At 26.3% G+C, this 64,549-nt stretch overlaps 1 protein-coding gene across 1 annotated transcript; it reads right to left on the bottom strand.

Annotated features, from left to right (window-relative positions):
- Window positions 1-11,471: 11,471 nt before the first annotated feature.
- Window positions 11,472-63,417, bottom strand: LOC145828580 (coiled-coil domain-containing protein 162-like). Its single transcript, XM_082936335.1, has 13 exons — window positions 63,343-63,417; window positions 63,119-63,272; window positions 62,817-62,971; window positions 54,532-54,735; window positions 54,246-54,375; window positions 49,467-49,598; window positions 49,090-49,284; window positions 39,342-39,487; window positions 32,716-32,910; window positions 25,646-25,789; window positions 17,273-17,400; window positions 14,865-14,971; window positions 11,472-11,546 (listed from the first exon to the last, which is right to left on the bottom strand). The coding sequence occupies exons 2-13, from the start codon at window positions 63,212-63,214 to the stop codon at window positions 11,472-11,474; spliced, it is 1,707 nt and encodes a 568-aa protein (XP_082792461.1). The 5' UTR covers window positions 63,215-63,272; window positions 63,343-63,417.
- Between the last annotated feature and the right edge of the window lie 1,132 nt (window positions 63,418-64,549).

Raw genomic sequence — 64,549 nt, 5'->3', positions numbered from 1 at the left:
GATATAGTTTCCCAATTCGAACTTTTAAACACGTTTATTATAATAAGTATCTCATGGGATATAGTATGCAAACATACAGCTTAAACAACAGTCATGCTTACAGTGATTTTAAAGTGAAATATAACAACACTGAAGCTTTAGGTAAAAGTAAATTAAACAAGGATGAAATAAATAAAAAAGATATCTAAAAAACACAGGCTAGTTGATATTTACTCAGTCTTGTTTTTGGTAGATCTTGTTTTTTTAAAGGGGGTAACCCTGTTAAATATGTTATATTTTAAGACTCAAATAATAGATAAATGTTAAATTGAAATTGTTTTTTTTTTCGCAATTGTTAAAACTTAAGAAAATTCAAAATAAAACAATGAAGTTTAACTTTTAAGATTATAGATGATTATATTTCTAATAATCCATTACGATGTCTACTATTACTACTAAAAAACGTAATTTAACTTATGAATAATAATTACATTGTTTAGTTGATTTGTCAACGACTTAATCTAGTTGTTTTTTACCAACTTTAATTGATTATAAACACTAAGTGTGTTTATGGGGTTGAATAGTGCTGGTGAAATATGGTCTCCATTCCAAACACTTAAACTAATCTGCATGCCTTACTTTCGAGTAGCTTAAAATACTTAATTCACAAATAGTATATGAGTCACTTACAAGCAACTTATCATAAGGTGTAAACTATAAAACATTTAGAAGCGTTGCCAAGTACTTTTTTACAAAATAAAAAATGATTTATTTATAAAAACTTTATTAAAAAACAAGTAATCTATATTAAAACAATACATGCACTAATATTTTGGATAACTAAAAGCTTTGTTTCTTGCCGTTCGCAATTTATGACTATTTCTCAGTTCGTAAATGTTCCATTCTAGCGGAATAATATATAAAGTCAATTATTTATGATTCTTTCATGTAATAAGTATTTTCATTGTATTTTTCGGCATTAATTTATCACGAAGTTCGCTTTTTCGCAAGTCACTTAACAATTTATACACAATTAAAAGAATGTCACTTCTTATAATAAACAGTTTATTTACTTGTTCGGCAACTCAATTTAGAAAGCTTCAGAAATGTTTATTTCTAGTTTTTCACGCAAGGTTGCCACTCGGTGTAGGAAAAGTCAGGAAAAATTTAAAAAAATTACAAAAGTCAGGAAAAAATAGGGGGTTTTGAAAAAAAGACAAGAAATTTGATGAAATTTTAAAAAAGTCAGTTTAAATTTACAAAATTCCTTGTTTTCCAAAGCCTTCAAATGGTGAAAATTAAAGTCAGAAAAAAAATCCAAAATTTCCCTAGAAATTTACAAAAATATTTAATTTTATTTCCAATGCCTTCTTCATCTGGTATAAATTAGTGAAATATCCTTTATAAAACTGCTAAAATTTTCTATTAATATAATGAACAAGTACCCTACTTGAACTAGCAGATTTTGTAAACTTTTTAGTATTGATGATCTTTAGCAAGGACACTTCCATAGTGAAACTGTGATATATACCAAAAGTTTATCTAGCATAATTTTAGAATTAAAGTGTTTTTTGTTTTAAGTAAATAATTGAGTTCTTTATAACTAAGCAGTTAGTTTAGTACTTTATGTAACAAGTTAATGTGTATATTGAAGCGGAATGCAGACCAGATGAAGGAAACTATATCTTCATTGGATGAAGAGGTTGAAGTGCTAATAAAAAAACGGAGAAAATAAATTTTTATGCATACATTAAAAAAAAAAACAGTATTTGATTAAGTTCTTTATTGTTTTAATGTTTCAACTGTAAAAATTCGTTATTGTTTTAAGGTTTAAGTTGTAAAAGTTCCTTATTGATTTTTCTTAAAGTTCCTTAAAATATAAGGTTTTAATTGTAAAAGTTCCTTATATGTCGTTTCGTTTATTTAGATACATTTATGCGAGGAAATTCTAAAAAATAGTGTTTTTTATTGTTTTATGGTTGCAACTGTAAAAATTTGTTAATGTTTTAAGATTTTAGTTGTGAAAGTTAATTCAAGGTTTTAATTGTAGCTGTTCCTTATATGTCGTTTGTTTATCTAGATACATTTATGCTAGAAAATGCTAAAAAGTGTGTCTTTTTCAGACAAGCTGTGTTTATAAGGTAATAATACAAGTATTTTGCTGATAGAGCTGTTTATTGTAAATATCAAACATACACAGATGGTTTAAGTGATGTACTGGAAGTTTGATGATAGAATTAGCAAAAAACTGTTGTTTTTAACCTGTATTAAAATTAGATTGAAAGCTTTTATATAGTTCCAAGTGTTAGATTATGTATTTTAGAATAAGTTTAATTTAAGAGTTTAAATTAGAAAAGTCAGGAAAATTTTGGTAAAGAGTCAGGAAATTTTTCTCAGCTTGATCAGTGGCAACCATGTTCACGTCTTTGGCGCACTTCCTTCTATTTATTTTTAGTTTAGTAAATAATGTCTAATTAATAGAAATATTTAAGTAACCTAGTTTTAGTAAACTTTCGATTTGATTAAACGTATTGTTTGAAAAAACTATGCGGAACAAAATTAAACTGTCAGCTATTTTTTAAACACTTTATTTTGTACATGTTTAAAAGTATACTGGGTATTTAAGGTTGCATTAAAAATAAAACTAATGGTTTTAATATTTTTCTAAAAAACGCTTGAAACATTACCTTTTTAGATTCGGATCTAACCGGATAACAATTTTGTGAAAATATCCGGATTTTGTCGAATCTGAATTTGAAAATAAGATCCGGCCGGATCTGAAGTCTTTGGATCCGGTAGACCACTAAAAAAATTTATTTCAACTTAAAAACTCTGAATATAGAACCTACTCTAATAAGGCCATTTGAAAAGGAATTATAGACTTAACACAATAACAAATTATAACCAAAATACTTTCGTTTGCCACTAAATCAAAGGGTCAGCAACACGTGGCCTGCGGGCCACATGCGAACCGCAAGCAGTAGTATAAAATGGCATATAACATCTCAACTTTGTTGATGATGGCCGAAATAAATACTGGCTAAAATTGATCAAACGAGCGCAGACTATAATCTCACAATAAGCTGACAATGTCTGAGACGTTGGGCTGTGAATGATTTAGCTGTGTCATTTTTTCAACTTTACCCACAAACGGTCGCTTCAGTACTTTGTATATAACTCCGCTTGTTTAAGATCACAATAGCGGTTTCTCGCGACTATTCCTGCCTGATGAGTCCTAATAAGGAGGAAACCGGTCGTAGGATTGTCTCGGATGCAGTTGTTGTTGATCTTGCGGTAAAGTACATTGTTTATTATATACGTTAACAGGAAAGGATTATGTTCAAGTTGTAAAAAGGTTTATAAAAAAGCGATCGGTAAGGACAGTTAAAAAAAATGCCTTGAGTTATTTTTCAGCTCGTTTGTTTCGGTGATACTTAAGCATTTAAATTATGAAGCATAAAATACTAGACAGATAGTGAGTTTATAAACACAAAAATCGCAATTTATCCTTTTATAAAATGTCCTTTATGTTTTAAAATTCATGTTTTAGGCCGATTAAGATTAAAACTAAATAGATTCAAGTGTGTTATTAAAACTGCGACCCGCGAAAATGTTTCAATTTTGAAATATGGCCCGTGAGTACCTCCAGCTTGCCAACTCCTGCACTAAATCATACTAACTTAGACCGTAAAATAATTACGTCATAAAGCTGATTTGTAACTTTCAGATTTCTAATTTTCTATACAATTGGTAAAACTTATACGAATTACAACCTTAATTATTTCATTTTTTTATCTACAACAACCCTTTATGCGAGTTCGGTTTATTAACACTATTTTTATTCTTTAACTAGTTATAATGCATATACATATAAAAAACTTTTAAACAGCTAATCTGAGTACAACCTTAAAGTAAAATCCGAGAATTAGTTATAGTGCTTCTTTATTCTTTTTTTGGTTTTATTTAAGTTTAGTAACATTAAGTTTAATTTTTATACAATTTGCTTTAAAAACAAATTTAACATGATACTTTAAGCCCTAAGTTTTTTGTATTGTAATGAAGTGCTGAATTTACTTGCATTTCATATGTTTTTAACTCCTAATATGTAGTCAGAAAAATTCACTCAAGCGTAACTTTAACTCAATGTTATTTTTGGATTTTATTTATTTTTGTGAGTGAAAAGTACCTACTGATAGAGTTGTATAAAAACTAAGTTGTTTGTACGTCGATTTTCTAATATGGTTGACATACAAAGTTGTTATTTATATCATACTTAATTGTTTTAAAACTTTTGAGTAAGATTCAAGTAACTTTCATTGAGTGTTTTATATTTTATAGCTCACTAAAGCTTGGTTATTATTAAGTTCGAACTATTTCAAAAAGGCCATAAAACTAATTTGTTTTTTTGAAATATAGTGCTTGTATTATTCTATTGTTGTTCATTTTATAAAACAGATTCATTATTTCATTTGTTTTGTCTGATTTGTATAATGTAGCAACTAGTATTTATAAGGTTCTAGTTAGATAAAGTAGGTATTTAATTATGAGTGTTCCAATATCCATATCTTACATGACGTCCCTTAAAGGTGAGAACAACCAACTTTCAACAAACAGTTAAATAATACAGAGATAGATAAAAATAAGCTCTACACCATCCATAAAAATAAGCCACACATCATTCAAAATTTTAATAAGCTGAACACCATTTACAGTAAAAATGTTCCAGAGACTTTATAAACAAACAGGTTACAGAAGTTAATATTAAACTAAATATCTCAGGGGTACAGCGTAATCAAAATAACATAGGGGGTACTTGTAATTTAAAAGACATTGGGGATCATAATATGCAACATACTTTTATAGGTTTCAATAGTCAGAGCTTTGTACAAGAGAGCAATAAACAATATCAGTCTTTAGGTTATGAGAGTCCGTTAGAGGAGGAAGATTTGAGGTTGTGGAATTGAAAAAAATTGGTAGCTGAATCTAGACTGCTAAAGAAAAAAAAAGGAATTAGAAAAAGAATTTAAGTCGATAAACAATAAATTAGGTGAGGTTGAAAACAAATCTCAAGACAAGGTAAGACACAGTAGCATCAGTCCTTTAGCTTAGATAATATCTCTCACACTGTAGGTGTTACATATAGTAGTAGTTTGAAAACAAATCTCAAGACAAGGTAAGACACAGTAGCATCAGTCCTTTAGCTTAGATAATATCTCTCACACTGTAGGTGTTACATATAGTAGTAGTTTGAAGCAAAGAATAATAGAAAACTGTCAACTTATTTCTCAGATTGCCACTGTAAGGGAACTAAGTACTATAGTACTATAGAACTAAGACTTTTTGAGGATAGGTGTAGGGCGTACGGCATTACAAATGATAATGAAAAACTTGAAGTTCTCAAGAAAATCTGGCCGCAAACAGATATATTAGACTTTGTTCAAGCACATGACAAGGAGAGAACTTACTACAATCTTTATAAGTTTTTAGAAAGTAAAGGCAGTAAACTGCCAAGAACCTTAGTAGCCCATCCATCATGGAAAGGGCCAGTAAAATTTCAGAACTTGTACTTGTCAGCAAAAAAAGAAGGTATAAGCAAATGAGAAAGATTTAATTAAGTACTATATGCATGGGTAAAAAGGAACATTTCGGGCTAAGGTACGAGGAATTCTTAACGCGCACAGAGTCAATATGTGAGGTAGAAGAACATAGAGTTTGTGAGCAAGCCAAAACGTATACTAATGAACTTCACAAACCAATCTTCTATAAAGGACAAAACCGGTCGTAGGATTGTCTCGGATGTTGTTGTTGTTGATCTTGCGGTAAAGTTCATTGTTTATTATCGATTGCATTAAACATCTCAACTTAGTTGATGATGGCCGAAATAAATACTGGCTAAAATAAAATGTAAAATAAAAATGAGTAATCTCTTATAATAAATTGCAAATTGAAACTAATTATTAAGCAAAATTCTTAAAACTAATAGCCGATTTATTAAATTAAGTTCATGTTAAATAAAAAACTATTAAAAAAAATATATAAACTGTTAAAAAGTAATATGAAGTTTAATTATTTTAAATCAGGGTTTCCCAAACTCATTTTCTAAATCGCCCCCTTTTTAGAAATTTGAAAAATAATCGCCCCCCATGATTTTACAAAGTAGTTTTTCTATTGAGTACAAATTTTTGAGCCGAAAAAGTTGTGTTCGAAATGTAATTTAGTCTGGTACTTCTTATGCACGCCTTTTTGGGCTGTGTTCAAAGTAGTTTATAGGGCTTGAGAAAATAAGTTACATTTGTTTTCTTATAAGCCCAATAAAGTGTATTAAAAAACTTAATTATAAAAAAGCCTTGTGTATTCTGTAATCAATCGTGTTTAAATATGAAATGTTTTGAAACTAATGAAACTTTTAGGATAGTATTGGACAACTTTTGTAGTCAGCAGTTCATATTTACTATAAAATCTTTTCTAGTTTTAACTTGTAAAAAAAAAGTAATTGCGGGCTGCATAATTTAAAAAAAATAACGTATATGAAAATTAAAAAACTCGAGCAAAATTGTAATAAAATTATTTAGTATTATTGTGATCTAGGAAATACTATTGTGAACTGAAAACCAAATAGAAAGTGTATTTCAAAATACTAAGTATCAAAAAACTAAATTTTGTTTATTTTGCACAAGTAGTTTTCAAGTTATTTAGTGGGTCGAAATTTGACTGGATCTTAACCGTACGTGACCTATCTGAAATCTTAACTTAAACTTGACATTATAATAATCTCTCATACTTGGACAATTAGAAGTTAATACTAAGTAACTATTTAAGCCGCACAATATACTTATATTATTTTATAAATAGGTATATTCTAAAATTACTATACCAGAGATTAAAAAACTATAAAAGAATGAACAGTTTATTTTACATATAATAAAATAAATATTAAAATATAACTTCTAATCTAGTTTGAGGAAGTTTGACCGACTGGTTGATTATCTCACATGAAAAGTGGTTTCATCAACAGCTTCAGTTAATGCAGTAAAATTATTAATTTCAATGCTAAGATATATTATAAGCAAGTTAGTTGTAAAATTAAAAACTTAATTTTAAAGTTTTTAAACTATATGTTTTGTAGTAGAATACCATTAAACAGTATTTGACTTGGAATAACCTTTAGGAAACTAAACCTTAATTTTAACAATTTCTTTTTTTTTAACTTAAATTCAAAAAAAAAATCAAAAGTTTTACAATTAATTCTGTGAACAGAAAGTAATCGATTAAAAAAATCTTTTAATTAGGTTAACATTTTTTTTGTAACTGTAGCATTCTTTTTGATGGCTTATTAAATACTGTTTAAATTTATTTTTCTCTAGTTATTAGCCAATAATAATTTACCAGAAGAAAATAGTGAAAAACTAAAAGCTAGTTTAGAACTATTAAAATAAACAATACAATCTAATTGCTAATATATTAAAAATTAAGATAAAACAAAAAAAAGTTGTATTAATAGTTTAAAATTCCTTATTATATAGATTTTTCAACAATAATAAATCAAGTAAGAAAATAAAATTGAGTTTAAGAATCTTTTAAATGAAAAATTTGAAGTCATTTCAAACAGAGACCTCAAATCTATACTCTTTTAAAACCAAAAAATAAAATTTTGAAATAAAAACTTTAATAGTTATCTTTTTTTTTTTTATACAGATTAAACAAGTAATAAAAAAAAATATGTAAAATAAATTTATTTAAAAAAAATACTTTAATCACTATGCTATAAAAACTTTTAGTGTAATGTTTAACGACAAATATAAACTAAAAAGTTATACAGGTCAAAATAAAACTATTAACAGATTTAAAACATAAACCATTTAATAAATACAGTAGACTTCCGCTTGAGTTCACACTTAGAACAAAATCAAAAAGTGCAAACTCAAAAATTATTACCATTTTTTTTACAAAATGATAATTTTAAGTATGTTATATGCAAAAACGTTATGCATAAACATGAAATCAACTAAAACATAAAACAAACATTCATTAAAAAACATTTCTATATAAGCTATTAAATATTATGTATTTTTTGTTTTATTAATACTTAGTTAGTAATAGACTTTATTTAAGTTAAATTTTAGAAAATATAAATTTGCACTTTTTTTGGGTAAAAAGTGCAAACTCAAGAGGAACTATACCGTAATTAATATTTATAAGGCATTATGCAAACCTTTTGTAAAATAAATAACTTAATAAAATTTTTATTATAAAAAGACTACTTAAATACAATACAAACCAGGTTAAATAAGAAGTATTTTAAAAGATCGAACAAAACAAAATAAACTTTCCAAATATAATGTCTGCTACTGAAGTCTAATATAATGTGAAGGATGAGTTTTAAGACTGCTTGCAAGTTTTTCTAATCTGATTCTTAATCCGTAAAATAAAGTTTCCTTTACAAATATCTAGATTAGATCTTTTGCTCAAGATGTTGATAACTGAACTGAAAGCTTTCTCAACAACATAGCTAGAAGGAAAAACTATACACTGTAATCTAAATTCCTCTCAAATGATTGGATACTTTTCCTTTATTTTTGTTGAGTCCAAATCTTTTATATCGTTATTTGGAAAAATTTACTTTAAGTTCAAGGTCAGTTTGTAAGTCTGAGAAGGTTTCCTGTAAGTCGTTTACTTCAAAAAGATCTGCCTCGAAGAGATCTATATTTTTATCTATATGATAGCTTTTTTAAGTCAAATCAAAATTTTACTTCTTAATATGTTAAAATTGTTAAAGATTCCAGATTTTTTAGGTTTTTTTTTTGCCTAAACTGTCAAATTCCAGGTTTTTCCAGGTTTCTAGGTAAATAAGCAACCCTGTATAGTTTTATTTCTTAGTCTAACTTAGTGACTTTTCAAAAAAACAATTGGAAATAAAAGTATACAGGGTTGCCAGTTTACCTAGAAATTTAATAATATATAACATAGATTTTTACAAACAATTTATGATCCCAAATAGCATTTATGTCAGGTTATAAAATGGTGAGAGGGATTCCGATCGTCTATGATCTATGTAATTGTTAAATAAGAAACCATATGAACGAAAATATGTAATTTACTTAAAAGTAGGAGTTATAAGTACCTGATTTTTTTCTCTTTATTTTACATAAACAAAATAAACTTTTTTATGTTTAAGTTTTACCTCAGGGTCAAATATTTAATAGTAAGCTAAAATTAGTAAAATAGCAATATAAAAAGTAAAAATTTTATGACAGCCCAAAATTTTAAAATCGCCCCTTTTTCGCCCCCTTACTAGTTATCGCCCACCCTTTCGCCCCCTTACTAATTATCGCCCCGCGACTTACTAAAATCGCCCCCAGGGGGGCGATATCGCCCACTTTGGGAAACCCTGGTTTAAATAAATCTACCACACTTCAAAATGTCTGACTGGTAAACTTATAATATTAACAAATAACTCTAGTAAATAATAAAACAAATTATGATACAACACATTAATTCTTAAAAAAGCAACTGCTTTATTATGACATAACTAAAAGCTTATAGTGTTAGGACAACAGTATATTAAAATAATATATTATCATTTCTTATTTAGAAATGACACTATAGTTTGCTTAAAATTAGCATTAGAAAGTTCTCTACTTAAATATCTTTAAGGATCGAATTAGGTTTTATTTTCACAGATTATTACAAACAAAACAAATTTTCACTCTTATATTTAATTATGAGAGATCATCAGTTGTTAGAATAATTCTTATTAAAAGAGAATCAATAATTAGTTGTAAATGAAAATCCTGGTAAATAAAATTCATCTGTTTAAATAATAGTATGGTTAATAGAACATATATATTAAATCATATCTAAAAAACAATATTAGCTTAGGTACAAGCTTCACAATATTTGATTAATAGTTTATTATTTTTCAAATTAGTGAAAATTATTTTGTGAATAACATAAAAAAAAAGAAAGATTTTAGTTTGTATAAAAAGAGCTAAAAACTTGGAAGTCAACAATTTAAGAACAAATTAGATAAAATTTCATTAAAATTAGGGTTCTACAAAAAACTAATTAGTGATTTTATTGATCATAAACACAGTATAGTTGCATTTTGAATTGTAATATCAGCAGGTATAAGCTGTTCAGTAATACTTAACTTTTATCGGATGCGTTGGCTGCTGGATACATCAAGTATGCCGCAATTCTATTGTTTGTTAAATTATCTACCTGTGTAAATTTTAATTTTTAAGTAGATACTAGCAAATAAACATAAGAATATTAAAATTGTATAATAAGAAGATTGTATAACTAAGATTTTATATAATTTTGAAATAGTAATTTAACCAACACAAAAACATTAAAATACAGTCATTGTTTTCATTGTCGGAAAAAACTTTGTTATAATCAAGTACCATTTGCAACTTAATAAAACTATATTTTTTATTTTAGAGAAATTATACACTTGAAACTTTTTAAATCTTTTTAAAATATTAAAACAAGAGATTTGTGTATAAACTTTCTAATAAAAGTAAATTCAGTACCTAAACAAAACTTTTCAAGAATCTTTGTAAAAAGTTAAATTAAATTTAAAACAATTTTGAAGATTGACGAATTTCTAAACTTTTATTTATTATAAAGAAGTTATACAATTACGTCATATTTAATAAAAGTTGAAAACTTTTACAATCTTCAAAACTGTAATACATTTAGTTTAACAGTTCACAAAGCTTCTTAAAAAGTTTAGTTTTGGTACTGACTTTTATAAAGAGTTTATATATAAATCACTCATTTTAAAAAGTTTGGAAGGTTTGTTGATTAATTTAGTTTAGTACATCGTAAGAATAAAGTTGTTAAAAACTAATAAAAATATGGTAGAAATTTTAGTTATGTAAGTAATTTTTAAATATCTAGCTGAAAATAGTTACGTCATAAAGAGTAAAATAATGAAATCTGTGAAAAGGTTTAAATTATAATTATTTACAAGCTTTTAATCTAAAAGTTACACTTTAATGATTTGAAGTTGTTTTTAAGATACAGTTGTTAGAAAATAGACATTTAAGATTTTATAAAATAAAAACAAATTGTACAGTAATTTTCCTTTATTTCACCAACATATGTTTCTGTGTGTTAACGAATCAACATTCACTAGTTTATATTCCAGTGAAGTTATTTCACTAGGATTTTTTGTTAGCAAACGATTAAACCTATATTTTGAACAGTTAGATTTAAGATTTTATGAATTTTACTTGAAACTAAATTACAAAGTAAAACACTAAAAAAACGAAAATTTTAAGAATACTTAAAACACCTCATTATATAACTTTAAATTTTAGAAATCTTGTTGTTTAAAAATTTTTGGCTCGCAATTTCTAATGTACAATGATTTTAGAACTGTGAGATGGTAAGAAATTCTCGCTCTAGGTAGAGTTTCGAATATACTATCCAGGTAGTTCTCAGCACAACCAGGATTTGTTGAGGAGGTGTTCATGGATGGATGATTATTCACCGTTGGGCTTAACGTCGCTATTAAAAATAAACACTTTTTTAGCTTTTTCGTGACATGCTGCTCTCGCCTGAAGTGGAAACGTTGTGATGTTCGTCCTACGTAGACATCTCCCCAATTACATAAAAAATAGACAGTAAGAGTTTTTATGGGTACTATTTTATGGGCAGATTTAACTGCAGCAGCTTTGTAAAAACATATATTTTTGATTTTGATGACATCATACTTTTTAAATTTAAGAGTAGGTTTTTGTAATTAAGGTTGTGTAAACAAGCCAAAATAGTGACTAGGCCTAACATAAAAAATATGGAGAGTTTTTGTATTTGAGAAATTATAAACAAAAAAAAACTTAACACAAATAAACCAATTGTTTGATTTAAGAGTAAATTTATGTAATTTATTTTTTGTAAACTTACAGAAGTAGTGACTAGGCCTAATATATACATAATGGGTTAGTTACTATAAAAATGTTCTGTACCAACTAAAATAAAAAAATAACTAGACTTATTGTATATTTATTCATCAAAAGTTGTCAAACAAAAATAAACATTTATTAACAAAAACTATATTAATTAGTTCGGAGTTTTAAATATGACAACTTTTGATTTGTATTAAATACATTGTTATTGTTAATAGATATTTAGGTAATTGAATATTAATGATGTTTATATGAATTAAATTTACGTGTATTTTCTATACTCTACAACATTTAAGTTAAGAAAAATTCTGTTATCTAGTCTCCTATTTTGCTGCTGACACCTTTACTTCTTTTTTATGTTTTATCTTATAAAAAAATGTACAAAATATTAAATGAAATGAAAATATATAAATTGTAAACGTTATATTTTCTTATATAAAAAAGGTATAAAACAAAATATAACTATATTTTTTAATAATCAAAGATAAAAGTTGACAAACTAAAAACAAAAAAATAAATCCTTAACCAAGTTTATGACAAAAATAAATTTTGAAAAAAAAAATCAACACTTATAATTAACAAATGTAATGTTTTCAATGCTTCGTTTTTGCAGTATTGTTTACATTGCATAAACAAAAACTTGAGTTCAACATTTCAGAGGTTTATTAACTTTTTGTTGTATGTTTACAAACCAAAAGTACAAAAATGTCATTTAGTTGCAGCAACACCTCAATAGTACCCATAATTTTTATGACGTCACATCAAATTATGGGCAGATTTGATTTCAGCAATTCTACTCACAAAATAGTGTGCATAAAATTGTACCAATAAAAACACCGATCCTTGCATCACTAAAATCATGGGTAAGTGTGGCATCTTTCACAATTCCGTTAAGCGGACGGTTGATGTTGTACACAACAACATGTAGCGAAACGCTTTTAATCTCAAAGATTTAAAAAGCTTTAATTATATAATCTATTAAAACAAATAATATAGTTTTGTTATGGTGCAAATAGTGTTGACTACAATAGTTATGTTATAACAAGAATAATACTTTTTTAAAAAGTGTTGCATTAAAAACTCCGACGTCGAGCTACACAACAATTATTTACTTAAAGGTATATAGGGGGATGCAACTTTCTTTTAGAAAAACAAACAAGTTGGTTCTTAATAAAAAATTTAAGTAATAGTGTAAGATACTTTTTTTAGAACAAACTAGTTTAAACTAGCTTTTTAGACAAATTAAAATTATAAAAGTATCTGTATACACCTTATAAAGTAGTAAATTTTTATTGCAAATCTCTTACGAACTTTAAAAACATTGTAAACATATATTTTCTTGTTCATTTAGGTCATTTATTTTAAATTTTCAGGAAATGTTCTTGTAAATATTCAGGAATTTGCAAATTAAAAAATTAAAAGTTTTTGACCAAAATTTAAATATAAATTGATTTTTCGATTAAAGTAAAAAAAAAACTTCTACTAGTTGTTTATAATTTGTTCATAAATTAAACTAAGAAATCTTTTAAACGGTTGCGAATAAACTGTAGGAAAAGATGGACTTTTCGTAAAATACTCTAAGTTTGCTTTTTTCGTTCATGCCTTTCATTAAAAACTTGTTGAAATTTTTAACTTTCGCTTATGTCTCAATAGATACTTTGAAATTCAAAAGCTGTAAAAAAGTTGGTATCTTAATTCTTAAATTAAAAATAAGGCTAATTTCAAAAATAAAACTTACCCCATGAACTTTGCCCTTAAACTATTTTGAACTAAAAATAAGTATATTTAACATTAAAAAATTAACACTTAAAGTGAAATGTTCCAATTAAAAAACGAATACAAAACTCTGCACTTAACTCAGTAAATAACACAATAAACAAGCTGTTTAAATGACAGAGAAAAACATGCTTTAAAGTTATAAAGTTGGGTAAAAATACAAGTTTACACACAAATAACTTGTTTCAAAATGTTAAAAAATTGTTTTTAAAAACATTATAGCATACAATGAAATTTGCTACAGTTGAGATAAAATAAAATGTTATCTAAACCATTATAGATTGATTAAAATCATCTTGCTATCATAGCTTTGGCGTAGACATTTTAGCCATTTTCATCTATAATTACATAGAAGCTTTGATATTTTGTTACGATTATGAGCTAGTAGTTCTTATAAAATTAGAATACCTGACTTTTTTGCATAAAAATCTTTGGAAGATTTACCTACGTAGCCATTACAAGTAAATATCTAAACTTGTAAATCGCTGTCCTTAAAGACTAGTAAAACTAAACTATTTACTTGTACATGTTTTAAATTAAACAGGAAAAAAAACAGATTATCTGTTGACAAGCGCTACGTATTTAGGTATAGTTGACACTTAAAGAAGGTATACATGAACATTATCTGGAACTAAAAGTAGCTACTTTCGCTAATATGTTTATTGATGTTATACATAATAATACAGCTTAATAACTGCTTCAGACATTAAATTAAGTAAAACAAAAAATAAATACTTATAATTAGGAAAAATTAAAATAAATACATACTTAGTTTGGTTAAAATATTCAACGAATCAGGTAAGTAGTATAATACTGACTATAATGTAGCAAAACTAGTGTATGAATTTAGAATATCAGTAACCATATATACTACTTAATAAAAATACATAATATGAAATTTATAATAAACTTTTATAAACGAAACAGACTTTTAAACAGTTTAAATGGTAACTGTTTGTTATTTTATTACAATAAACTTTTAAATGAAACTATTTAAAACGTTAACAAAGTTAAAGGTAATACCATAGAAAATTTCTAAATCTAAAAACTTATAGATTTGCAAGAAAAACTTGATTGAAAGTTTTAAGTAATTTTACAATTAAATGTTTAACGTACTGTATTATTTCTTGTTTCATGAAACAGTATAGGTTTTAAAGTAGTTTTTTCTTTAGAAATGTTGTTATCAGTTATTACACGACTCATTTTTCTTGAACTAGATGTTGCAGGTCGACTTGTAAATGTCATAGTACGAGTTTTGAAATTTGAAACCTTTGCTAATGAGCTTTTTGGTCGAGTTCGTTCTAAAAATTAAAAAATAAGTTTTGAAATATTTTTAAGTAGTAACTAAAATAAGTAAGTTTAATAACTATCTTATATTTTAAAAGTTTAAAAATTAACTAAAATTAAAATTTAATCAAATGTTATTGTGTAGTTAGTAAAATTAAACATAAGTGTCGAAGTTTAAAGTATAAAACTGAAAGACAAAGAGTTTCAGTCTTATAATACGGTAACCTCTCGCATCTTTACGCACTCGTGACGTTACCCACTCTCGTTTAGTTACGCATTTTAGAATTCTAAAAGGTTTAAAAAATAGATTTTTTTTTTAAATATTGCACAAATTAGGTTAATTGTATATCTTTAATTTAAAATATGTTTTTTAAATGCTAACTCACTTTTCTATATCTTTAGACTTTGTAAACTTATGTTCCTTGACTATTTGATAAACATTTAGTTACATATAACTTATTGTATAAGAAATTTTGTTAACAATAAAAGATTAAATTAAAATTCTGAAAGAGATATGACTGTGTTAAATAATAAAAGTATAATGAAATATAAGAGTTTAAAACACAAAAAAAAAAAAAAAATTTGCCTTATATATGAATAAACATCTAAAAAGGAAATCTAATGAACCTTCATAGCAAAGCAAAAAGTAGCAGGTATACTTAATAAATATAGAGCTTACACCTAACACAAATCATAATTTTTTTTTTTAGTAAACAAACCTTTAATTTTCATATGACGTTTTTTTAGTTTAACTTCTTTATCAAATCCTTTTTTTTTAGTATATGTATAGTTTTATCTTTTGTTTCTATGTTTATAAATAAAGTAAATAAATTGTTAAAAGTGGGAAAGTCCCCAGTCTGCTTTTAACTAGAATCGATATCAAAAAACAGCCATTATAGTAAGTATATTTGGCACCTCTCGTATCTTTACGATCTTTCGTATCTTTACGCATTTTTTCTGTGGACACAATGTGCGTAAATAAGCGAGAGGTTACTGTACTATCTAATAAACTATAGTTTCAAAACATTTCTTTAAAAAGAATTTTGAATTCTTTAATAATAACTGAATAAATGTACTCTTCTGCAAAAAGTAAAAAAATCTAGTAGCCAAAAAAAAAAACCGGATAAAGCTATTTCTTCTGTCTTTTTGTCCGGCTTCTTTGTTATCTTTTGGTGCTTAATATTTTTTAAATAATGTTTTTTGAATGTAATGAAAGTACAGATACTATTTGAGTTTTGATTATTAGTCCTTAATATTATTATTTCTAATACTTTTGAATATTAATTTTGATTAATAGTCTTGCCCTGGACAAGACGTTAAAAGGTATCCGTGGTGTGCGACTCGATAACCGAAATGATTTTTCGTGCACCAGGTCCCAAGATCAAAAATTTGAACGTATTTTTTTGTCGTACAATAAACTATAATAATATTAAAATCTTGGTTTATGCAAACGTTAAGACAAGTATACTAAGGAAAAAAAGGAAAAATATTTTTTCCCAGCCACATCAAAAAAAATTCAAATTTAATTTTTATAGTAATTTAAAACTTTTATAAGCGTCTCCTGCTTAATAAGCAGCTGTTTTTAAACTTTTTTATTTGTAAGATTATTTATATTAACAGCTAAAATTTAGTAAAAATTTCTAAAATTATTTGGTTCATGTTAATAAATTTTAAACTATTTTCTTACTCAGGAGGTTTAAAGATATTAACTTTTTGACTGTTATAAGTAGAAAAAAATAAGTAAACTTAATTTTCTTAAATCGTTTTTGTTTTCTAAATAGTTGTTTTTTAATTATTAAAACGTCATTATAAACGGTTGATTAACATCCTGGTAAAAAACAGTAAAGTAAACTTTTTTAAATTCTTTTACTTATTTACGTTACACTGTATTATTTTAATAATCTTAATTAGTTTAAAAAAAAATTAAACTAACAATAACGGTTTTGAAATAAAGATTGTTTTATTAAGCGTGTACTAATACATTATTAACTATTATTATATCTTTTTTATAGATTAAAAAAATAAATTTTTTGTATATAATGATAAAATAAGGGTGTTCCAAGTTATTTTTTGAATTTAATACCGCCAATTCTAGTAAATACTGATTTAAATAATTCCCTCAAACTTAACATTAGATTTTCAAAATAAAAAAACTAAGTTGTTTATATTAAGCCTTTTTTATATTTTCATTGTAGCGTAAAAACTATTTTAATTAAGAGTATATAAAGTTAATAACCGCGTTATCAAACTCAAAATTCTAGATGAAACAACGTAAACTTAACTAAGCTTAAAAAAGTTCTATTTAAATCAAATACCAGGTAAATATGGCTGTTTTATGCATTCGCCGAGTAGAAATGTTGATTTTAATTCTTCTACTCTTTTAAGAGCTTTTAACTTCAGACTTTCTTCTTTAGCTAGTCTAACATCTAACAGCTCGATTTTTCTAAAAGTATTTACGTAAAATTTTAAATATTAAGATATAACTGATTTAGTTAAAAAAAACGATTGTTATTTAATCAAAGTATTAGTAAAAGTCATACGTAGACAAAAAAAAAACACTAAATAAACAAATTTTATTTTTCATTTTATTTTACTTAAAGTAAGTACACCTTGATTAATAAATTATCTTTTTTTTTTAAAGATTAGCAATAAGCGAAGTTTACAGATTGAAAATTGCTTAAGTTTTTAGTTAAGTTCTTTAGAGTTTACTTTCCAAGCTCACTAAAAAAGGTTAGCATGAAAAACGAAAAAAAAGTTATTAAAAAACTCGTTTTTTTTTTACTTCTTTCTAATATTTTTTTTTTTCATATTATCAAAAAAAAAACAGTTTTTGTTATAATGTGCAGTTGTAACAGCTAGCACTGTTCTTTTCTTCTTTTTCTCTCAAAGTTAAAAATGCTTAAGTTTAGTTAAACGCTAGTTTTTGTCCAGTCTAGTTTTAGCTTTGTAATAATATCATATCGTGTTAAAAGGTTGTGTTCGCCTCGTACTTCTTGTACGCAGGCGATTTTTTTTTTTTGAACTTTGAATTGAAGTAGTTATTTGTATATTTTGTTATTATGTTTAATCGCAGTTTCTATTCATTGTAATACAGCTTTGTTTTCTAGACTCGATTTCTTTATATACAATTAGTTAAGCATTCTATCAATCTAACTAATTAAACTAAGCTTAAAAAATAGTCTGAGTTTAGTTCGCAATTCATTAAGTCGACTTAGCTAAATAACTGAGCTAAGTCATATCTAAGCAATTAAATAACATCACCGGTATGTTTATAACGCGCACGGAGTCAGATAATAACCAGCATCGCGTAAATACAAGTAACATTAAAAGTAAATCGGTATAGTTAGATGGTGACCCCTAGTTGTTTAACACGCACCTTATTTCAGTCCGTAACTTCTTCTTTTTATTTTCTACGTTTCGTAGTGGTGACCCAAAATTAGTTTAAAACTTTATTAAGACTTTAAACACAATTTACTAGTATCATGGATACACTTTATTTTAGGCCTAAGAGCTGCCAACTTTATAGGGACTGGGAGAAATTTAAGGAAGACAAATAAAAAACATTAATAGCACAGTTTTCCTCGTATGATCCACCCGAACCAGTACCCTACAGATATTCAAAAGTTTCGTACAATCACAATCTGACTAACCCCTTTCAAAGAACCCATTTGGATTGATTAATGTCATGTCTAGATAACGACCTCTATCAACTTATTTTATGGGAAGGGCGCGTCGCTAACCGCTTGACAAATCTTCCGTGGTTCTTGGATGACCACTTTCTTTACGATTGGCCTAAGTATAGGAGCATCGAAGTAATCGATGAAGCCCGCGAAAATCTCGAAGATATTATTACAGCCTGTAACGAAATTATAGATTTTAACGTTGAAATTGATTTGTTAAGAACAGAAATTAAGAAAAGAAAAAGTAGGCGCGATAGATTCAAGAAAACGCAGTTTGATAAAAATGTATGGTTCGAATACCAAGGTTTTAGCAACGAACGTTACAAAGTTGTATTAGAAGAATCCTTTAAGCACCTTAACATTATAAAGAATGTTTTGAAATATCTCCCTTTCTTAGGCGTAGTCCATGAAATATATGATGTTGAGACGATAATTAACATATTCGAAAATTTTGTAGCTACAACCGTATCGACTTGACAACAGCGAAAGAATAGAATTTATCTTATGGTCCAATGTTTTACCTCCTGATGAGATGTTTATTTTTTTAAAATCAAACACAACTGAACATAGAAATCTTGCTAACTTAAAGTTATTTTTACGTAACTCATATACGAGATATAGTGAGAAACTTAATCAATAATTCCGCGAATTACAAGCCGGATACGACGAACTTCTACGCAGAGCAATTGCTAGACGATGTAGGCAAGAAATACGCGAATTAGAAGCCGAATTAGCCGAACTCAATCGCAAGAAAGCTGCTATAGAACCAAAACGCAATTGCGCTGTTGCCATACCGAATTATGACGTCACAAGTACAGCGTCACGCAATACAACGAGAATATCTATTTAGAACCAACGTTCTCAGCAACCACGGCCAGAATCGCCAAGGCTAGAGTCAATGACCAGAGCCAAAGATCAGAGCCATGCCAACCATCACCACAACGGGCAGTCCCAACGGTCAGCGCCACCGAAGCCAGCACCTATGCTACCAGCGCCAACGATCAGAGCCATCTCAGCCAGCACCAAAACGGGCAGTCCCAACGGTCAGCACAACCGCAGCCAGCACCAGAACGACTAGAGCCACCAGCCGGTTCAGATATGCCTTCCGTCAAACCGGAAAACGCACGGAAATTATCCTCGTCTACGACAGGAAGCACAGCAGCAACTACAAACACTTCTTCCAACATTAGTTCGGCCGACAGAGCGACAAAATCACGAAAGTTGCCCTTTTCTCTAAACAAGAGCACATCAGCGATGCCAAACAACGACGAAATTAAAAATGTTAGGCCCGATCGTGAAATCTTAACAAAAAAACACATTTCTTACTCTAAACGCAAAACGATTGCGAATAACAAAAAACCTTTAGAAATTAGCTTACAGCAATTTTTTAAAATAAACCACGAATTAGTTTGGTTTATATTTCACAAAAGGCGTTTTAAAATCAAAATATCTTTGAACAATATGAAGCACGCATTTATATAAATAATCGCGAATTATTTTGGTTCATCTTCTATCGATGGCGCTTCAAAAATTTTAAAATCGAAAATTCTTTAAACCCTATCGCACATATTTTTAAAACTAATCGAGAATTATTTTGGTTCATTTTTCACCGATGGTGTTTTAAACATATTAAAATCGAAATACTTGTCAGAAACCGTTGCAAAACTTTGAGTTTTTGTTCAGACGCTATTTTTCACCGCTGGAAAATTAAACTAAGATGTTATTGAAACTTTACGGTTAATTAACTCTTACAGCAAAACGTTAAGACCACCAAAAGAGTAATGAACTTTTAAACGCAAAGTTTAGACCACCAAAAGAGTAATTTATTTTATTAAATTATGGCAGACAACTAGTCTAAGAAGCTTTCTGAACAAAGCTTAGGACGGAATCGAGTCATAAGAAATTAAAGGAGTATTTTTAAAGTTTATTCTTTAGCTTAAAACTTTGTTTTGAGCTCTTACTAATATAAGAAATTGCCTTAATTTGTTAAGCTTTATTTCTATTTGTTTTTTAACAAAAATTTTATGTTCAAACTTTGAACTATAAAATCTACAATTGTACCATAATAACATTAGTGATTGCGGATAAAAAATTTTATTACCATGTTTTTTGGTTGTTATACACTTTAGCTTACTTATAAAAACACAATTTTAATAAGGTCATTTGAGCTATTAAATATCTTATTTAACATTCAAACGCTATAGCTTTGTTTTCAACTTTTTTAGAATATTAAAGTTTTATAAATTAGTATAAAGTTCAAGAGCTATATATTTTTACGAAAACAATTTTAAACTTTTGAAATGCCTGTAATTGCTTGTTTTGTCAACTAACTTGTGTTAAATGTGAAATGTTTTTAATACACTAAAAGTTTATAGAACGAATAATTCGTTTAAACCGAAGCTATAAATGTTTTTTAAAATTTTTATAAACATACTTGAAAATACTTGAAATAGTTTCTTCTTTATATTTTTTGAACTTCGCACGAAAACGGTTCGAAAATCGAAGTCGTCAACAAGTCGGCGAAGGTGACAAAGAGATCTGATCTACCATCAGCAAGGTGACCGAGTGGGGTACGAGTAGCGTCTACGGGAAACAACAACTTGCGAGCACCACTAGCGAAAACAATTATAAAAATTCTTTCAGTCTTTTTACATTTGGTAATTTGTTAAAAATTTTTAACTCTGCGCGTCATTTACGGAATTTAAAGCATTTACAAAGTAAAGTAATAGTTTTTTACAAATAACAAGATATAAGTCGACGATAGTCGACGGTCATATTTCATTTATGCTTCTATATTAGAGGTTTTTTAGTGTTTTTTACAAATTCAAAAATAATTAAAGACAATATTTCCTTAGTGATAAGTGTAAACTCCAAAATAGGGGGTTTAAGTCGAGAGAATGTAACAGCTAGCACTGTTCTTTTCTTCCTTTTCTCTCAAAGTTAAAAATACTTAAGTTTAGTAAAGCGCTAGTTTTGTCCAGTCTAGTTTTAGCTTTGTAATAATATCATATCGTGTTAAAAGGTTGTGTTTGCCTCGTACTTCGTGTACGCAGGCGACTGTTTTATATGAACTTTGAATTGAAGTAGTTATTTGTATATTTTGTTATTATGTTTAATCGCAGTTTCTATTCATTGTAATACAGCTTTGTTTTCTAGACTCGATTTCTTTATATACAATTAGTTAAGCATTCTATCAATCTAACTAATTAAACTAAGCTTAAAAAATAGTCTAAGTTTAGTTCGCAATTCATTAAGTCGACTTAGCTAAAATAACTTAGCTAAGTCATATCTAAGCAATTAAATAACATCACCGGTATGTTTATAACGCGCACGGAGTCAGATAATAACCAGCATCGCGTAAATACAAGTAACATAAAAAGTAAATCGGGGCTGTTAAACAGTAATTTTTTTAAAACTTGATATAAATTTAAACATAAGTTATATGGACTTAGTTAAAAGATACTTTGTATAAACTTACTTTAAATATGCAAAGTAAATTCGGAAACGTTAAGGTAGTTTATAATTTAGATAAAAAAAACATACATTTAGTTATTAAATAATTATCATAGTAAAAAAATGCTTAACACGACCTTACATTACTAATCTACATTTACAATAACATGTTTAATAATTTTACTTAAATCATCAATTTTATAAATATCACTCATATTAAAAGCTTAAAAGTTTAACAATATTTTCGTTCAGTTCTTGTAAGATAGTTATTTCTATAAAATAATCTTATTATAGTAAACGGAACTTTATTTTGTATTAGTTACGTCATGAAGAGACAAATTAACAAAAGGTATGTTTGAGATTATTAATTTCAAAAAGAGTTATCCTTTACCGACTTAATATAGTTTGAAATAAATATAATGGAAAAATACATTTTAAGAATACATAAAATTAGTTTCAAAATTTGTTTTAAGTTAAACACATATAGTAGTTTTCAGATTTTAGGCTCACAAGTTTTAATAAATAGTAATTCTATAACTGAGAGATGGTATAAGCTTCTCGCTGTTAATGATATTTAAAGTTACTTATTCACGTAACTGTCTTCAGAAACAAGAATTATTGATAAACCGTACGTACATGGGTGGATGATTGTATTATCTAAACTAGGGGTGGGCAACTTACGGCCCGCGGGCCGGATCCGGCCCCCGGAGTCAAAATGACCGGCCCCCAAAACTTTTTTTAATTTAAATGGAATCCGGCCCGCGGACAAAATTTATCCGGCCCGCGAATGGATGATCCGGCCCGCTAGGCATTTTCAAAATTTATATGAATTCTACAAGCCAATGTAGATATTACAAAATTTGTACAAAACCTTTTTTTATTATTTTCACAAAATAAACTGTGAGACTTTAACCTGAAAACGTTTTTAAAAATGACTTTTAGTTTTTTAGTAATAAAAACACTCTTTTGTTATAGTACCTTGTTCTGTTTCAAGTAAGTTGAATTAACTCTTTCTCAAATAATCCAAAAAAAATTGTTTGCTGAACTAACTTTGATGATCTTACCTATCATAATGATTTAAAAAAAAAATGACATGTAAAAAATTGATGTCTTTCTCAAATGTGTTTTAATGAGTTGTTCTTATAAATATTAAGAAAAGTAGTTTTTAATAACATTGACACCTAATTTAAGTAAAACTGCTAAACTTTACATTTTAGTAGAATATTCCAAGTTGAGACTACAGTTTGAACTCTTTTCTGCTATTGATATTGATTAATTAAATGATTAAGTTTAATGATGACCAACAGATGACAATATTTCAAAACAATATCTCATTAACTTTAAGTATGATTTGGTCAGGAAATTTATTTGTGCATGTTGTAATAACAGTTTAAAATCTAACAAAATTTTGAATGAATCTTTATAAGTTTTTTAAATAAAAGATAGTAGTTTAATATTGTAATGTTAGTTAACTTCTGAACAATTCTATTAATGTAGCCTCGAGCCAAGGATTACTAAAATTAGATAATTTCGAATAGTTAAAAGTTGTTAATGTTTTAGTTTGAAATCTTAGGCTCGAGTAATTTATAGTAAGTAAATTATTGTTTTTATAAAACTAAATAGTATTAATTCGGTCCATAGTTGTAAAAATAGAGAATTATGAGTACTTAATTAACGTAAATTGCACACTTGAGAACCTTGGTAGTTAATAAATTGATTCAAAATTTTAAAACACCAGATCAATTAGCATCCAGCCGTATCCAAGTCTTTTGAAATTAGTTTTGTTCGGATACGAAACCTTGTCTAAAATTAGTATTCAGCCGGATCCGGATAAAATTTTTGATTAAAGATCCGGATCTAAAAAAGGATCCAACTGAATCCGGTAGATCACTTACTCGAAATGCTCCGGCCCGCTGAGAAATAATTTGTTTGGATCCGGCCCTCGAATTATTTACGTTGCCCACCCCTAATCTAAACCGTTCTTTTAGTTCTTAAATGCGTTAATTGCAAATTCAGAAAAAAAATCTTATACATAAACATTATTAGGTATAGTTTCAACTACCAACTCTTTATAGAAAGAAATGTTCTCTCCAAATTACATTCCTATAAAATTTTTGTTCAGCTAAACAAAAGCTTAAAACTGTCTTATGTATCACAAAAAAGTTAAGATATCAGTGTTGACTGTATGGATAAAAAATTGGATAAGTTTACAAAACTATTTTATCATTTAGTTCTACCTAAAAATTTATTAGGTAGACAATTAAGACAACTTAGAACAAGATACACAGTTTCTTTCGGTTCATATCTTTTCTTAGTTTACTTCCGCCTTTCTTACATGGATGGCTCAAAAAGGTTGGCTAGGCAAGGTTTACTAGCTATTAAGTCGAGTTTTTACAGCGCTTTGTTACGTGTTATGTATAAATAAGTGGCATACAGTGTGAATAACGGCAGTGGCTATTAGCTTGTTGTTGAGCTAAGTGAGTAGAAGAGAATACTGCTGCATGAGTTGATTCTGCACGTGCTTATTTGCAAGTATTTATCTTACTACTACTTTAGGTTAAAAATGATTGTCTCTTTCTTTCTTTTAATATATTGATTTATTTTTTTATGCGAACTTAAATAAGTGCAAGTTTAAACAAAGTTGTAAGTGGGTACAACAAGACAAATAAAACTAACAAAACATTTATGCGACAAAAAATACACAAAAATAACAGCAGCTTTATTCTTCACAACATTTTTATATGTGCTTAAAATTTGAATAGAAAAAAAGTCAAAATTCTAACTGAAACGTTTATAACTAAACATTTTACAGTTGTAAAGTAACAAATGATTATTTTTAGAACTGCGCTAATAACTTTTTAAAGTCGACTGGTTAATAAGCCTTAATTTCGGTTTTGTAGAAAATGTAGCGAACATTTTTACTTTCTTAGGAGCAGACTTATTTGTTATGTTGACAATAACTTTTTATTTACAAGCTTAAAAGATGTCCACTTATGCAGATAAAATCTTATTTTTTTTTATACATACTCTTTTTAGCATACATGATTTTTAGATAAAACACCTTGTTTTACTGTACTGATAGTATAGCTATAAGGTTATTGTATAAATAACAGTGAAAAACTTAAATAATAATCTTTCTTCTTAAGTCCTAAAAACTTAATAAATTTAATAACTAAAAATGTAATTCAAAAAATAAAAAGTTATAAAAAATAACATATTGTAATAATGTTGATACTATAAAAATATACCTGTTGTTTTTATAAAAGATTTAGCAGCATTATTTTAACTTATTGAACATAAATTTTTCCAAGTTTAACATTTAAAAGAGCTGTATTAAAAAAAATTTGACTTATATTTATGCAAAGAAAAAAAAAAAAAATTTTGAACAATTTAAAAACATATTTACGCTCTATAATTTTAAAAAGTAAATACTGCTCGATAAGGAATCAAGTTAAAGTTGGTTATAATAATCATATTTCAAAAAAAAAAAGTTATCAATAATTAAAATATTACAATGTGCTTAAGAAAAAAAGTAGTAGTAAACTTTAAACAAACTTTTGAATTTTGTTCCTTTCTGTATCATAAATCATACTGTTTTTGTTTGAAGTAGTCGTCAGTTCTTTTAGACGATTATCTTTTTCTTCTAATTCAAAAACTAAACGCTTCATTTTTCTTTCATTAGCATTGAACAAATTCTCACTAAATTAAATATTATATTTAGTTTATAAGGAACTTTAATTATCAAAACAACTTATCAACTTGAAATAGTTCTATACCTTAACCTAATAGTTCAAAAATTATTAATTAGTATTAACTGATTTAAACTGTCTAAAAATTTACGTTAAAATCTTTAATGGTTTTTTTGTTGTTCACAAAGGTAAGAAGTTCAAAAAACCAGTTTTAAAACAATTAATACTATTTTTAAAGTAGAGAAATTCGTTATATAAATAGCACTGTTAACAGTTAACTTGTTTGAAATTATTATTAAATAAAAAATCGTAAATAAAACAAAAATGTAGACTATAAAAGATTTATGATTAAGAGTAATCGTTAAGAACTAAAACAAGAAATAATTTCAAATGAGCTTAACATAGGGTTGCTAATCTTTAAATTGAAAAAATCGCCTGAGTCCGAAAAACTTATTATATTTTGTTTTTACAGTGTTTAAAGATAGAATAAAATTAGATTATGGTCAAAGCAATTACAGTTAAAAATAAGATATTTAATACTATAAAATAAAAAGAATTAAACGACAAAACTGTAGTTAGACAATAGTTACAACTCTTAAATTAAATTAAACAAACTGTAAGTAACTAAATAACTAGTATATGAATTCTTTAAAAACAATTTAGTTAACCCAAATTTTTGTTAAAAATAAATCAAACGAGTCTGGGTCAGTTCCCCATAAAAAGTAAAAAATTATGGGTACTGACAAAGTTTTTGCAAAATAATTTATTAAACTTTTTAGAAATTTTTATAAAACTTACTAAATATGTTTACTACTTTGAGTATAGTTTATTATTATGCTTTGACGATCACCATTTCTTTATAAAAAAAATTTTGAGGATAGTAGTTTATCTCTTTGTATAACTTGAATATACTTAAGTATTAATAATTAAAACTATAAACGACTAAAAGCGCTCAAATAAATTTTGATCCGAGGATCTAGTGTAAGAAAAAACAATTCGATAATCGAGTCGTATACTACTTGGATATAATTTAACGTCTTGTCAAGGATTGTGATAAACACATCTTAAAATTAGTAGACACGTAAGCTAAAATAACTCCGACATATTACCCATTTTTAACTGATAAAAATTATAACAATGGTCTGCTATTAGCCGAGATCGGCAATACGTGGCGTAATAATAAAATTAGGTAAACGTAATATTAAGACACAACAAGTAATCGTAGAAATTGAAATGGGATGAAGGTAGTCTGCCTCTTTTGATTCTAAAGACCGGACAGAATTGAAAATTTGACTAAACAAAAATAAAAAATGGTTAGAACCAGGGGCGTCGCGTGGGGTGTTGCTCTGCTGCAATCAGGGATAAAATTGCACGAAGATACTTTTGCACGAGAAGACAATTTTGCACGGAGATATTTTTGCACGGGACATTTTATTTTTTTCTTAATTTAGAAAAAAAAAATATTAATTTTAATTCGTTTTTTAAATTATCTTTTTTTTACTAACATTGTTACCCCTAACCCTTACCCTCGGTCGGTAAGTTACTTTTTTAGTTTTTAATTTTTTTTAACTTTTTTTTTTACTACCGCTGTTACCCCTAACTCTTACCCTCAGTCGGTAGCTTTTTTTTATTTAATTAATTTTAATTTTTTCATTAGTATAATTTTTTGTAGTAGTTTTTAAAAATTAATTTTTGTTTTTATTTTTACTATCACTGTTACCCCTAACCCTTACCCTCTGTCAATAATTTTTTTTTTCTTTTATTAAATTTTTTTAAGTTTTTTTATCTGTTTTTATTTTTACTGATTTTTTTTACTCTGGTGCAAAAATGTAACTCGTGCAAAATTGACCCTTGGTGCAAAATCGTCTTTGTGAAATTTTGTTCCCTTATGCAATTTTGTGCGCTCGTGCAATTTTGTTCGCGTGCAACTTAGTCTCCTCGTGCAATTTAGTAACCTCGTGCAATTTTGTCTCCGTGCAATTTTGTCTCCGTGCAATTTAGACCCGTTCCCTTATTGGGTACTTTTTTATGTGTGAATTTGCAGATATTTTGAAAAAAGGCTCAATCTTTTCAAGACGTCATATCTTATTTTGTCTAAAAATTACACAAAAAGTTACAAAATTAAGTCACGCTGAAAATAAAATTGAACAATTTTACTTTAAAAAATGCTACATTAAATGGCTACATTAAAAGTCGTACTGCTAGGTTTTTGAGCTATATTTTTTGTAAACATAGAAGAAAAACGTCTCGGCCTATAAGAAGGGCGATATGTTTGTGATTTTTACATGCTAACAAATACAATCACATGCATAAAAAAAGAAAATTCACTGTTTAATGATATATTTATTGTACTTGATAAGAGTGGATTGAAAACTCGTTTTTTTCTTTCATTAAGCCAATTAAAACAAAGCTAATTTTATTTTTTCAAAATAACAAATTTTTGCTTCTGTTTTGATATTCAATTGATATAAATACAACAACCAAGATAACAACTATAAAATGGATCATTTTTAAATGAGTAATTTTATAAAAATTATGGGTACTTTTATAAACTTTTTATTTATAATTAAAATGTTAGGATGATGTTAGTCTGCCTCTTTTGATTCTAAAGACCGGACAGGATTGAAAACTTGACTAAACCAAAATAAAAATGGTTAGAACCATCAAAAAACTCACTGTAACAATCTTTTAAAAACAAATTTGAAAAGATCTTTCGTTTATTTAAAAATAAACATTGTCATTTCTGTAGAAAACAAAAAATATATACTCGCAACTAGAGAATTTAAATACCGTAAATTAGATGTTTTTATTTACATCTTTGAATATAACTAAAATACAAAAATAAAAAATTATTATTTTACTAAAATACTAAATTTTATATTTTTACTTCAAGATTAATAGGACACTTATATTTGAGATTGGTCAGTTAAGTTTAATATAGTTTTTTAAATTTGAGAAACTGAGAAAACAAAACTTTATAAAATTTTTGTTGTTTACTGTAATTAAGAAACACTGATTTTATAAACAACTAGCAATTAAAAAAATCCCCTAATATAGAACTTGATAAGGGTGGATTGAAAACTCTGTTTTTTTTTCGTTAAGCCAATCAAAACAAAGCTAAATTTATCTTTTCAAAATAACAAATTTTTGCTTATGTTTTGATATTCAACTGATATAAACACAACAACCAAGATAATCTACACTTCAAATTATAACAAACAAAATGAAAATACAGTTTAACCAGAAATGTTATGGATATATCAAAAATGATGTTTACATGTTTTAAAAAAGTGTTATAAAGACTTGTTAAAACAATTTACTTCTAATATGAATGTAGTAAATAAGATTTTTCTGGTAAAATACTGTAATATAATTTCTAAACTTTCTTATTTTTTATTTTTATTTTAAAAAGTTTGAAAAGAGTTATTTTACTGTTGTTTGTTGATTTGTTGATTAAACAGTTTTTATTATATTAAATAGTACGTATGAAAGGCAAAGGGGTGTTTTATTTTGTTTTTAAATTTAGATATTTTCTATTGAATTTACAGAGCTTAACGTTTTGTTTAACAGTTAAGTTATAATATAATAAAAAGAAGTTGATATTATTTGATTCTTTTATTCAAAAAAAAAATCAAATTGAATATGTTATAATATAAGATTACAATAACTGTTTGTCCTGGAAAAGACATTAAAATGTATCCGTGGTGTGCGACTCCAAAACCGAAAGGTTTTTTTGTGCACCAAGTCTTAGGACACAATATTTTGAGCGCTTTTTTTGTCGTTCAATAAACAATATGTTGTAACTTGTTTAATAGAATAACTGATAAGCATTACAAAATTTATTTAAAATAGTTTATGATAATCATCAAAATATTTATGACAAAATAATAAAAAGATAAAAAAAACTTCACTTGAATACTAAAAAAGTTACTTTTAATCAAATTTGGAGGAAATATAATAATCAAACATTTAATAAAGTTTAATTTCTTGTGTTATTTAAATATAAATGATTCATTTGATGAAAGAAAATTGAAAAAAAAAACAGTTTTTATGACAAAAAAATCCCTTGGCTGCACTAGACCGTTCAGCCATCGTTAAGGTAGATTTTACGTTTGTATATAGAATAAATTTTGCTTATAACAATATAACAATATATTTCGATTTCAATCCATATACAATTATTATCTCAAAAAATATATGATGAGGAAATTACTTGTGTTTTCAAATATAAATTAATTAAATTAAATTAAGATATACTATTGAAACTAGTTTTAATAGACATATATTTTACAGTCTTCTTAATAAAAAACTTACAAAGTCTTTTATATCAAAATAAACATTCTTCTAAAATTTTTCGTTAATGTGATACAATTGTAACAAAAATTTTAATTTTGAATCTAAAGAACTTTGTTTGATTTCAATTTAGAAGACTGTAAATTATATGTTAATTGTATTTATGCAAAGCCAACTAATTTAAATTGATCTACTCAAATTCCGTATTTTAACTTTTTTTTGTCACTGAGGTAAAAAAGATAATTATAATCAGGTCGTTTTGCGGTTTACTAACTTTACAATTTTTAGTTATAAAATCTACTATGAGAGTTCTGTTCAAATTAAAAAATCCTCTAGTTTAAAACATTTAGATTAAAATCATAAAGGTAATATGAAAAAATATTTCAAATTAAGAATTTTTCAGAAAAAAAGTGGATTATTTTTGTTTAATTAAATAATAAATATGTTGAAAAAAATTAAATATAAAAAAGACACATACCTCATACCTTTGTATATCATCAATGTTTCTTAACAACTTTAGCTACTTTTATTTTTATTTATGTCCATGTAAGTTTTTGTATTTGCGTAAATTATAAATTCACTAACTTAATTTTTTTAACTAGTAATAAAAAACAAAAAAAAAAGCAAGTAACTTAAAAAAACGAGGTTACCCTGCTCGTATTTTTCCTGCTCAAGCTTTACCTGCTCGAGTTGCTCCTGCTCGAGTTTTCCCTGCTTGAGTTTTCCCTGCTCGAGTTGCTCCTGCTCGAGTTGCTCTTGCTTGAGTTGCCCCTACTCGAGTTTATTCCTTCTCGAGTTGTTCCTGCTCGAGTTGCTCCTACTCGAGTTACTTCTGCTCGAGTTGTTCCTGCTCGAGTTTATTCCTTCTCGAGTTGTTCCTGCTCGAGTTGCCCCTGTTTGAATTGCATCTGCTCGAGTTTTCCCTGCTCGAGTTGTTCCTGCTCGAGTTGCTCTTGCTCGAGTTGCCTCTGCTTGAGTATTCCCTCCTCGAGTTCAACTTGTCTTTTTAAAGCTGTTTTATTTTGTTTATTGTTCTTGCGTTATAGCAAAGCTTAAAATTAAAAAAGACCCTTCTTTTAAAACCTCTTAAAAGGAATCCTGTTAAGTTTCAGAATTCCTAATGAACTAGAAGTTACCTTTTTAATGTCGTAAAGCGATATAACATTTCTGTGATATATCCGAAAATCTTTATGTTAAAAATCACTGAAACTTCTTATCCATAAAAAAATTTACAAGGAAAAGATACCAAAACAGAATGAAAATGCATACACAGTCCAGTATTTAAAAAAGTTCTATAAGCACTAGTTTAGATTATATAGAACAAGGGTGGAATAAAAAAACAAAGGCAAAAATTAATTTAATCAGTGTTTTTAAGGAATAGTTTTATTAAAAAATTCAAAATGTCATCATTTTTTTTCTTATCAAGTACTATATTAGGGGGTTTTTTTAATTGCTTGTTGTTTATAAAAATATTTTTTCTTAGTTACAGTAAACAAAAATAATTTTCTAAAGTTTGCGTTCTCAGTTTCTCAATTTAAAAAAAATATATTAAACTTAACTGACCAATCTCAAATACAAGTGTTCTATTGATCTTGAAGTAAAAGTATAAAATTCAATATTTTGGTAAAATAATAATTTTTTATTTTTGTATTTTAGTTATATTCAAAGATGTAAATAAAAATATCTAATTCACGGTATTTAAATTTCTCTAGTTGCTAGTATATTTTTTTTGTTTTTTACAGAATTGACAATGTTTATTGTCTTTTCAAAGTGTTTGTAAAAGACTGAGACAGTGATTTTTTGATGGTTCTAACCATTTTTATTTTTATTTATAAGTTATAATTAATTAAAAAATTTAATTATTATTAACAATACAATGTTTCACTCGCTTGAAACTAGTCAAACGAGATCTTCAGTTGTTTATAATCTGTAAAAATTTATATAATAACATGTAGGAAGACATTAGGCTAAACTTGAAATAAAAGAAATTAAAAAAATTAAAACAAAAAACTGAATAAAATCTAAGTAAAACTTATAGCTTAAAGTTAATGTTATATGAACATCATAATGTTATTAGGTTAGATTTATAAAAGTGTAAGTTAGTTAATAACTATATGATCTTAAAACTTAAACAAATAATAATAAAAAAATAAATAATTATACTAACATTTAGCAGCCTTGCGAAATTTGTAAATAACTAACAAAGAAAACAACTCTGGCAGTGCATACCTAAGAACGGCGTACTAAAGCGGCAAGTTAAGAACAAAAAAAATTATGAACCCCCTTTGAAAAATGTCTAGACCCGCCCCTGGTATTTTCTAAACCATTTACATCTTATTTATGAACGATGAAAAATTTGTTATAAACTTTTTTTTATAGAAAATTAGTAGTAATTTAATGCTTAATTTATATGTGTAAGTTTGTATTCTATTGATATAAAAACGACTGGGAATCATTAGGATCCTAAAATAAATAAGAGATCCGGATGTGGCCAGATCCTAATATAATGGGTCCGGTAGATCTCTAGATAATTGTATAAGATTATTTTTCACATTTTAGTTCAAACTCCTTAAATTATAACATTAAATTAAAAACTTATGTTAAAAGTTTTTTTTTTTTTTTTGGTAATTTATATAAACAAACCGTGTTTTCTTTTCAACTTGGATTTGATGTTTTTTTTCTTCAGCTACTTTTTTGTTTAGGGCAATTTTTTTGTGAGTGTCATCTAGAACAGTGTGCGAATTTTTAAGTTCTTTTCTTGCACTTTCTAGTTGCTCACGTAACAACCGATTGTCTTCATGGCAAATCATTTCCCGAGATACACAATCATGCTTAGTTCTATAATTAGAATTTTAGTTTTTAATTTGGTTATATATATAGTTTATTGAACGACAGAAAAAAGGCGCTCAAAATATTTGGTCATGGGACTTGGTGCACAAAGAACCTTTCGGTTATCGAGTCGCACACCACAGATACCTTTTAACCTCTTGTCCAGGACAAGATTAGATAAAGTATTTTTCTTTCAAGACTTTATTATGCAAACTAAGTTTCGGTCAAAGATTATTTGATTAGATAATATTAAAACATAATTTTTTAGCACACGGTATTAAAATATGTAACTGTTCTGCAGACTTTAGGTTTAACGGAAACGGATCAAGAACACGAAGCGTCACTTTAGCACGGTTGACTTTTTTGAAATCAAAATAAAACTAAGTTCACAAAAACAAATTGAGTATGTTTAAAAAAATAACAACTAAACTTGAAACATAATTCCGAAAAACCAAATAAATTTCTTATAAAAATAGCTGGAATCAAATTTTACATATAATTTTTTTTTAAGTTATGTTTATAACAATAGATTTTTTATTGAACCTTATTAAAAAAAACTATACTCAATTCAAGTAACAAATTTTGAACTTATATTACTGCGCTTTTTGGACAATTTTTTTTTTAGTTTTTATAACTTATCTACTACGAGGTTCGAAAATCCAAACTCAGTTGAGTTAGCTATAAAACACAACGTCTTTTTCGAAAGTGTGATGACATAACAATTTTTCAATATGGTTTAATTGCTTACATTATAAGTAGTTCAACTTTTTTTTAAGTATTTCATTTATAATATAAACTATAAAATTATAAACAAGAGGTCGTAGAACTATGTATCTATTTCAAATGATTAAAATGAATTGTGTGAAGGTAGTCTGCCGTTTTTTTGAATAATTCTTAACCTGTTTGAATAAGCATTGAAAATGTTCCTATAATAAACGAAAGATCTTTGTATCTGTTGTTTTTTGTTTTTGTAAAAGAATTGAAAAAGTTTTTATATATGGTTTTATAAACTAATTTTATTACATGTTTATTTCAAATGGTATGTGCTATGCGGCCCGCGAGTATGTAAATCTGACCTGCTAAACCATAGTTTTTGAAACTTGCACTAGATATTCTGCGTCTTTAAAGAATATTAAAAAAAGTCATGTTGTAAGTAAAATTTCAATTGCAGCTCGCATAAAATTATACTTTTAAAACTTTGCTTGCTAACACCAAAGCCTACCAACTCCTGTCTTACTTTATACGTTAAAGTTAGTATTGCTTTAAGATTTTATAACTAGTACTTGTTAAAATATTATAAAAAATAATGAAAATGAGTTTAAACAAATTTTGCCTAGTAGTTTTAAACACTTGCATGCTTTATTTTTCAGTATATATTCAAAATGTGGGAAGAGGTCAAATATGCACGAAGACACTTTTGCACGAAGGGACATTATTGCATGAAGAAATTTTTGCAGGAAAGCGTTTTTGCAGGAACGGTAACTTTTGCACGAAAGTAAAAAAATAAATAAAATATACTGAAAAAAATGTATAATAAAACATAAAAAGATGAATTAGTAAAAAAAAAAGTTACCGACCGAGGGTAAGGGTTAAGGGTGACAGTGATAGTAAAAGTAAAATAAAACAAGTAAAAAAATGCGTATTAAAAAAAAAATTAAAAAAAAGAAAAGAAAAAAATTTACCTACCGAGAGTAAGGGTTAGGGGTAATAGTGATAGTAAAAAAAATATACATATTTAATAGAAACTATTTGTAAGAAATGAATAAAATCTAAAAAGTAAATTATAGAAAAAACTGGCTGAGGGCAAGGGGTAATAGTGACAGTAAAAAAAAATTGACTCGTGCAAAAGTGACACCTCGTGCAAAATTGATGCCATGAAAAAGTATCTTCATGCTAAAATGTCCCTTCGTGCATATTAGACTCCTACCCTTAACATGTATCATTTCAAAGTTAATACTGTCTTACTTGTTAAACAAAACTACTAAAACACACTACAACACGAGTTGATACAAGCATTCTAAAACAAAAACTTCTACGTTGTAAAGCTTATTGAGCTTGTAAAACACTAAAGTATTATAAAGAAATGTATTACAGTATTTAAAAACAAATTATTTTGGCAGACATTAGGAAACAAATTAGTGAATTATCTATAATGTTGCCGAAAACTGCCCTTAAAAACGATTTTGGACAATCAGTTTTAACCTGAAGTAAATGCTGAAAAAATTTCAAATTCTAGTTTAAATATAACTCCTATGTTAAAAAAGTATAAAAAGCAAAAGTAATTTTTTATGCAAAATGACACAACGTACAAAAGTGACCTTTCGTGCCTTTTTGTATTTACCTACCTTTTTAGCTAAAAAGTATATCGCAAACCACATATTTTTGTACTGCCGGGTCGCAGTTTGCCGACCCTAGGTTTAACATAAACAAATTTAATTATAATAATTAACAGACAATACTTGCATAGTTTAATTGAATCTTTTAGTTTAATAAAACAGTAGTTTTCATAAATTATAAAACACATAAATTTTATAAGAAGCTAACATTTTAATAAGAATTAAATATAGTCACAATTAGTTAAAACATGTTGAAATAATATAACCATATAAAGCAGGGGTGGGCAGGCAGTTGGTGGTCGCGGGCCAAACTTCAAGTTTCCTAAGTCTTCGCGGGCCGCAGTTTTAGTTTTAGTGACATTTGAATAATATTTTTTTTTTAGTTTTAGTCACACTGAAGAAAGGTTTTACTTTTATTCACCTTATTATTTTAAATGACTTTTAGCTATACATAGAATGCCTTTTTAAATTAATATTTATTGGATAGAACTTACATTGACTAATATACTTAAGTGTTTATAAACTATCTACTTTCATAACCACTAAATAAGTTAAACTTAATACTTTTGTAATTTTACTTACAACCTAACTCTCTATAAAAACCTAACTTGAAAGACAATTTATGGGTTACTTTTATACATATGTTATATTATCAACCCTTTTTTCATATTTCTAAGAATATTTACTTCAAAAAAAGGTTTTTGCGTGTTAAGTAATTTACACTCATTAGAAAACTTATTAATTAGTTAACTTAATAAAATTAATACCTATTTGTATTCCAGAAAGCTAAAACAAATTCTTTAACATAATTTATTCTCGAAAATTTTAATAAAATATCTTATTAGTAATTAGTATTTTACATGGTTGCCACTTAAAAAAAAAAGTCTGAGTTGTATTAAACCAGCCTAAGTTTATTAAAAGTTGAAAAAGCTAATAAATAGTTGTTAATCAAGCTTAAATACCTAGTTAAAATATCATCATTATCAAAAATCACACAAAATGTAAGAAAACAAGAAAAAATTACAATTAGCAAACTACACTACAGTCATAAAAACTATTCTGAAAATTGAAAGATTTCTTTAAAGTGTTTGAAATAAAAGTTTCACACACACCTGAGTTTTTAAGCTTTTAAAATAGCCTGTTTGTGTAGCAACCCAGTTAAAATAAAGTTCACAACATAAAGAAATAACGAAGGTTATTAACAGTAAATAAATTACATGCCAAAAAAATATAAGTCAGCTGGAATGGACAATTAAAATTCTTAAAAAATTTAACAAAAGTATAAAACTCTATTGAGTCATTAGCGAAGTAGAAAGACTTATTTTTATTAAGCATTTTAGCAATTCTTTATCTGAAATAAGAATATTGCATTTAAAAGTAGTAATTGTCAAATATAAGACGAGCTACAAGAATAAAAAAACGTTAGTTAGGAGTTATTGCGAGAAACGATAAAAAAATAAATCACCTAAGTCAGTTCTCCAACAAAGCACATAATAATCTTCAGTAACTACAGAATGACCAGAAAAAATTGTTAAGGCAAGTTATAAAGTAGCAAAATTTATTACTTAAAATGAGATACCGTTTGTAATTGAAAACTTTTCTAAATAATTTATGTTGGCGTTAATGAAAAGCTTTTGTTTATTTCTTCATTGACAACTAGAAGTCGTGTTTAGAAAATGCATTAAGGTTATAGTCGTATAAATCAAATTAGGACTTTAATCAGTCTGTTAACATGAGAGCACTGATAAAAAAAAAATTCTCATCTGAGAATTTTTATTAGAGATGTTTTTACTAACTTTGACATTTTAGTAGAATTTCTTGGTTTAGTTTCAAAGCGAAGCACAACAATCGGTGAAATTTTACAAGTAAAGGTGCAATACGCCAAAACAAAGTTTTTGGAAGTACAATTCCTTCTTTTATTTTTAGTATAAAGTTTAATTAAAGTTGAAAAAATGTCTTAACAAAAATATCAATATTAAAAAATACTGTTAAGCTACTTTAATATATTTTCTAATTGAAAAATATTTATTTGGTAAGTTTTTTGTATCAAATCGAAATTTAATTACTTTGCATGTAAAAATTTTTCAAATTTCAGGTTTTTTCAAAAGTTCTCAAATTCAAGTTTTTTTCCAGAATTTTTAAGCATAAATTTTCAAATTCAAAGCTTTTCCTGGATTCAAGTTTTTTGGCAACACTGATTGTTCACACTTAAATGTACACAATAATATAAATAACATTTTTAATTATATTAGCTGCAAGACTTAAAATTTAACATATATTATAGCTCAAACTAACACTGTTGATTGAGCAAAACACACATCATAAGTTTAATTTGTTAATCTTTCAAGCAAAAAAGTCAGCCTGAGTCATCAAAAACATTCCTGATATTTTTGTATACAAAAAGAAATTCTAGCCAAAAACTTAAAAAATTTATTTGGCCTGAGATTAAAAGTCTTCAAATAGTGATAGTCAGAGTGTGTGGCAATGTACGAGCGTGAACTTGGCTTGAATGTTTTTTTTTTGTAATTTAACTTTTTAACCAAACTTTAAAACCAATTATTCTTAATTTCTTTAACGCTAACTTGGAATTTTTTTTATTTCTAAAGAACGTTCTTTTGTTTAGCTTTTCACAATAACTTTTATCGAATTGGGGTTTTAGTTTTGTAGTGGGGCCCCTTTAAATATTTAATGTTTTTTAGCATTTTTTACTTTACTTGTTTTTCTCCAAAAAATTATTTTCAAATTTTTTTATTTAAATTTATAATTATATACATTATATTATATATAATTTAATTTTTTTAAATTTATTTTATTTATATTTATTTATATATTTATTATTTATTATATACTATTTTATTTATTTATACTTAACTTAATTAATTATATATTATATATAACTATATTATATATAATATAGTATTTAAATTTATAATTGGTTTTAAAGTTTTGTTAAAAAGTTAAATTACAAAATAAGACATTCAAGCCAAGTTCACGCTCGTTGGCAATGTTTAGTTGTTTATTTGCTTGAATTTGAACTATTTTGATTAACAATGTACAAACTTAATAAACTTACCATCTCTAAATCTAGTTTATATTAAATAGGTAGCTCCAAAAAACAGCAATTGTGTGTATTGATATGCAAGGCATAAAAATTAACTAAGTTTGACAAAAAAAATGTTTGAAAAATGAAAATGTACACCTAACAAAAACTATATTAAATTATGTCATATATATTGTTTTAATTGTGTGTGTACAATTTAGATATTACATGTAGAAACGACAATGTTAGAAAATTACGCATAAACTAAACTTTAACTAACTGAAGTATTAAATAAAAAGTGGTTTAAAATATGAGCATCTTTTTAAGTTGCTGTGCATAGAAATTAATTTAAAGTGCAAAGAAAACTTTAAAAAAATTAAATGTATTGAAAAAAAATCAAATAAACCTTATTTCTTATTACTATGTTATGTTAAATGTTTTTACACTAAAATGTAACATTTACAAATAAAAAATCTATAAAGGAAACTTAGGTATAAAATATTGAAAAAGAATATCTAAGCTATAAAGAAATGACACTTTAGTTAATTACTGTGCATTACTTTTGTACAAAATGGAAAACATTTGCATTTAGTTTATAAAATAAATAGGTATTATATATCTAACTTATTAAATCCAATCACTTTTTACACTCTTTTTTCAGATAATTACTTGCTGTTGTAAAAAAGAAGTTATTATGAAACTAAGAAAAACATCCTGTTAGAATGCTAATCTGTCTTTTTCACATTTTTAAACAAATGCAGTAATTTCTTCTAATTACTTTTAAATATTATACAGAGACTTAAAACTAAACTAATCAAGTTAAATCGAACTACCGAAAAAATTTAAATTGAAAAATGTTTTTGCTCAGCGGGCCACATTTACATACTCGCGGGCCACAAAATTTTCCTTCGCGGGCCGCATTCCATTCAAAAAAATAACGTGCTCGCGGGCCGCAGATTTACCCTTCGCGGGCCGCAGTTTGCCGACCCCTGATATAAAGGAGTAGATAAAATTTTTATAAACATGAGCTCCCTTAATTAAACTAGTAATATTAGTTCAAAAACTTATCAATGACGCCTTTCATTCTATCAATTTTTTTGCTGAAAATAATGTTGGAGCATGCTAGTTTAACTTGCGAAAATGCCTTCATTTTATTGATTAACCTTCGAAGTTCAAAGTTATCTTTTTGTAACTTGTCTAATTGCATTTCCTGTTAATATGCAAAAATTATTCAGAAAATACAAAAATAAAAATAAAGTTGTGAACAAGATATAGATAAAGTATTGATATATATATATAAATATCTAAACTATAAACAATCTTTTATAAACTTAATAACATAATGTAATCATTTTAAGCTGTATATACTGAATAGGTAATAGAACTATAAACAAGAAAAACTTATTAAAAAATAAACAGCTTTTAACTTCTTTTTAACACCAAGTATAATTAAAATTTTCTATAAAAGTCTGATGGTTAATATTATATTCTGATCGTAGAAAATACTTTTAAATTTTAAACTAAAAATAAATCATCAAAATTGTAATTTTGATAAATAATATTTACTTTTTAGAAAAAATAAGAAACTTGTGAAAACTTAATCTATAAAAACCTTCATTTTGACAATGCATAAATTTTTGAAGATAACAAATTATTAGTTTATGTCATAGATATATCAAAGATAAGAATTATAATGCAAATAGCTTTTGATTAAGAAACAAACATATGTTTTTTGATAGAATATGTTTATTTATTGTTTATTTTAAGTTTAAATGATTTTTTATTGTAATTAAATAATATATATATATATATATATATATTAAAATAGTTCACAATCTTAGAATTTGAGTACGGCTAAGTCTAGCGGTTTAAAATAGTATAGTATTTTAAACTCAGATCGTCTTCCCAACGTCTAGACCAGTGGTTCCCAACCTTTTTGATGCCCCGCACCCCTAAAGTCTCTTAACTTGATCTCGCACCCCTAACACTGTATGCTATAACTATTTATTGATAATTTGATTATAAAATCATTGATTTCATTAATTAATAATTTGTATTTTAATTTTTATAATAGTGTAATTGTGTACTATTGATGATTGAGTACTAATTAAATAAACTGTATTCTAAGAAAAATAAAAAAGTGAATTACTAAGACATTTTTTTTTAATAAAATTTATACAAAAACAATGCTTTAGCTTATGACTTCGTCATTTTTTTAAAATTTGAAAAAACATAAGAAGTGAGGAAAAAGCACTAGAAAAGTAATAAATATTAGGATTAAACTCAAAACTAAACTTTTTATACATTTTGTTATGAATATATGTAAATAAAAAATAAAAATCAGCTGTTTTAAGTTAGGCTTATGTAATGTTTTATTTTCAAATCTATTAGCAGCTAGGAGGTTTCAAAATAATAAAGGTTTGAGTTAAGATTTTAAAAAGTTAAAAGATATTTAGTCTTAAATTGTCAAAAGATATGTATAAAAGCAAATACAAAAAAAAAGTTTGTATGCTTACAACAAGAAAAAAAAAAGATTGGAAAAGGTAAACGCTTTAAGCTCAAAAAAGGAATGAATAGAAATAAAGTTGATGCTTTGAATACTTTTGCTGATCTATAAAAGTTGGTTTCACTAAAGCTAAAAACAAGTTTTCTTAAATGGTATAACGTGCAGTAATTGCTGTGAACTTTACAATTTACTGATGTTAAATCTTTAAACACCAGTTTTTGCACAACTCAGCTTAATAAAAGATTACATTAGAAATGAACAGAACCTGTTCTTAACAGCTAATAAAAAACGGGCTGAAGATACTAATTTTCATTTAATTATTTAAATTAAAATAGATGCTAGCTCATAAGTTGTTTCAAACAGTTAATGGAAATGGATGCCAGTTAAGAAAATAAAATACTTAAAGATTAGATGACTAAAATTCACAGGTTTAAAACTCTAAGAAACTTTTACTGAAATGTAAATTCTAAACTAACAGCTACTAAATGAAGTTAGTAAAATTAATTTACTTCTAGAAAAGCGCTCTTGCTCTATTATGTATTAATTCAATTAATGTTTTTAGATAATTAGCGCCGACTTCTTTTAATAACAAAATGTACTTTGTAACTTTATAAACTTTATCAGAGAGTGAAAAAATCCTTATTTCTCAGACAAAATGAAAAGCCATCTCGCACCCCCTGGAATGCTGCCTGGTTGGGAACCCCTGGTCTAGACTGAACGAATTAAGGAGAAAAAAAGTAGAATTCCAAAAGTAGTTGAGTTTAAGAAAGCTTCATTGATAACGTTTTTGCTTAAAAATAATAAGGATAAATGTCATAACAAGTTTAATACAAATCGTTTTGCCAGATTTGTAATATTTACTTATTTTGTTTATTTTTTGACCTTAAAGATTAGTTCAAGACAACATTGTATAACCTTGTTTATATTAGTTTAATTTTTTACGTCTTTTTTAAACTTAAAAAAGTGTTACTTTGCAATAAAAAAGCTTATGAAACAATCAATTAAAAACCAGTAAGGGAGTTATCGTTTTTATAAACCTTAAACACACTTTCGTTATTTGTAAAATAATACTATAAAAATATATAAGTCAATAGACCGAACATTTTGATTACACTGTTACCTAAATAATTAAAAAAATAGTTAGTAAGTAACTCACTGTACTTAAAATAATTATCTGAATATTTTTTTGTTCTATTTTTTTTTTTAAATTTTTTTTGTCAATGCTTGAAGTACTGTAATTTAAAAATCTATTTTACAATATTTATAACTTGTGATGTTTAAAAAGTTTTTAAACAAGCAGAATACTATTTATTTAAATATGTTCTACAATAAGATATAAAAGACACAACATTTCAGTAAAACTAAATATATTTCGAGCTTTTCTCATCAGTAGAGTACAAAGACAACAAGTAAAAAGAATTTAAAATTTTATATAGTAACCAGTAATCAAATAATCATAAAGTAATCAAGAGATTAATAAACGACAAAAACAATTATTAACAGTTAAAATCTTTTAAGTTTATTTACGTTATAGTTAATCTATAATAAAACTAAACAAAACAAAATTAAACAATCATGAAAAAATCAAAATAAAGTATTTCGTATTAGTTAAAAGCGAGAAAGTTATGGATGAATTTTTTATATTTTGAATAATGCCCATGAGTCTATACCAGAGTTTCCCAAACTCATTTACTTAATTGCCCCCTTTTCGGAAATTTGAAAAATAAGCGCCCCCCCCCCCCACGATTTTACAAAGTAGTTTTTCTCTCGAGTTCAAACTTTTGAGCCAAAAAAGTTGTGTTCGAAATGTAATTTAGTCTGGTACTTCTTATGCACGCACTTTTGGGCTGTGTTCAAAGTAGTTTACAGGGCTTGAGAAAATAAGTTACAGTTGTTAAATTATAAGCCCAGTAAAGTGTATTAAGTAACTTAACTATTAATAAGCCTTGTGTAATCTGTAATCAATCCTGGTTAAGTATGATTTTTTTTGAAACTAATGAAACTTTTAGGGTAGTGGTGTACAACTTTTGTAGTCAGCAATTCATATTTACTAAAAAATATTTTCTAGTTTAAACTCGTTAAAAAAATCGCCGGCTGCACAATTTAAAAATATAATATATAAGAAAATTAAAAAACTCGAACAAAATTGTAAAAAAATGATTTAGTATTATTGTGATCTAGGAAATACTATTGCGAACTGAAAACCAAATTGAAAGTGTATTTTAAAATATTAAGTATCAAAAAACTAAATTTTACTTGTTTTGCACAAGTTACTTTGCGGATCGAAATTTGACTGGATCTTTACTGTACGTTATCCATCTGAAATCTTAACTGAAACCTGACATTATAATAATCTCTCATATAACGAATTCCGGACATCTAGAAATTGATACTAAGTAGCTTATTTAAGCCGCACAAACTACTTAGACTATTTTATAAATGAGCATATTCTAAAATTACTATACCAGAGATTAAAAAACTATAAAAGAATGAACAGTTTAGTTTACACATAATAAAATAAATAATAAAACATAATTATTGATCTAGTTTGAGGAAGTTTGACCAACTGGTTGATTATCTAACATGAAAAGTGGTTGCTTATTTAATGCAGTAAAATTATTAATTTCAATGATAACATATATTATAAGCAAGTTAGTTGTAAAGTTAAATATTTAATTTTAAACTTTTTAGTCTATATGTTTTGTAGTAGAATAACATTAAATAGTATTTGACTAGGAATAACCTTTAGGAAACTAAACCTTAATTTTAACATTTTTTTTTTCTTAATTTAAATTAAAAAAATCAAATGCGGTAAAAATATTAATTTCAATGACAACATATATTATAAGCAAGTTAGTTGTAAAGTTAAATATTCAATTTTAAACTTTTTAGTCTTTATGTTTTGTAGTAGAATACCATTAAATAGTATTTGACTAGGAATAACCTTTAGGAAACTAAACCTTAATTTCAACATTTTTTTTTCTTAATTTAGATTAAAAAAAAAATCAAATGTTTTACAGTTAATTCTGTGAAAAGAAAGTAATCAATTTAAAATTTCTTTTAATTAGGTTAAAATTTTGTTTTGTGACTGTAGCAGTCTTTTTGATGGCTTATTTAATACTGGTTAAACTTATTTTTTCTCTAGTTATTAGCCTATAATAGTTTACCAGAAGGAAATAATGAAAAACTTAAAGCTAGTGTTGAACTATTAAAATAAACAACACATTCTAATTGCTAATATGTTAAAAATTAAGATAAAACAAAAAACAGTTGTATAATAGTTTAAAATTCCTTAATATATAGAGGTTTTAACAATAATAAATAAAGTTAGAAAACAAAATTGAGTTTAAGAATCTTTTAAATGAAAAATTTGAAGTCACTTCAAATAGAGACCTCAAATCTATACTCTTTTAAAATCAAAAAAAAATTTTGAAATAAAAACTTAAATGCTTATCAAGATTTTTTTATTTATACAGATTAAACAAGTAATAACAAAAATATGTCAAATAAATTTTTTCTAAGAAATACTTTAATCACTATGCTATAAAAACTTTTAGTGTAATGTAAAACGACAAATATTAATCAGGTCAAAATAATACTATTAACCGATTTGAAACGTAAACCATTTAATTAATACAGTAGACTTCCGCTTGAGTAGGCACTTTGAACAAAATCAAAAAGTTCAAACTCAAAAATTATTACCATTTTTTATTACAAAATGATAAGTATAACTATGTTATATGCAACAACGTTATGAACAAAGATTAAATCAACTAAAACATAAAAAAAACATTCATTAAAAAAACCATCTATATAAGCTATTAAATATTATGTATTTTTTGTTTTATTAATACTTAGTCAGTAATAGACTTTATTTAAGTTAAATTTCAGAAAATATAAATTTGCACTTTTTTTTGGGTAAAAAGTACGAACTCAAGAGGAAGTCTACCGTAATTGACATTTATTAGGCATTATGCAGTTCTGTCTTTAGAATAAATAACTTAATAAAATTTTTATTTTAAAAAGACAACTTAAATACAATACAAACCTGGTTAAATAAGAAGTATTTTTAAAGACCAAATAAAATAAAAAAAACTTTATAAACTAATGTCTGCTACTGAAGTCTAATATAATGTGAAGGATGAGATTCATGACTGCTTGCAAGTTTTTCTAACCTGATTCTTAATCAGTAATATAAAGCCTCCTTTACAAATATCTAGATTAGATATTTTGCTCAAGATGTTGATAACTGAACTGAAAGCTTTCTCAACAACATAGCTAGAAGGAAAAACTATAAACAACAATCTTAATTCCTCTCAAATGATTGGATACGTTTGCCTTAGTTTTTGTTGAGTCCAAAAGTTTTCATATCCTTCTTTGGAAAAATTTACTTTAAGTTTAAGGTCAGTTTGTAAGTCTAAGAAGATTTCCTGTAAGTCGTTTACTTCAAAAGATCTGCCTCGAAGGGATCCATATTTTTATCTATATGATAGCTTTTTTGTGTCAAATCGATATTTTACTACTTAATACGTTGAAATTGTTAAAAATTCCAGATTTTTTAGGTTTTTTTTTTTTGCCTTAATTGTCAAATTACGGGTTTTTCCAGGTTTCTAGCTAAATTGACAACCCTGTACAGTTTTATTTCTTAGTCTAACTTTGTGACTTTTCAAAAAACAATTAGAAATATCATGAGGTGATAGTTAATAATAGGTAACATAGATTTTTACAAACAATTTATGATCCCAAATAACAAATATGTCAGGTTATAAATGGTGAGAGGGTTTCCGATCGTCTACTATCTATGTAATTGTTAAATAAGAAAATATTTGAATGAGAATATGTAATTTACTTGAAAATAGGAGTCATAAGTACTTGATTTTTCTCACTATATTTTACATAAACGAAATAAACTTTTTTGTTTAAGTTTTACCTCAGGGTCAAATATTTAATAGCAAGCTGAAATTAGTAAAATAGCAAGATAAAAAGTTAAAATTTTATGACAGCCCAAAATTTTAAAATCGCCCCCTTACTAGTTATCGCCCCCGACTTACTAAAATCGCCCCCAGGGGGCGATATCACCCACTTTGGGAAACCCTGGTCTATACGTTTCACAATAGAAAAAGAAAACAACGATGAACTTGCATTTTTGGATGAACAAATTAAACGAAAAGAAAGTATATTTTTTACTTCGGTGTACAGAAAGGAAACTTTTACAGGGTGTTATTTCAATTTTCAATCAAACTGTAGTTCAAAAAGAATAGTAAATTTTATCAGAACTTTGTGTCATCGTGCACACAAAAATTTGTTCCCCAGAGATGCTAATAAGTGAAATCAACCATATCAAGTTACTATTAAACAAAAACGGTTACCCACAAGAGTTAATTTGTAACACTTTAACAGTGTTTTTAGCAGTCAAAAGTGGCTTTTTTTCTTTCTTACTCTCAAATTTATTCACCTTAAATTCAGTAAACGCGCTTGTTTTTTGAGTTAGTTTTCAGTGTCCTAGTTGATAACGCTTCTATTTCTTGCAAAGTGTTGTGTTCCCATCGTACACTTGTACGATGGCGACTGTTTTTTATCTGAACTTTTGAATTAAAGTAGTTTATTTGTACAGTTTGCTATATTTTTTATTATTCGTATTTCTATTCATCATAATACATCTTTTTTTTCAAAGACTCAATTTCTTTATACTATTAGTTTAAGTATTCTAACAATCTTACTACTTAATCAGGCTAAGCTTAAATGATAGTCTAAGTTATTTAGCTAAATCAATTCTAAACATTTAAGTAAACGTCACCGGTATTGTTATAATGCGTTAAGTCAATAAATCGCTAGGTCCGCATAAACATAAGTAACAACAACGGTCGTTCAGTAAAAATTAACAAAACAATTAATTTACATTTTAAAAATATGGATAGAATAAAGACAATAGGACCGGAAAAATGTGTAGTTACTTTAAAAGTTCCATTCATTAATAAAAGCTCAGAAATGTTAGAAAAGAAAGATAGACAATTAATAAGAATTACTTATTATGCAGCAAACCCTAGAGTTGTCTTCACCTCTAAGTCACTATTAACACCAGGTGGTAAAGGTCCAGTATCAAACTTAAATAAAAGTATGGTAATCTACCAATACAGCTGCTGTTGTAAAGCAAGTTATATTGGATTAAAAACAAGACATCTAAGGAAAAGAATAAAAGAGCATGTGCCAATAAGAGTAAAAATTTATTGCTTTTTAGATAAGAAAGATGATATACCGGTCAAGGTTTTAATGCATCTGAACGTTCATCTATTGCAGAACATTTGGTTAAGAATTCAACTTGTGCAAACAGTTATAATCTAAACGGATTTAAAATTATTAAAACTCGTAGTAATGTTTTCGATTTAATTAAATTAGAAGCCATTTGTATTTTATTAAGGAAACCTGCTTTATGTAAGCAAAAAGATTTTGACCATACTGTTTCTTTATTTTCGTAATACTTTTTAATTATTGTTTCATTTTATTTTGTTTAGTTTTACTGTAGGTTAATAATAACGTAAATAAACTTAAAAAATTTTAACTGTTACTAATTGCTTTTGTCGTTTATTAATCTCTTGATTACTTTATGATTATTTGATTACTTGGTTACTGTATAAGTTTGTAAAATCTGTTTACTTGTAAGCTTTGTAATCTACTGATGAGAATAGCTCGAAATATATTTAGTTTTACTGAAATTGTGTGTCTTGTATATATTATTGTATAATTACTAGTCACTTATGTTATAATATTTAGTTATACTTTATATAGTTTTACAAGTAAAACTTATAACAAGAATTAAAAAATGTTTAACTATCTTTAATTAAATTGTTCAGGATTTTTGGACTACTGTCATTTAAAACCAAAAATTATTAAATTTAAGAATATTATTTTTAATATTTTCGAGAAAACTTATGACTTTTGCTTATTAAGTTCTTATGTATACATCGATATGAATATTACAATTTTTGGATTAAAAATGACCAAGTTTTAAAAGATCTAGTTTAACATGATCGATTTTAAGATTATCAAGTTGAATATTTTTCTCTTATACCATGCAAGATAAGTTTAATCTTAGATTGGCAAGGAACAACGAAGAAAAAAAAACTTTGTATAGACATAAACAGTTTTTATTGAAAAGCTTTTCAAATATTTGAACAACTTGAATAAAAGCTATATCTGTAAAGAAAAAGTGGAGAAATCACCAAACTGTGTTTGATCAAATTTATTATAACAAACAACCCGTATAGTAGATATTTTTGCCACCTTTCGTTATGTTACGTACTTTCGCTTGGTGACTCACTTTTGCTGTAGACACAATGCGCGTATATTCGCGAGAGGTGACTGTAATAGGTAGCTCTACCAATAGATTATCATATACTATATATAGATATATCATATATATATATATATATATTATACTTCTACTGGTATGTAAATTCTGAAAAAGAGAGGCTCTCTACAAGAATTGTAGGTGCCAGTATACATTAATAAAACACCATGTTTTACAAAAAATACAATTGTTTTACTGTTTTGTTTGATAAGACAGCTCTTTAGTTAGTTTATTACAATAATATTTTTAAAAAATAAATCAAAATGTACATAAGATTGTGCATAACAATCTTTTAAGTTGTTGCTTAACTTTATGTACATTTTGATTTATTTTTTATGATATTATTATAATAAACTAAGTGAAGAGCTGTCCTGTCTAACAGAACAGTGAAACAATTGTATTTTTTAAGAACGTAATGTTTTGTTAATGTATTTATATTATATATACCTTTATAAGCGAGTTATTACGATCTTATTTAATATTAAAAATTGGAAAGAGAAGTTTATTTTTGAGGACTTTGTTAAATGTACTTAATGTAAACAATGTAAAAAAACACATAATGTTTTTTGTAGCCGTCAGCAAAGCTGAGATGCTTTTCACTTTTACGTAACAAGATCTAATATATACCGAGCGACCATTCATAACAGTTTCTGCGAAAAACTATAACCGATTTTGTTCTAATTATTAGGCTCATTAGGCAAGTATAGTCACGAGGAACTGCGTTTCAGTCTAACCGTTTATCAGTACGTTCCACAGTACTTTCGACTGTACCCACTTAACATATCCTTCGACTGAAAACTATGTCTGCCTGATAAGTTCTCATATTGTCAAAACCGGTCGAAATCTGTCGCGGAAACTGTTGACGGCAGTGCAGTCTAGTTCTAACTAATAAAACTGACAACAAACTGATTGTTTAATAATTTAAATTCCAAAATTAGAAATCTGAATTATAAATAACCTTATTCTTTATAGTAAAAAGTCTTTCTCGGGCTGTAGACGAAGGGGTTTCGTCTCTCAATTTTTCAAGCAAAACCATTGCTTCTTTTCGAGTAGATGAGACTAAACTTTTTATATCATGATGTAACAACAAATGATAGTCACCTAACTTTTCCTTTATTCCAAAACAGTAACTCCACAAGTCTTTTACAGTTTCCTTAAAAGTGTATGCTTAAAAAAAACCTCATAAACTTTCGAAGGCATAAACATAAATAGAAACTGAAGAGTAAGTAGTAAATACATATTGTAACTAACGTTATAAATACTTAACACCTTTTTAATACTTATTATTTTTAGTTAATTAAAAAGTAAAACAGAATATTAATAAGTTTAGCATACCTGGAACTTTTTTTTCTCCTCAACCCGTACTTTATTTTGAAGGTTAATGATTTCATTTTTTAGCTGAACATTTTTTGATCTCAAAGCAGTAACTTCTAATATTAATTCGTGGCTTTTGTCAGCAAGATGAAACTAAATTACGAAAATATTAATTGTTTACTTTTAGAAACCTATTTATAACCTATAAACCTAGAAACAAACTTTTTTATCATTAATATATTGTGAATCACATTTTAAGCTTAATGATAAAGTAAGCTACTAATATTTACCTAAAAAATGTTTTATTATCTTGATAATATTAATGATTGTATAACAAAAAATATTAAAAAAAATAATTTGTGAGCATATTTGTAAATATTTTTTATAAATTAACAACCTTAAGCAAAGTATAATTTTCTTTATACAGTATTTTTTGTTTAACTTAGTACTAAAAAGTTTTTTCGTTATAGTCACATAAATTTAAATATTTAATTATCAAGCTTTGTCAAAAATAATCTAATAAGTGTTAGTTGTTACAGCAATGCACAACAAAAAAGCAACTAATTTATTTTAAATTTAAATAAAATAAAAGAAAACTAGAACAGAGAACATAGAGGAGAGCTTTTTGTTTTTTTATAAGGGAGTAAGACAGTTTGTGAATGCCTTTTAATATAAAACACTAATACTTAATAATTAAACATTACAGAGAATCAAACTAATATTTTTAAAATAATATGCTTTAAGAGATCAATTAATTTGTTTAAGTTTATAGGTCTTGTTAACAAAATGAAACCTTTAAAAAAAATAAAAATAGACTTTTTTGTTTTGCACCCATACATTGTTTAAAGTGTAATTTAAATAGTTAAATATAAGTAAAAATAAATTATTGTTTTTAGCTATTGATGTTGTCTTATTATACTAATTTATAAAGTTTTTAATACATTTATACCGTCAAAAAACTTTTTTTAAGTATAAATTTTCTAATCTACTGAATTTTCATTTTGGAGGCAAAAATACGAAATTTTTTGCTAAAACTAGCATGAGTTTTTTGTTAAAGTTAAATAATAAAAAAATTTAAAAGTTTAGATAGCTTAAAGCACAAACCAATAACTTTAATAAATTCAGGAATAAGGAAAAATTTAATGGTAACGCTTTCTTTTAATTGCTTTTCAGTCAATGTTGACTAAAAACCAGGGGTTGACAAAATGCGACCCACAAGAATTTTTTTATTTAGAACATAAGTGGCCCGTAAAAGTTAACAATAAGGCAAGGTGTATGTAAATATGGCTGACTAATCAAAAAATATGGCTCATTTGTTAGTTTTAAATATGTATGATTCGTATCAGTAAAAATATTAATTTGATTAGGTTCAGTTTAATTCAATGTATAACATTTAAATTATTGATATATATTTTTTATTAGCCTAAAAAACGTGAAAAATACAGTTTATCTTTATAAAATTATTTTTGCTTAACAGATAATGTCCTGGACAAGACATTAAAAGGTATCCGTGGTGTACGACTGGATAACCAAAAGGTTCTTTGTGCACCAGGTTCTAGGACTAAATATTTTGAGCGTTTTTTTTATGTTCAATATAATAAAGTAGTTTAAAACTTAAATAATATCTGCACGTTGCCTTAACTTAGTAAGTTATCAATTTAATAATCTATGAAATAATTTAATGCAGTGGTTCCAATTTATAGAAAAGCTGTATACCATAAAAAGCTAAAAGAAAAACTCTTGAAGTTCTCACGTAACAACTTAAAAAAATAAACTTATAACTATAAGGAAAAAAACAACTAATCTATGAGAAATGGAATGATAATTTGATTTTTGAATATAATTACTACTGAAGGAATTTTAGATAAAACAAAACAACATATACACTTTCCAACTCTAATTGCAAACCAGTCAGCTAATAACTTACATTTTAAATTAATATAAAAACTCATAGGACAAAGTTTTAACATGATTTTCCCGCTTTCGATCGATAGAACCTAGACTAGTATTGTTTAATACAGGTGCACATTTTAAACAGTTTTCTAGAGCCTGTGCACCGCCTAATAAAACTTTGATTTTAAACTAAAACTTTGTTTATTTCAGAAATTATAAATATGTTAATATATTAGCTTGTGCTTATTTGCTGAATTTTAATAACGAATGTTGAATTTATAATATATAAAGTTTAAGAAAGTTTCACCATTTGTTTGTGCACCTGTAATTTAAAAGCGACTTAAGTTTAAAACCTAATAGCATAATAAATTCATATTTTAAAAGTGCCTTAATTTAAAAGAAAACTTTTTACTAAGTTGCTTTTAGTTTTTAATCAAAAATGCTTACATAAGTAGAAATGATAAATATGTATTGTATTTGAACTAACAAGTAAAGTTTTATTTCAAATGTACTTAATTTTAAGTAAAAGAATTTAAGTACACTTAGTTTCTTGTAGAAAATTAACTTATGTGATATAAACATATATTAACTTTAGTTATATATCAAATTAAATGTCGTTACACTAAAGTATATTCCCTAAGTCTTACTATGATATTTTCATAATAATATTGTATACCTCTTTTGAGTCATCAAGTTTTGATTCTTATAGCTCACTAAATACAGGACATGTAATTTTAACTACCTGACCATGAAATTCAAGTAACGACATTTCAATATTTTTTTAAATATTGTGTTTAACTAAAAAAATATTATTTAATCTTTATAGTTTTATTTTATTACTGTAGTTAAATGCTTAAACTATTAATTATTTAAGGTGGCAAATCAACTTTTATAAATTAAGTTACTTGAAATTAAATAACCTTATTAACAAAAGATATCTAAATGTAATGAAAGTTAAAACTTTAATTTTAAAGAAAAACTTGAAATGACACTATAGTGATGTTTTTAACTTGTCAATAACTAACAATATACTTATAAACGTTATTATATTTCTAATTATTATTTCCTTTTTTATAGGCTAAATTTTTACAAATTAAGCTAGTCATAATTTCTGTATCAGTTAGATAAACTAAAAACATTTCTTTTCAAAATCTTTCATAAAAAAAATCAATCAAACTTACGAGGAAGACTTATATCTACATTATAATTTACAATTATTGTAACATATTAGTAGGAATTTAAACTATTTTCAAAAGAGTTTTATAAAAAGATACAACATAAATTACTCTACTATTAAATAAAAAAATCCTAGACACGACCCTGGTTTAATACTACGCTTGATTTTAAAGACATAACGATGCAACCAAATTTCAAGCTGAATTAAATAAGCTAAAATTTGAATCATTATATTATACTTTCGTTATACTCTCCATATCCTAAAAAATATCAAATTTGCATCCGAACATTATGGTCGTTCTACCTTTTAAATTGTCATGATGTTCTTAAAAAGTAGAGCTAGCACAATTTAAAGTTTTAACTTTTCACTACAAAATTAAAAAAAAAGCAAAGTTATTTATGAAAGTACTTAAGAGTTCTCTTTGTTTTGAACTCGATGTGAAATAACTCTAAAACAGTTAAACTTCTTTGTTTCGAAGAGATCTAAAATAACAATTTTGAGTGTAAATACTAAGGCAATTTTAGTGACACTAACTTTACTAAGTTTTTTCATGGTGTTCTTAAAATATAAAACTAGCACAACTAAAAGTTTTAACTGACATTTAAAAATAAAAAACAACTAATATATAAAAACAAAAGTTAGATTCTACAGAAAGAGAGATATTAATATCATTAAAGAGAAAGTTTAAAAACGATTGCTCAAAAGCTTTAAGAGAGAGATATTAGTAAAACAATCTTTTTTTTTTGCTATTTTAGCTGTTGCCTTCCATAAGAAACCTAACAAACTCTTCTAATTTAATCGCTTATACCTCAAAGTTTTTTTTTGGCATTAAAAAACAGTAAAAAACTGGTAGCTTAGTTTTTAATGTAAACCTTAAGACTAACTAAAAGAAAACTAATTTATACCCACATGGCCTTAAAACCATGGTTTTAAGAAAAGTTATAAGTTGCTTGATACTTTGTTTCAATTTATTATGTTACACACCTGCTCAAAAATAAAGATTATTTATTTTTTGTTCCAAACGTCAACTTTTTTGACATAACAAATGTTTTAAATATTTATAGGATTCATAAGTAGTTTACTTTTTCATTAAGTTCAAAAAGTATAAATAAGTAATTTGTAAGCTTTATAGTTTTTTTTTTTTAATAATAATGAATTTAAAGAATGATAAAATAAAGTTTTTTTCTACGTATCTGTTTATAATTTCATAATATTGAAAAAAAAACTTGCATTCAATTAAAATATGTGTGTGAATAGTATGTTACTTTTTAAACAACTCAATGGTATTACTTAGCATGTATTTATAAGTTTCCGTAGTAGGTTAATTGCAAAAGTCTAGAGTTCAGACTTACATAAAATATATTCTTCCAGATAAGTATAACAATTATCAAACCATGACTGCTTTTTTTTAGTTAACTTTTATCCAAAAATGTTTTTCACTAGATAATTTTAAATGTAAAGTTACATTTATTGAAAAGTTTTACTTTTATTTACACTAATTTGAACCGCACAACCATCAGCAACAATTCATGCGACGTTTTGCGAACTAGTTTCGTCCTTTTTAGGTTAACACTTGTTTTGACTATGTTAACTAAAACTTAGTAGTAATTTGTTTGGCTTATGTTAGAAAAGTATATTTATACCTTACAATTTGCATAGAACTTCTTTTATTAACAAAAACTTTGGTAAAATAATATTTATAAATAAAACGTATTCAAAACTAAGCTAACGTGATTTTGACTCGTTTTGCTGGTTGAAATAGCATTTTTTAGACACATTTCCTTAATTAACAGCTGTCGGTGATGGTCTTGAAGCAAGTTTGTATAAAATACTGAATAACTTTCATAGCTGTCTTTTTCTCTTTAGTTTTTTATTTTTTTTAATAAGAATACTTTTATTAAGCTAAACTTTATGTCAGAACTATAGCTTCTAAGACTAAGAAAATTTCAACCAAAAAGAAAAAAATCTGAATACTTGTAAGAAGTTTATATAACAAAAAAAAATCAACAAAAATACCTTGTCATAATTTCTTGTGCAAGTTTGTTAAGACAACTTTTTAGGTGCCTTTCAGAAAAAAATACAACGTTTTCCTTTGTGATGTCGTCTACTTTTCGTTTAGATGAACTCATTAGTCGTTGTACAAACTCCTCACAAATAGTAGACTGTGTAATTACTAAGCTTTCTTTAGAAATTCTACCTTCTTTATTATTTTCTGATGGTCTAAAAAACATACTTATAATCATTTTATTTGAAACTTATTTGTCTTATGAGAAAAGTTGAAGTTTAATTCTCTCAATAAAAAATAGTTAGAATAAAAACTAAGACAGCTTTTATTGTGACAAATTCGCCCATTTTTTATTAATTTGTAATTTTTGCCATGTAATGGCGGCTAATGTTATTTTTCATAATATTCGTGTTACCATTAGCTGTTATACACTAACTTGTTCATATTTCAAATCTGCATTTAAAAAGTATTTAACTTAATTATTATAAATTGACTCAGTTGAACATTGTTTGAATATGTTGTTTATAAGTTGTTTTTTTTTTATTGCTGTTGTTAATTCAAAATACAAAAGTTTGTAATTATTTGTAACTGTCAAACTGATTGTTGTGGTTTCTCACAACTTTTTGCTGCTCCATGGTTATAAAAATGTTCAAAAAAGTTAATATTAATTAATCTTATATAATTAGAATATTTAATATTTACTTTTTTGAACATTTTTATAACCATGGAGCAGCAAAAAGTAAATATTACTCCTAGCATCAAAAGCTCTAAGCGTTTGGCTGCTAAAAAAGTAGTATAATTAACGATATTAACTTAATTAATATATTTGAACTTAATTAATTCAGCTTTATAATTAACTATACCAAAAGAAATCCCTTAACTTAAGCCTCAAGGGTTACAGTTTCTAAACCTGACAATGGCAAACCATTCAGGCAACAGGACTTTTAGAGTTTCAGGCAGCAACCACTTAAGACCAGTTTAGTGGTTTATTGAACAAAAACGAAAAGTTACTCAAAATTTTTTGGTTAAAGGACCTGGATACGCAAAAAGACGTCTCAGACATCGAGTTGCATACCCAACTTAATTAAAATTCTAATAAGTTACAGATGAAAAAAAAAAAAAAAAAACTTTAAAGTCAAAATTTAAACTCTAAACCGAAAAATTCTATCTAAAATGAAATTATTAAACTTCACAACATTAAATATTTTTCAAAAAAAAAATCAGAAAAAAATTATATACACACACATATCTAACATTATATTAAAGGTTTTATATAAAGTTCTGATCGATAGTGCTCGACAAATTAAATTGGAGCTAAATATTTATCTAATTATATAAAAAACTATAATTTAAACAGCTGTTTCACACATTGAAATGTAAAATTTCATGTGATCGTCAGTAAGTTACAGTTTATTATAATAGTGAACAGAAATTTTGATTTTAAATTTTTTATAATAATTGTGACGTAGTAATAGTACAGTTTATTGTACGATTAGCTGAATTTGAAATACGCTGTGAATGTTATTTTATGCTTTTTAGGAAAGTTTGAAAAGGTTGTTTTGGAAAAATGTTTTAAGCTATTAGAAAAATTTTTTTAGACTGTTAGGAAAAATGTTATAAAATACTCGTGTTTGCCGCTTCGATTTTATTTTGTTTTAATATTTAAGTGGTTTTAATTTTGTTAAAAAAATATTTTTGATAATGGATGCATATGTTTTTTCTTTCGCTTTTCTTGTTTAGTGTTACGTTCTTATCTGATTTTTCGATTTCTATTTTTTCTAAGTTACAAAGTTTGCAGCCGAATTTAGTATTGAATTTTAATTTTGTCCTGTTTAATATTTCCCATTTAATTTTGTAGTCTGTATTGTTATCTTTTAAGTTCCATATAGAATTCGCTAGTTCTGTTGTGTGTCTTTTGTTAATATTGTTGAATGATGATTTGTGGTTTCTGTATCTTTGTTTAAAGGTATTTCCTGTCGATCCTATATACTGCTTTGTTGTTTTATTTGATGTTACTGTTGCTTTGTAAATTATATTGGACACTAGGCATTCTTTATTTAAAGGGCAAGGTTCTTTACGGCAATTACAAAGTTTATCTTTTATGGTGCTTTTATCGTCTATATTGCTTTTGTTTAATATTTTGTTGTTGTGAGCTATTGTTTTACTTCTGAAATTATATGTACAACTGTAAGATATTTTAATTGTGTTTCGGTTGAATATTTTATGGAATGGGTGGTTTTTGTCAAATGATGTAGTAATCAGGTTTAAGAATTGTTTGCCTATTTTAGAACTTACATTTAGACTGATTGGTGGGTTGAAATATATTATGTCTCTTTTTCTTTGTTTTTTATTTCTTTCTGGTAAAGTGGTCTTATCATATTTTATTTTTTTTTTATAATTGAACGAATTTAATGCTTTTTGGTATTTATTTTTTACATTGTTGAAGGATTCTTCGTTATTAGATAGTTTTATTAGTCTTCTTCTTATTGTTTCGGGTAGTTGTTTTAGTATTTGTCGGGGGTGGTTGGAGTTGTAGTTTACGTATAAAATTGGTGAGTTTGGTTTGTTGTATGGTTGGTAACTTGAGTTTGATATGTTGAAGGATAAATCTAAGAAGTCTGTTTGGAATAATCCGGATTCTATTGCTATTTTAAAGCCGTTTTGTTTGAATAGTTTAATTAAATATTTAGCAGTGTTTTCAGCTGATCTCGGTGATTTGCTTCTTATTACCCCATATGTTTAAATTATAGGTTTTTATATAATTAGATAAATATCTAACATTATATACACATAAAATATATATTGAACTCTACGTCAAAAGGTAAAGTTTCTATCTAAAATGTTTTTAATTTTAAACTTATCAATAACTTAACCTTTTATAAGATTTAAAAAAGAAAAAAAATGAAAAAATAATTAATAAATAAATTTGAAGTTTTTTTTTAAAAGTATGTTTAAGAATTTAGACTCTACTATCAACTTATTAAAAAAAAAAACAAAAATAAATTAAAGTTATCACATAAAAAATAAATAACCATAAATATATAAAACAAAGCTGCAATATTCAAAAAAAAAAACAGTAAAATAAAGCTGTATCCATAATTTTATTTTTCTTAAACTAAATAAAAAGTATAAAATGAATATAACCTTTTAATTAAATTTATCAGTTTTTACTATCTTGAATAAATGTCTAAATGTAGAAGTTTAATTATACCAAAATAATCATGTAAATAACCACAGAAAACATTTAAAATAGTAAATAGGTTTTTTATTTGAAAAAAGTAATAAAGATAAATAACACTAACAATCATAAAATAAGTCAACCATTGCTAGTTTTTAATTTTAAAGGTGATTTCAGCTCATGATTTAAATATTTTACATTCTTTGTTTTCTGGCAAAAATATATTTAAAGACTAAAAATTTTATTTACACAGATAAAATATAGACTATGAAATTGTTTACTAATACACTTTTAAACTACAAACAGAAAAAAAAAACATATATATACATATTATAATTTTCTACAAAATAGACTAAACCAATTTTACTGAAACTCAGTTAATATACTCAAAAAAATATAAATACCTACTTAGATGAAAAATAAATTGTAATCTAATGTATATAAATAATAAAAGAAATTAAAAGTTCCTGTTCATGTTATGTAAACTCTATTGAATAAGTTGATCATTTAATAAATTGTCCCCTTTAACAGTGAGGTAGATCAGTTAGGCAACAGGACTGTTAGGAGTTCAAGCTGTAACCAATATAGGGTTAGAGTTCCCATCCCATGAGAGTTGACTAAACATTTAAAACAACAAATAGGGGAACTAAAACTCACAAAAATGAAGAGTTGGAGAAGTAGAAAGCAGCTAAATTGCTAGAAAAAGAACTCTATTAACTCAAGCTTCGAAACCTTAAGTTGACTACACAAGTAAGTCAGGAAGACCAGACTAATCAGGAAACAATGAGGTTAAATAAAAAAAAAGGTACGATGTATAACAGAGTTTTTCCACTTCTGTAAGGCAACCCTCAATACACAGGGAAACCCCACAGTTTACAGCTTACCCTAGATATACAAACCGTGGATGTTACAACCCAGAAATATGTCCTATAGGAAATGTGGTTGCACCATACTAACAAAAAATGGTCACCCGTCCTTCTTCCAATGAGAGACGGAGATGATGGGCTAAAAAAGTTCTCTAAAAGGCTACCAGGAATTTTAGAACCATTAAACTAGCAAATATACAGCCTAGAACTATCCTCCTTGAAAAAGCATATGACATTCAAAGTCCATGCAGTGTCATTGCGAAACCTGTTAACCAACCTTATCCCCAATTTTTTTACGATCATTATCAGTAAAGACAGAAAGAAAATAGCTCACTCACCAAGAATGGTTAAAAAGGGAGAGGTACAATTATTGTGAATAAAAACATCCAAAATGTTACTCCACATGGTCCCTTTATAATAAATGTATAAGGGCAAACCCATATGTTTGCTCAATAAAGTTCTCTAAAATGTGTATCAGAGAACACCTTATTTACAACTAAATACCATACTTCAGTAGTTGAGAAAACATATGAGAAAATTTCTGTGAAATGTGTGTCAGAAAACACGATATTAATTACTAGAAACCAAAATTGAGTGGTAGAGAAAACAGATGAGAAAATTCCTGTGAAATATATGTCAGGAAACACCATAAATGAGAAAATTTCTGTGAAATGTGAGTCAGAGAGCATCACAGATAAGAAAACTCCTGTTAAATATGTGTCAGAGAACAACATTAAAGAGAAATTTCCTGTGAAATGGGTGTCAGGGAGCACCACAGATGAGAAAAATCCTGTGAAATGTGTGTTATTGAGGACCACAGATATGACCCCCTTCGCACAATTATAGTACGCATTTGGAGTGTGTGTAAATCTACTTGGACAAATATTCACGGATAAAGCTAATGGAGAGACTGTCGTGAAGCTGACGTTGCAGCCTTTCCTAAATGTGATGTCAAATATTGGGAAAAAAAAACAAGAAATACAACAACAATGGTGTCTACTATGAGCCAACACTATTCACCTGCCAAATTTTTTGGCTCAAACGGGTAAGCAAGAAGAAGTTGAGCACCCTGTTTCATGGGCCATACAGAGTACTAGACACATCCAAGCACAGTATGCTCATTTTAGAAAACAACAGAGTGGAAAAAGTTTCACTTAGAAAATGAAAAGTTTTTATTCCACAAAAAGACTCATGTGACGTCAGTTGTGAGAAAAATTAACCATACAACCTGAGAAAGAGAAATTAATATTATCACAACAGTTATGCAGAATGTTCAGATAACGAGTATTAGTTTTATGATTAAGTCATCAAAAATTAAAATTTCAGTAAAGTTTCAGATAAATATTAGGTTATCAGGTTTTGGACATCTTAAAGTTTAGTTTCTCAGGAAATTTTAAGAAGAGAATCAGTCCCAGGCTTAAAAAAAAATTTATTTGAGTCTCTAACGAGACTATTTTTTCTTGTGAGTTCAACTGTTTAGTTTTTTTTTTGAACACTTTTCGATTCTTGGAATTTTTTATGTTTTTAAAGCGAATAAGGGTGAGAGCAGCCTTATTTTATTTAGTGATTTTATAAAAATGCATTTTTTATGAGAATGATATTTACTCAAAATATTGCAAAATAAAGATACAAGGATACTGCAATATAAAAGGAATTTCTTAAGTGTTCTTGGAATTTTTTCTTTCTTTACTTTATCGTAAGTAAGATTTTTTGTTTTGTTAATCTAATTTTACTCTAAGTTGTTTGTTAAAGTACCTTGTCAAAATTATGTTCACAACTGAAAAAAAAATTAACAAGTTTTAAATTTTTATAGAATTCTTTAAGTTTGTAACTTTTTTGTTTTTATAAAACTTTTTGTAACAGTTAAGTTTTTATTTGATAGTTTTTTTTTAACTTTGATGCTTTTTTCATTGTAGAAGCTTTGTTTTACCGTAAACTTGTTTTTTGTAATAGTTGAACAACAAAATGTTTTTATTTTGATATGTGGTTAGATAAATTTTTTTAGTTAACATTTAATCAGTTATATAAAATTTAAAATGAGTTATGTACTTGAATAATGATAGAATTTAATTTCAAATTTGCAAGAACACATTTTTTAATTTTTACATTGTCAATTTTTCGTTGTGTTAATTGTAAATTTTTATCGTAAAAAGCTTTTTGGAAGTTGCGATGCTTGGTTAACCCACATAACCCTTGATCAATAAAAAAAGATAATGATTCAAAAAAAAAAGACTACAATATTCCACTATTGAAAGCAAAGTAGTGTAACATTTACTAATAATATTTACTTTTTTGTATTTAACATATATTTTCTTGAACATTTTTCTAACCATGGAGCAGCAAAATGTAGGTCTTGTCCCCAGCACCAAACTCTCTAAGCGTTTGGCGCCAAAAAATAACAATAAGAGGAAGTTCAGCTCTTTAGTTAATGCTAACAAAAGTAATCCCTTAACTCAGGCCCAAATGGTTAAATTATTACTTATATAGTCTTTCAAACAAATAAAGCAAATAAATAAGTTCAAAAAGAGATTAAAAGTATCTATAAAAAATGATAGTTTTCACTGTTAGCTAATACTACTTTCACCGCTAAAAAGGTTAAAACTAAAACAGAAAAAAAAAAAAATTACAAATAAACAAAAATTGATGTAAATGCAACTAGTTATGAAAAAAATATGGTTAGTAAAGCTTTTAATGCTATGTAATGATAAACTAAACTATTCTACATAAATAAATATTTATTTCGCACTTCTAAGAAATATACAAATAAAACAAAACTATAAGGTGTAAGTTAAATATTGTATTGTTATTGTTAGACTTCTACTACCATTTTATAAATAGAAAAAATTTTCAGTATTTTTGATATAATCAAAATATTTTAAAATTCTTTTATTGTTTGTCATTTTTACCATTATTATTTTACTACAGATTTACAATTTGAAAATCCGCTCTGCGGTGAAACTTAGTACTTATTTTTTCTCAAAAGTAATAAATTATTATTTATCAATCTCTCTTGTGGATAGATTACTGTGTCTTGTTTATTTGTTTTTAACTCTATTAGTTTTATCAAAAATCAACATATTACATTTGTTTAGCAACTTAATTATAAAGCTAAAATTAGAATTAAATTTAGTAATACAAAAATTAACACTTTTAAAACTTTTTTCCGGTGCATAACTTACTCAAAGTAGTAAAAATATTTCATTATTATTTATTTAAGTAATTTCAAATAAGGCTTATCAAAAAAAGTATCCTACTGAATAAAACTGAATTAAAACTGAAATAAAGTTATATCATTCTTAGATCAGGGGTCGGCAAACTGCGGTCCCTGGGCCAAATGCGGCCCTTAAAGTCAAAATATGCGACCCGAGAAGCACTTTTTAGCTAAAAACATACTTTTTAAAAACTATTAAAATAAAAGATTTTGTAATAAAAACTTTTAATAAGGCTCTTATCGCAAATAAATAATCCTTACTAGTAATTTATTATTGCTTATTTTATTATAGTTTAGATTTAAAAATTAACTTTTATACCGATCACTACAATTGTTTTTAAATAACTGCGGCACTTGAAGGCTTTTTTTAAATAGTGTGGCCGCTAGCGATTTTTTCTAGGAAAGTTGGACGCGAGTTACAAAAGGCTGCCGACCCCTGAGTAAGAACTTCAAAGTTTAAAAACATAAAATGAAATAATTATAAAAAGTAGACCTAAATAAAATAGCTGGATGCTAATAATAAATATTTTTGCTGTACTAATAAATGTTAACCTAACTAGTTTTATTAGCTCAGCTAAATCTAACCATATCAATTCAATATGATGTCCTGGACTCTGATGTTTAAAGGTATCCTAGTGATGTGCGAGTCGATAACTGAATGGTTTTTTCGTGCACAAGGTTTTATGACCAAACATTTTGAGCCCTTTTATTTGTCATTCAATAAATAATATGTAACTAACATCTTTTAGTTTTGTTTTATTGTTTAGTTTTAGAAAAACTACTTCAATACTTAGTTATTTATGTGGAACAATTTAATTAGTCATTAAACAACATTATTAAGCTTACCTGTCTATATCTAATTGCATTCGTATCAACTTTTTTACATTTGTCATTATATAATTTTTCATTAAAGTTTAATAGTTTGAACAGCCGCTTAGCGAAGAAAGCAGTAAGTGCTATAGTTAATAATATATATTTTGTATAACTTTTTTTTGACCCATATAAAACTACAAAATTTTAAATACTTCTTAAGTCTCTTACTTGTACACAGAAGTTGAATCACTCCAAAGATTAAGGGGAAGAACTGTATCCTCTACTTTAGAAGCTAGACTCATGTACGAAGTAACATCTTTAGCAATTTGCATACGCAGTTCTTCAATCATTCGTAACTCTATTTGTTCCATCAGTCGCTTCAGCTTTTAATAAAAATCACTCTACTAACTATCATAAAAATAATAAAGTGTATATAAAATAATATTTAGAATAATATTTTTAAAAATCTTAAATAAATATTGTTTAATCAAAAATTTTTTGCACTAAAACACATTAGGTATAAAACTTACAAGACTTGCTCGAATGGTAAAATCCGGTACTAATGGTGGTTTAGGAAACATTTCATTATTTGACGTTGTGTTAAACATGTGAGAGTGTTTTTTCATAGTCAAACTTTTATAAGTCGGGTAAAGGATTTCTTTATTATATGCTGTACTGAATAGCCTGAAAAGATATTGTAATATTACTTAAAAATTCAATATAGTCATCCCCAACCATAATAGCATCATTAAACCTGTATAGATCTAAAGAGTTGATACCGTTCGTTTGAAGTTTTTGAGTTGCCCATTCATATTTGCAAAAGCTCAACTGTTTGGATAGTTGCAAAAAAAGAAGTAGTAACCTTAAAAATTATCATAAGTAAGTAAAATATACCATTACCGGCCTAGAAACATGAAGATCAAGTTAAGTCAACATAAACATATAGACGAAAAATTATAAATCAAAATATAACTTTTGAACTTAAAAATACATAATTTAGAAAATTAGTAAAATCAAAATTTTAGATAATCACAACCTACGTTGCAAACACAGTTTTTTTGAAGAAACAATAAAAAATTATTCATAATTTAACTGAAAAGAGAATCTAAAAGATAATTTTGATATAAATCTTATACTTAAAATTTATTATAACAAACTTGTAGGATACTATTGGTTGATTTACTTTAGATAGTGCTACTTTTGGCGTTTTGCTTTCTCCCTGTGACCAATATAGTTTATTAATGAAAAAGGTATGCGTTATTACAATTAAAGCTGTATTAGAAATAGGGATTTAATGTATCATAAAAATATACATGTAATACTTTATAAATAAACGCAATACAGTACATAATATATTAACATTGTTTTACTTTTCAGTTTTTTTACTAAAACTTAACTGATATAATTTTTTTCAAGTCTGTTGCTGTTTGGTAAAAGGTTGTTTTCGTGGGTAGGGTTAGTTTTTTAGTCATCTAAATAAATTTTTAATTTGAGATATAAAACTCTGTACAATAACTACTAATATTTACAATGAAATCACTAGTGATGCAAAAAAAATAAACTGCTGTATTAAACAATGAACTTCTGCCTCTTAAGGTTGATATTGCAGCTTTTTAGTTCTTATAATACGTCTTCTTGGCCAAGGATCAATTAGAGAAAACGATTGTACCTTGTTTGAAATAAAATATCTGGTGATAAAAGTAGGCAGCATGATGTATTATTTTATGCCGTGAATATATTCTTATAATCTGTGTAAATTAAATCTAATGGTAACAAACGTGTTACCACACATCGTTTACACACCATGAAAAAACGAAAAGTTTTTTGTTAGCGTATATGCGCAGCGCAGAAAGCAAGAAAAACAAAAATTTTATAACAAGTTAAATGTTTGACTGAACAAGCTACCTAAACATGGAAAGCTTATCATTTTAGATATCTACTGTAAAGAAGGATCAAAAATT

The sequence above is a fragment of the Thalia democratica genome, chromosome 2 (genome assembly GCF_965202585.1).
Source record: "Thalia democratica chromosome 2, ktThaDemo2.hap1.1, whole genome shotgun sequence".
In the NCBI taxonomy this organism is placed as follows: domain Eukaryota; kingdom Metazoa; phylum Chordata; class Thaliacea; order Salpida; family Salpidae; genus Thalia; species Thalia democratica.
This window is presented reverse-complemented; position numbering and strand designations above follow the sequence as displayed.

Excerpts from the sequence above, each read along its gene's own strand:
- LOC145828580 (XM_082936335.1), bottom strand. The coding sequence starts at position 63,214 with ATGAAAAAACACTCTCACATGTTTAACACAACGTCAAATAATGAAATG. Across the intron at positions 54,736-62,816 it reads GATTCAACTTCTGTGTACAA|ACCATCAGAAAATAATAAAG; the intron begins GTAAGAGACTTA and ends TATGTTTTTTAG. Across the intron at positions 49,285-49,466 it reads AGGAGAAAAAAAAGTTCCAG|GAAACTGTAAAAGACTTGTG; the intron begins GTATGCTAAACT and ends TACACTTTTAAG.